Raw genomic sequence first — 72,089 nt, 5'->3', positions numbered from 1 at the left:
TTTCATCTGATAAACTGAAGAATGGAATTGCATGTTAAGTGGAAAACTGTTCAAATAGCTGTGATATAAGGAGTTCATAAGCAGCAGTATTGAGCTGATTTTAGAAGTTGAATGCTGGTTTGCCGGGTAGTTTTTCTGGAGCCTTGTGTTTAATTCTTTCTCCATTTATGTTGGTTAATGGTGTAACACAAGTATATCCTTTTTTTACTGTTGGTGCTTTCTCTAAAGGTCATTCTAAAGATAGCAGTCCATCCACAGGATGCATGGATGATAGATTATCTTTTTATCCCAACATTCATTTGCATTATATCACAATGTTAGTTGGAAACTTGGCTTAAAATAAAAAGCACTGAAAAATTTACTAAAAGTACCTTGGTCCGAGAAATAAGGTCTTGGGTATTCCTTAAGGCTCTCTTCTGCTTTTTCTCATTGCCTTGTCTTGCCTGTTAGGCAGTGTTGCTGTTGACAGAATTGTGGAAGGTAAAAGTTGATGTGTAGGTATACTGTAATGTATTCCTGCACCTGCAAATGCTTTTGAATGTTAATGAAATATGGTATAAATGAGCGCTGTTTGTCATTACAGGTGAAATAATAGGATGACAGGGAAATCTCTGAAAAGATCTTTCTCTAGTTGCAGGAAAACAGACCAGATGTGATGTACTCTTCTTGTGTTCAGTGCTGTTATCATTGGCTGGAGTTGATGCTGGTGGTTAACAGCTCTCTACTGCATATTTTAGCTTTTTAAATATATTGAAAGCTATCAAAGGTACTTAATTTATATTAATGACTGAAATGATTTAGATTGGTAGGCATTTCAGGAGATACTCTAGTTCAATCCTTAGTCTAAAGCAGGGTCAGCCTAGAGCAGGCTGCCCCAATCAATGTCCACTGGGGTTTTGGATGTCTCCTGCTGTGCCCAGAGGGTCTGTGTTCTCTGTGGACATTGTTCTGCGCTTGTCAGCATTAGTAGCTGTGGGAGTAAGTTCTCATGTGTTTAAGCATATGTTGTCCTGACACTGGATACCTCTAAAAAGAGTGTCTTAACCTTCTTTACTCCCCTCCATCTGGTATTTATATTTGTCTTACCAGTAAAGATCAAGGCAAAGGTAGGCAAACTCAGCTTTTTCCATGTCTTTTGTCACCAGATTCTCTGCCCCATTCAGCAGAAGGCCCACATTTTGTGTAGTCTTTCTTCTGCCTTGCTTTTTCCAGACAGCTTTCTAAAGTTGACATGTCTCTAGCTGGTAAGTTGTATTAACTTCAGCAGTTTTAAAGTACATATTGTGTAATCAATCAGCTTGCTAGCAGTTTAAAAAAATGCACAGGATTATTTTTCATCCCTCTATATTCAGGTATAGGTGCTTAATTTTTAAGAGTTTGTGACTGGCTAGTTTTAGTTCTGCCTTTCACACTCTTAACAGAGATACAAAATAAATTCCTGCAATATACTGAAAAGTTAACATGCTTTTCATCCTATATAAGAGTAGTTAATATCCTTGTGTTTAGAGATGCAACTTGGGTATGCAAATAGGGCTACACCATAAGTATTTACTCCTTTTTATTTCTCCTGTAGGATGTCAGGCTGTAGTTGGAGACATAATGTGGTATAGAGTGCATGGTTGGATACTCTTTTTTAAATTAGTATAAAACCATTACATTTATTTGTAATTTACTTTGCATATTGTGAGTTGTGTGACAAGGATGCAATACTTACTAGTGATCTGGTTTTGAAAAAGCTTTGGATGTGCAGTACCAGCTAAATTCTTGTTTTGAGAACTTGCCTAAAAATGTATCTCGTTGGTCTACATGAAGACCTTGTTGGAAAGCAAATAACCATCAAATATGTCTGGAGTTTAATTTTGATCTCAAATCTATAGTGAAAAACGTTGCACTACCCAAACAGTTGTTTAGATAGAGGGGGAAAAAACCCCAAAACTTCTGTGGTTTGAAGGAGTAAATTGTATTGTCATGAGCAACATCTTCTACCAAAATGGTGAAGACTGGAGACAACTGATAGCTGAGTAAATTTGTACTCATCTTGTTGTCTGATATAATAGAAGCTTGTCTTAGTTTGAAAGACAGGTGTCTGCTAAAGAAGGCAGGAGCCTCCCCTGAAATGGAAAAATGTAAATCCCCTCTCTCTGAATTGTTACAAATACGAAATTAAGAGGCTCTCAGGCAAAAATATGGGAGCAGGAACAACAGTTCTTTATTAGAGGAGAAAATAAAAAGATAAAATAAACAATGCAGTAGACCAAAACAACACTGACAGAGTCAGAATATGGCCTGACACCCTGTTGGTCAGGGGGTTGGTAGCAGTCCAGTTGGAATTGTGGCTGCAGTCCTCCTGGAGTGTCAGGTGTGGTTCTGCTGGAGCAGGGATCCTGTAGAAAAGAGTGTAGTCTTCCTCTGAAGATCCAGTGGAAGAAGAGACAGCTGTTCCTCTGGGAAATCCAGTGGAGAAGCCGGATTGGTGTTTCAGAATCTCCAGATTACACCTGGCCAGCAATGCTTGGCTCCTCCCTCTGGGCAGAGCATCTCACAATGGGATGTTATAGCTCTTATCAGTCATGCAGTGACATTGAATAGCCTGTTATCAGCAGATAGCTCCCCAGAGGAAGAATTGGGTGTGGAAGAGATAGGGAAGCTGCCCACTTAACAGAAGACAGCTGCCGTACAGATGGCAAATAGAATACAATTTGCTTGGCAATCCAGGACAAAGCTATTGCTGAATCTCAGGGAGCATTTTTGCTAAGCTGTCTCCTCATCATTTTTGCAGCCTTTGACTGAAAATCTTCTAAGGGTAAGAGATCTGTCTGCATAAGCTTGTTAGAGAAGCTCATTTCCACTGTGTTCAGGCTTTATAGCTAACATAATCCTTGTAGTTTCAATCTGCATGCAAGACTGCTCGAATTGTAGTGGACCCTGAAATTATACTAGGTGGTTCTTTTTTAGAGAGATGGCTATTTCTTTTCATATGTTTGTGGTTTAGTTAAGAGCTTGATGGAAGAAATCCTGATTTTTAATATTGCTTGAAAATTTTGTCTGCATGCTGGCATTTACCTTTTCTAGTTGTGTTTGACATCAAGGATGTTATATTATGGCTTTCTGTCTGTGAACAGATGTACTGGTAAAAATTACAGATAATACTAAAGGCGCAAGTAATTTTCTTGTTACAGAAATAGCCAGGTGTCTTCCGAGCCAGTGCTCTAGTAGCACTCCTCTATTTTTGACAAACTCAAGCATTTTATCATCCTAAATTAAATGAATTCTAAATAAAGGACAAAAATACTACTGATGAGACTAGAAATAAACTTCCACAAGTCTTTGAGCTCAGAAAGAAGGTTTTGTAGTACTTGTCAAAGTCACCCCTATAAAAATCATAAAATTGTTTGAGTTGGAACATACTTTAAAGATCATGTTGATTTAAGCCCCCTGCTATTTGCAAGGACACTATACCAAGTGGGTCAGAGCTTCATCTAGCCTGGCCTTGGGTATTTCCAGGGATGAAGCATTCACAACTCTGTTGTTCCAGTGCTTCACCACCCTCACTGTAATGGTTTTCTTCCTAATATCTAATTTAAACCTACTCTTTCAGTTTGAAGCTGTTTACCCTTGTCTTACCTGCCCTTGCAAGAAGTCCCTCTCCATCTTTCTAGTAGGCTTCTAAATACCAGAAAGCTGCAGTTAGGTCATACCAAAGCCTTCTCTTCTCCAGGCTGAGCAGTCCCTGTTCTCCTAGTCTTTGTAGGAGAGGTATTCTCTCCATTCCTCTTACAAATTGTGTGGCCCTCATCTGAAGTTATTCTGACAGGTCCATGTCCTTCCTGTGCTGGGACCCCAGAGCTGGATGCAGGGTTCCAGGTGGGCTCTCACCAGAGCAGAGCAGAGGAACAGAATCCCCTCCCTCCCTGCTGCCCACGCTGCTTTGGATGCAGCCCAGGACACGTTTGGCTTTCTGGGCTGGCAGTGCTCATGGCTGCGTCATGTCCAGCCTCTCACCCACCGGCACCCCCAAATTCTTCTCACAAGGCTGTTCTTGATTTGTTCATCCCCCCAGCCTGCATTGATACATGGACTTGCTGTGATCCAGATGTAGCACCTTGTACATTTTCTGGTACCTTAGTATTGTTAAATCTCGTGAACTTCCCACTTTATGACCTTGCCCAGGTCTCTCGGGATGGCATCCCACTCTATTTTGACAAGTTTAGCCATTGAGAGGTGCGTGGAAGAAAATGGTACAGGAAACAAAAAGCATGATGATTAGAAGTATCTTTATATCTCTGGGTAGGCTTTGTCGAAAATACCATTGATTCTGTGCTATTACTGTGTGAGACTGTGCTGGTTTTGTCTGGGGTAGAGTTAATTTTCTTCACAGTGTCTAAGATGGAGCCGTACTTTTGTACCGAGTACCCTGGTACTTGCGCTGAACACAAGTATGGCCACGCTGGTGAGGAAGTTGGGGTTGCATGGGAGCTTGGGGGTGGAGATACCAGCAGGACAGTTGACCCAAAAAGACCAAAGGGGTATTCCAGACCATATGATATCCTACTTAATATATCAAGCTGTGTGAAGGGGGACATGTTTGCAGTTACAACTTTTGTCTTCCCAAGTAACCTTTACACATGATGGTGCTCTGCTCTCCTGGAGGTAACCGGCTTAGCTTTTGTGATGCAGATAGGAACTCCTCCTGTACTTTAACAGGTTTTGATTGAAATAGATTTTTTTTGAGTACAAGAAACAGCAAATGTCTGGTATCTATTTCTATAGTAGAAGTTGGTGATGAAAAGTAGAAGACGGGTTGAACCTGTATTAGGGTAGTCTTTCAGAGTAAGTCTACTAGACTTACAGCTTCAGGAAAACAGGTCCAGTGAGCACATCCAAGCTTCCCTGACTCTTTCTCTTAGGACTTAAGCTCAGAGGAGAGCTGGCCATCTGTTTTAGGTTGTTTATAACTGTCAGTGTTTAAATAACTTCATTGTGTTCCAAAATTTTGAGTCCTTGTCTACCAGTTGAGCTGAGCAGATGCAAAAAATAGAAAACAGAATCAAAAGCCACTTTGGCAATCTGTACAGAAATGAAGTGTTATGAGCTAAAGAAAAGTTACTATTTTGTGCCTTATGCCCATTAACACTTCCAGTAAGTTTGAATCATTCATTATGTGAGATTTCCTGGTTGTGAGACAGTGTTACCCCTGTGTGACAGATTGTGCCAAGGGGGAAGGTGAGTGTTTAACTCTGTGAGGCAATGGATTGAAAGAAATTCAGTATAAACACACTTGAGTGCCAGTGGACTATTTGATACATGAAACAGACTCTAAAAACTGACTTAATAAAGGGATTGGATAGGGTGGTGATTTGGAAAAAGTGAAGTTGGTGTAGCATGTTTGACATACCTGGGGTTTTTTGTTTGTTTGGTTGGTTACGTTTCTTTTCAGACACCAGGTAGTAGGTTGCATAGCAGGCTGGATATCTGTTGGGTCTGGACTTGTGGTTTTTTGTTTGTTTGTTTGTTTGTTTGTTTTTTGTTGTTGTTGTTGTTTTTTGAACTCTAGTTCTTTCTATATGAAAACAATTGCTCTTAAATTCAGATATTTTTTTTCCCCACAGACAATAAAGAGGAGCTTTTAGAAGTTTCTTATGTGACAGTTTATCTGCTTAGAATTGGATAAGATTGTTGGTACTTGTATATGAAAGATTAAAGGAAACCTACTTGAAGAAACAGCTTATCTGTTGCTGCATTTTTTCTGCCAGAGGTTTATTGGAGTGGCGTCAGGAAGCAAATGGTTTGCCATAGATTTGAGACATCAAACTGATGATGCTGGTAATTATGAGTACCTTCTGATGCCTGTAGATGGCTGCTGGTTAACTCTGTCAAATTTGAAGATTTTCATACTTGAGCAAACACAATACAGAGTTGGACTTCCGAAACTTTAGGTAGAACGAGTTGCTTTTTTGTTTTGTTTACAGTTGGAGGTGAGATGTCAGGGATTGTATGGAAAGACTAAAGAAAACTGCAACGCTGCTGGATATTTCACCTGAGAGTGCCTCATAACAATAACAGGGAGGGGTCATTATCAAGCTGTGACACTTAGCACAGTGCTCTAGGCACAATGGAGACCTTGTGTGGCAGCAGCGGAAGAAGGGCTTTTACAGCACTCAGACTGAGGAGAAATGAGATTTTTGGATGAATGTGTTGGCCAAGTCAAACATAATATCTTGAGTATCTTGGATTTTGCATTGCTAATACCTGAAATCAGACATGTCTATATTCTACCCATCTTTCAGGGAGAGGTCCCTTGCAAGTAGGTCATGGGGACTGCTGTCCAGTTATTCTGGACTTTGTTAAACCTAAAAAGTGTGTAATAGTCTAGCTGTCATAACAGTGAGGTGATTCAAATTATTTTCACCCATAATGGAAAGTTAGAAAATTACCTCTCACTTAAACCTGGCAACAGTCTCCTTGAGTTACTAGCTCTTCAAAAGTTGAACAAAATCTCTGATGGTGAAGTAGTTGGGGAGTGATAGTGGAGGGCTGAGTATGTTCATTCTTAAAATGATGTAAGTTTTAGTAAGGTGCTAAGGTAGCAGCTAATGGTATCTTACAGAATCTCAGAACAGTTAGTGTTGGAAGGACCTCTGGATATCATCCAGTCCCAACCCCTTGCCAAGGCAGGGTCACCTAGAGCAGGTAACACAGGATTGTGTCCAAGTGAGTTTGGAATGCCTTCATGTTTCCCGAGCAGCCAGTTCCTGTGCTCTGCCACCCTTAGTGTAAAGAAGCTTTTCCTCATGTTGAGGTTGAACTTCTTGTGGTTTAGTTTATGGCCATTGCTCTTCGTTCTGTCTCAGGGCACCACTGAAAAGAGTCTGGCACCACCCTCTTGGCACCTGTCTTTGAGACATTTGCATGCATTAATGAGATCCCCTCTCAGTCTTCTGTGCTCCAGACTGAACAGGCCTGGATCCTGCAGTCCCTCCTCATGAGGGAGATGTTCCCGACCCCAAGTCACCTTTGTGGCCTCTGCTGGACCCTTTCTGGTAGCTTCTTGTCTGTCTTCTACTGAGGAAACCAGAGCTCAACACAGCCCTCCACATGAAGCCCCAGCTTCAAGTAGGGCTGAACACATGGGAAGGATCACCTCTCACTTTATATAGATGGGATTTCGCATCCATTGCCATACTTCCAGATCTTCTGGCTCTTTTTCAAGCTCTTGAGGTAGATTTCTTTGCTGGCATTTTTGGAATGAAGTAAAGAGGTGGTGGAGTATCCTGTGTCAGAGATGCTCAGAAGCTCTCTGGATGTGGTCCAGGGCAGCTGGCTCTAGTTAGCCCTGTTTGGGAAGGGCAGGTGGACCCAGTGGTCTCCAGGGGTGACTTCCAACCCTAAGTGATCATTGCACGAGTCTGTGGTTTAGGTGGTCGGGTGTTCTAAGAATAGTGTATGTAATGCCTCATTGAGCTGAATGTCAGCTTTGGAAAACTTGTGGAAAACAGCACATGTAATTGCTGGAGCAGCTATGGAATTTGAAACATGGCAGGGTCTGCAAAATCTGTCTTGAAGTGAAAAGTCTCTTGTTTGTGTTTTGTGTGTACATTCTTTAATCTTCTATAATAACTCAGATTCAGCTATCAACAGCAGCAACAACCAAAAATCCAACAAGAGCCCAGCCATCCAACAAACACCCCACAAACTTGCTGAATTCCACTTTCTTGCCGGTGAATGTGATTAAAAAAAGGGTTGAGCATTAGAGTTGTTCGTTACTAGGACATTAGTAATTTTCTCATTTAGTGAAAATACAAAGTTAATAAATGAAGCTTTCAAATATGAAATGTTTGGAAGTCAAGGTTTTGTGTGGTAGAGGGCTCCCAGCAACCTTGAGCTCACCTGATGAAGCTTTTCTTGATTTCTTCCTGTTATAACTTGGGTTGTATTGATGTGCTTTAACATTTTATGTCAGTTTTTATTTTGAGATGTCTTCCTCTTCTCCTCAATGCATCCTGTAAATATTTGTAATAAAATGCTAAGTTGGTGAGGCTTCACTTCCTTTATTTTTAAGCTTTCAGGAGCACTGTGTTTTGCTAGAAAGACTTGACTCATGTTCTTTCTGGTTTGTAGACTTGTGCAGCATGAGTGTTTGGGGGACACAGCTTCATGGGGTGAAGGAGTTTGTTTCATGGAGGTGGTAATAAGAGTGTTTACCTCCCTAATGGACTCTCAAGATCCCATGGTTATGTGCTGTTCAATCATTGATTCACAAACACTTGGCTGAAAACCAGAAGGAACAAGCAGTCCCAGAAGCAGATTGCTCCCTGAGGTGAACAGAATCTGCTAGGTCAGTTTACACTGGCACAGTTTATTCTGGATCAGGTAATCCGATTGTGATAGGCCTGCAAAACAATTAATGCCACTTTTCTCCACTTGCTTTTCAAGTGCACTCCCTCTGCCCGCTGAATTACTTCTACCACTCACTGCTTTCTTAGTTCTCTGGAAAGATTCCTCTTGCTTCTTTTCTGTGCCTTGTCTTATGTTTGATTTAGCAGAAATTCACCTTAAAATTATACATCTTCTTAGTGCCTTAGAGAAGAGCCTTGCTTCTGATGTTACTCTGTATAGCTAAATCACTTACTGTAGTGGATTCTGTAGAGAAGTATAACAATCTATTTTGCATAAGTAAAATAGAATGTAACAGTCTGGTGTGACATGTGAGAGACTGCACCACTTACTGTTTTTTTTTTTTAATACTGGGAATAAGAATTGTTTTTGTGGATTTTTTTTCCTTCCTCTGCCACTTTACATTCGTTTTTGAGTTACTATTCAGAGACTCTTTCTCACTTGACGCTTTTGTTGGTTTTGGGACCCTGTGGGAGTGGTAGGGGGGAGAAATAGTTGGTACCTGTGTTGTAAATCAGCTGTGGGGAAGGACGTCACTGAGCCTTTGTGTCTTTTCTGAAATCCCTAATGAATTAAGTGGTTTTGGTAGTGTGTGAAAAAATTAAAGGGAGAGAGAAATACAAGAAAAATTCTGGGGGAAACATTCTTTCTAATTTTAATCTGTAGTGCTTGGGCATACTGAGATATTTCCAAAATATCTGTTAGTGTTTCTTCCTCTGGAAGGCTATTTAAAGGCAGTGCTACTGCTTGTTAGAACTTGTGGTTAATTTACCTCTTTTCCTTGAGGTTTACCTGCCTTCCTTCTGAAGGGTTTACTTAAGAATGTTGACTTAATTGTACATTTTCTTTGATAAATGAAGTAGAAAGCCCAACACTCTCTGTGCTGTTGCACAAACAAAACAAGAAGTCATTAACTGCCTGGAACAAAATTATTTTTCTTTCAGTCATTGTTTCTTCTGTGTGTTTGGGAATCTTTACATGTGTTCTACATACTTATGTGAAACAGGAGTGTAGCTGTTGAGTAAATTGCTGAAGTTTTTTATTTTCAGTGTAAGTGTCATTTTTCTGTTACCAGAATTGGAAGGGGGACCTTTAATCTTACTGATTTTTTTTTTTCTTAGACACTGCTTTTTGAAGCACCTGGTATGAATCTGTCTTAGTCAAAGCTGAAAACATTGAGTGGCTTTTGAGACTTCTGCACCCCATCCCTCATTCCCTCTCTCCTTTCTGACATAAGAGGAAGAATGTGAAGCAAATTAATTTTACTTAATATTTCATACTTCAGTTTACTCATTATGTGTTTTGATTTATTTATTTTGCATACTGTTCTGTTTGAGACTAGACACATGAAAAGTACACATGAAATTTTGGAGAAAGATATAGATGAAATTCCTTATGGAACTGTGGTCTTAAAATATGAGCTGAAACATGCTAGTATATCAAAGGCCTAATTCCCTTTTAGAGAAGGGAATTTTAGAGAACTAAGCTTGGGTTTAGTAATCTGTCACTGAGACTTCCTGTGCACTGTACGCATTTCCTCATTTTAAATAAAACTTTGATATAATTCTTTGTGGGAATCCCTAAATTATTTTTGTGTGAATATGTAGAAGTAATGCATGGGTCTGTTTTTAACTGCATTAAGACCTGAGATTTTTAGATCACCCATAGTCACTAGTTGTAAAGATGAGATTGAAGATTTTTCTTGCAGCTCAGGGTGTTCTCCTGTCTCCCATGTGGCAAATTGCATACTCTTATGTCAAAGTCTATGTATGAGTTACCATTACAAGAACTCTATAACTCTTATTCAGTGTTTAAAGCAGGTGAGGATCAATGAATGCAGACAGTGTCTGCTAGCAGCTGACTGTTTGAATGTATCTGGTAGCATACCCTACCTGATACCCTCTTGATAATACATCCCAGAAATTACAAAGGCATGGGAGGTGTTACTGTCTGTTGGTTTTGTATGCTTTGCTACACTACGCAGGTCATTCAGCAGCCGATGCTGAGCACAGCCAAGTGAAGGATGCTGGAAACTTGGAGGGTGTTCAGCCACTGAGCTCTGTCACTTACTGCAGTAATAAGCTTTTCTTTGTGGTTCATTAGATGCAGCTGCAGTGAATTAGAGCCAGGTTAAGTAAACTCAGCTGATCTGCTTTGAATGTTGCAGGTATTTTTGTCAAAAGTTACAGGCTTGCTTTCTTTTCAGGCCCTTACTGGAAAGAATAGGTAATTATGGAAGCTAAACAAACTCAGAAGGGGTCACAGTTTTCAATTCTGAACTAAGTTAGTTCTAAAAATTATCCCAAATTGCTTTTTCTTTATGTGAGAGATAAAAATCAGCTGAGGAACTGGTAGTTTGGAGACAACCATGTGATTTCTCTAACCTCTGATACTTAACAGTCTAAAAATAGTTGCCATATGGGATGTCTTTATTGTGAGGACAGCCTCTGCTAGTTGAGAACCTTTCTGTGTTTAAGCACTTTCTGTGCCTAAACATTTTTAGCTGTTATCTAAGTGAAGTTGTCATATGGCTTTAAATGAGAGCTGCTGTCATTGTCCAAAGATGTTGAAGAAAAGGGAATTATTTTCTCTGAATTTAATAGGGATGGTTACAGAAGTATTCTGTGTTCTTCTCTCTGTGGAGTGCATTTTAGATCTCTTTTAAACTGTATAAATAAATTGATGTTGCACTAGTGAAAAATGCAGCAAATTAAGACTAACGCTTGGCTATATTTGTTTTAAGCCTTTCTGTTACAGCTGTTTAACCTTCTAGCAACCGACTGAGATTTTGTAGGTTCATTGGAGGTTATTTGGAGACATGTGTGCCAAACCCTACTTCAGTGGTTCTTCTTTGTTCTGCAGGGAGTTTAGACATAGCTGAGACAAATAACAGAATATTTGATAATTGCTTACGTTGAGTCCATTTTTCAGTAAGCTATTGTGCACAAATAGAATAATTCTTACAGAGCAGTTGCATGTCCTTTCCAGATGTGTAGTAAAGAAAGCAAAGTCTAAACTTGTACATGATTTTTGGCAGAGGTTATAATAAGTATATGTAGTCTCTGGTATTTTTCTTCTTTGAATTTCCAGTAAGTTTGAGAGATAGTTTACCAATAGTCTATTTTTTGCAAATGGGGAAGAATTAGTATATTAAAAGCCCTTTTCATAGTCAGTCAAGTCATGCTTGATGGCAGGTCCTCAGTGTCAGAATGCTGTCCTTTTTACATGTGTGCTATCCCCGTCTTACCCTCCCTATGTCCTTGACTCTTCCAGTGATATTAGACTTTGTAACTTAAACTTTTTCAATCTTTTCATGCGCTGACTTCTAAGAAGTCTTTTCAACATCAGACTCCAGAACTTTGGTATGGTTAAATGAACTTTAGCAATCAAAAGATTAAAACCAGTGTTCTTTAAATATTTATTTTCTACAAATTCTTAGGATTGTTAAGGTTGGAAAAGACCTCCAAGGTTATTGAGTTCAGCCTTTGGCCAGACATGACCGTGTCAACTAAACTGTAGCACTGAGTGCCCTATCCAGTCATTTTTTGAGCACTTGCAGCAATTGTGAACTCCACCACCTTCCTGGGCAGCGTATTCCAATGTATAACAATCCTTTCAGTGAAGCGTTTCCTCCCGATGTCCAACCTGAACCTTCTGGCCCAATTTGAGGCCATTTTCTCTTGTCCTTTTGCTGGTTGCCTGGATTAAGAGACTGACCCCTGCCTGGCTAAAGTCACTTTACAGGTAGTTATAAAGAGTGAGCCTGCTTTTCTCCAGAATAAACCAGAACTCTACTCCTCATAAAACTTACTCTCCAGATCCTTCACCAGCTCCTTTGCCCTCTCTGGGCCAGGCTATCCGGACAGTCCTTAATCCAGTGAAGAGTGCGCCTGTTCAAGTTATGGGCTGTGGCTTCTTCAGGAGAAATTGAAATAATTTACTGCTTAGGCAGCAAGGCCTGATGATCTCTGTCTTCACAGAGTAAAAGAGCTGTAATTCAGCAGACTCTGGGCACTTGGACATCTTTTATCTGAGGAATGGTTTTGCTGAACTGACTTGCCGGTTATGTGTGACTCTGCGTTTTGTACAGTATTTATGCAGTAAGGAGAGCTTAAATTCCTTTTTTCTTTATTTATGCTTCTAGGAACTTAATTTGCTAGTATTTTACCCAAAATCAAAGCAAAGAATAAACTTTGAAGTTGAACTAAAAGTTGAACATTGACTAAAAGCTACATTTAATATAGAATAGTATAAAATGTCTGCAGAGTGAATTAAGTAGATAAAAATCGTGTTTGACTTGTTGGTTTAAAAATAGCCTAGCAATCATGTATTCTTTAATATTGTGTCTGTATGATGAAACACAATTTTGATCTTTGAGTCAAAGAAGTGTGACTTGTTAATAGCAGGGTTGCTGGACTTAGAGGTGCTGGTCTTTGTTTAGGAAGTTGGTGGAAAGTAGTTACTTGCAGTGTGTAGAAGGTAAAGTCCTGGCTTTATGGCTGTGAGACAATATAGTACTTCATATGAACTAACTCCTTTCAAATTTTGCTTATCCTGACTACAGCTTCATTTCCAGAAGTGGGTGATTCTTATGCCTATGTTTTTATATTCTTAGTGACGCTGTTCTTTTCAATACCTACACCTGAATTGTGGGCAGAAAAGCTTAAATTAGGTCTGTCCTACTGAACAGTGTGAATTAAATACTTTTCTTCCTGATATGCATTGTTTTACAGCTAGAATGTGCTGACATCCCATGGCACAGATTTCTTCAAACTCATCTGCTGCTTTTGTAATGTGAGGAATCTGTTCCAGGGTAATCCGGATGGCACTTATTTTAACAGTGGCATGTAAGGAAGTTCAACTCCTACAACCAAAACCAAACTACGTAAATAGTGTAATTTTTATCTTTTTAAATGCTTTGGACTCCTGTGTGTATTTTAATGGGTATGTATAAGGTAGCACAGTGATTCCCCATGCCTGATACCAACAAGGTTTTTAATACTGACTATAACACATTGTTTAGATTCCTCCAAAGCACTGATGCCTATTGAGTTCTTGTAAGCATGTCATCAGGGCTTACTTTTGATGTTTGGGGTTTTTTCTCTGCCGTAGTAAAACACATTCTTGATTTTCCTGTGAAATATAGATGTACGTATGTTGTAGTTTAGGTGATGCAGTGTAATTGTTGTCATTTTTTGCAAGATAAAATGCAAGGAGGGAAGATGCATACTGTTTATGAAAGTCTTCATAAACTTACTGGTTCCTGTGCACAAGACAGCCAGTTCTCTGCCCATGCGTAATGTTCAGCCCATGGATGTGAAATGTCCATGTTTTGAAAGTCAGCTTCATTATGAAACAAAGGCTAAAATGTCCAAACTTGGGTTTTTCTCTCCATATTAGAGCATATGTTGCCGTATAAAATACATCTAGTTTATTTTGAGATATTCTTCAAGACTCGAGAAGTCAGCCTTTGGGTGCCACAACAAATAATGTGATTTGACAAGTCTCTTATAAAGGATGCTAGAGATAAACTAAGACTTCACTTTCTTATCTCAAACTTGTGTTCTGGGTGAAAGCAGAAAGCCTTCTGCAGTGCCTCAGATTTAGTGCTTTTCTGTAGTAAAATGATAGTAAAAATATGCAGGTTAGCCCATATAGAAAGCAAGTATATTCTTCATCAGATGGCATCAGTGTGATAGTTCTCAGCTGTTGATGTTCTCAAAGTAATTTTTTGGTTTCCTGTTATGTATGGGTCCCTTTCCAAGGCTTCTCTTTGTACTCTGGTGTGTACTAGAGCAAGATTTTTGGGACATAGATGACTTTGTAGAACTTGATATGCACTGATAGAGGGCAGAAAATTTTAAGTTTATTCAGAGCTGTGTGCTGTTGGTCTGACTTTGTTTATGCTGTCATGCTATCTTGTAAGACTTCTTACCATCTCTTTCACAAACGATTCTTTTGACTTTCCTTTGATATTGAAACTTGAAGATGTACACAGGGGAATAAAATCAATTGTCAAAGATATGATTTCAATATTTGGGAGCTCTGTCATAGTGGCATACTTCTGTGGCTATGTTTCTCTTGCTATTGAATTAGGCATATAATTAGTTTTGTGTTGAAGGGGAGTATAACCTCAGGTTTTTGTATGCAGTGATAAATATCTAAGTGAAATCATATTTTTGAAACTAATTTGAAAGAAAATTGCCTAATCTAGATTTTGTTGTTATAAAATTTAGATATCAGTAATATGTATATATAATGTTAAGACACAGATGATAGAAACGTCAACTATATAAATATATCAAGTTGTAGTTTTAATAGGTTTGGGTTTAAGACACAGCATAGAATAATACATGAAAGAATAAAACATGAGAGTCAAAATATGTGGGTTAGCCCATGTAATGAGCAAAGGTATATTAGGGCAATTTAGTGATATATAATTTAATGGTACTTGGACTACTGGAGAAAGCTGCGAGTGGGAGACAAACTAGATATAACTAGCTATGACAAAAAGGTTAGAAGAAAGAACTAGAGCATGTGGAAGCCAAGTGGTCCCAGAAACTTCATATTTATGGACAGAATAATAGGAAAATCTGATAGCCAGTATTAATGATGATACATTAAATTATTGACAGTTTTAGCAAGAGGTTCTGATATTTTGGCTTCTCTATTCTTGAATTCATGTTTGTGGAAGAATTCCTATCCCCAGAGGTCAGAAACCTTAAGACCTGGGCAAGGTTTCTGTGGTGACTGAAAGCAAGAGCAAGAGTATTTTAAACTAGAAAATCTTTTAAATATTCATTGCTCTGCATTTTTAGTTGGATTATAGAAATAACAATTTCTGCACACAAGGCAGCATAGCATATGGGTCTGTCATGTTTTATCTGTATTGCATTATTCATTACTCCTGGTAATGAATAATGATATACTATAATGTATTTCTTAATCCTGATACACTCCTGGTATATCAGGATTAAGAAATACAAGTTCTGTTCATCTGGTATAGGAAGCCTTTGTAAGGCTTTCATGGACCTCCTCCAGTGACTACTTGTTCCAGGTGCTGCAGGATGGGACAAATCATAGCTCTAGTTAAGCTTGGTTTTGTAACTAAAAGATGTGATTATTTACTTGAGACCCCTAAGAACACTTCTTGGAGATTGAATAGTCAGTCTTTATCCATAGTAGATTTTGAGACTAAACTGGGCTTGGCCGTATGTTTTCATATTGGCCATAGTTCACTGTGGGTTGTTAAGCAGAATGGCTTGTTGATGTCTTCACTCTTGCTGATTTGGAATCTTTTTTTAAAGAAGTCATAAAATAGAAGCCTTGTAACTGTAGGTTACAAATCTCATGGATGGGGGGATCTTTCAGTAATAAATTTGCAGATGACACCAAGCTGGGAGTTTGTGTGGATCTGTTGGAAAGTAGGAGGGCTCTGCAGAGAGACGGATAGATGGGCAGAGTCTAACAAGATGAAGTTTAATAAGTCCAGTGCAGAGTCCTGCATTTTGGCCACAATAACCCCCTGCAGCACAACAGGCTGGGTACAGTGTGGCTGGAGAGTGCCCAGGCAGAAAGGGAGCTGGGAGCACTGGTCGACAGCAGCTGAACAGAAACCAGCAGTGAGCCCTGGGGGCCAAGGAGGCCAAGAGCATCCTGGGCTGTCTCAGGAACAGTGTGGCCAGCAGGAGCAGGGAGGTCATTCTCCCACTGTACTTGGCACTGGACACACCTTGAGTGCTGTGTCCAGTTCTAGACCCCTCAGTTTGGGAAGGATGTCTTGATGCTTGAGCGTGTCCAGAGAAGAGCAATGAGGCTGGTGAGGGGCTTGGAACACAAGCCCTGAGAGGAATGACTGAGGGAGATGGGGTGGTTTAGCCTGGAGAAAAGGAGACTCAGAGGTGACCTTATCACTCCCTACAACTTCTGAAAGGTGGCTGTAGTCACGTGGGGGTTGGTGTCTTCCACCAGGAAGCGACTGACAGAATAAGAGGTCACAGTCTCAAGAAGCTGTGTCAAAGGAAATGTAGGTTGGATATTAGGGAAAAGCTTTTCATGCAAAGGGTGATAAAGTACTGGAATGATCTGCCCATGGAGGTGGTGGAGTCATCATCCCTGGATGTGTTTAAACAAAGACTGGATGTGGCACTTGGTGCTGTGGTTTAGTTGAGGTGTTACGAAACAGGTTGGACTTGATGATCTTGTAGGTCTCTTCCAACCCTGTGATTCTGTGATCTCATCTTATCTTGACTGAAGAGGGCAGAGTATGCTGATTGGAAGTGTTTCCATTTGAACAGTGCTCAGGTCAAGTCACACTTGTTGCCATAAGTCCCTGTTCTTTGCCTTACATCCTACCTTGAGGCCCTTCAAAGAATGGAAGCAAGTATTTATTATTTGAATAATACTTAACCTCGAAGATGTGATCCTTGGTCATTTAAGCAATTTTGGGCATCATGTCCAAGGCTGTTCAGGTAGCTTGTTTGCTGTTATATCTTCTGGAAGGCAGATACTGGCAAATCCCAGTACATCTTACCCTGTGTTGCTAGTTGAGCTGTTGACCTTATGAACATTTCTTCTTCCCAAGAAGGTTTCCTCAATGGAAGAATTAATATTTCCTCTGCAAAAATGGCTTGATTCTATGTTTTCTTAATGGTGCATGTTTCAGTTTGGTTTGAATAACTTTTGTGTCGCACATAAGCTTTGCTTGTCATGACTTTTGGAGTCGAAAGAGGGATGCTGTGACACCTCAGTCTGTGAGGCCACTGATGATCTGGGCTTATGGAGACATCTGAGTGTGTTGGCACTGTGTTGCTGTCTAGCCTGATACCACTTTGATAGTACTTGTAAAGATGGGTATAGAGGGAGAGGCATGGCGATTACTGGTTTCTGACTTTGAGCTGCTTGCATTTTCCCCCTCTTTGTATGGTGTTGAGGATGTCATTTTTTGAGCTAACTAGCAGTATACATGAGGGTTAAGGGTTAGGAGTATTTAGTCATGCAACTTTTCTCTTGTCTAAATCTGCATTTGAGCTTAAAGTTCCCTGTGAGAGAGCAAAAACTCTCCTGAAGGGAGATCCTGCAGCTTGAAGGGTAGGGCTGTGATGGAGATAAAGGGTTCATGCCCTGTGGATCTGCTGAGGTGAACCCTCTGATGGAATGTCTGTGATAGGGGTGCATTTTGGACCTAACCATCCCTCCAGTTTACCACTGAGCTTTGAGCAAGGAGTACTGCCATGAAAAGCCAGCACAAGAGAACTGTTCCTCTAACCTTGTCACCCTTATCCTGGAAGATGAATCCTGTCATCAATCTCTGTTGGGCTCTCTGTTGTGATTAAGAAAGCTGAGTGCATGAGGGAGAAAACCATGTTGTCCTTCAGGAAGATGCACCAAGGAGTAAATGGAGTAGTGTGTGGCCCTGAAGGTGACACAGGCTTTCTTGATTAGAAGAGCATCTTTTTCTTACTTGTGTTTTTTTGATTTGTATACCTCTTCAGTCAGACTAACTTGGTTTGCTTCTTGTTCCTCTCTGTTGGTAAACATCAGCTTTTGAAATTGGCAGTGGGGAAGAAGGATGTAACTGCAGTTTGAAAGGGGGGAAAGTTTTTCATGGCCCAACGGGAATACTGAGGTAAATGCTGAAAAATTGAAGTAGGCATCCTAGCCAGTTCAAGTGGATGTTGACTTTGAAACCCTTCAACCTTTCAAGTTGCTATATTTGAAGAGTCATCAAGTTGTCTCCTTTCACCCCACTGAATCTACTGTTTTCTTGTGTTAGTAGGCTTGAGAGGACTGCAGATGTCTCAGGCTGAAGGGAAATGTCTACAATAAGATGCAGTTACCTTTTGAAGAATACATATGTGTTTTGACAGAGCCGTATTGCCTTGGAGAGCATTTAGCTAGAAGGCTTGGAGAGCTAACACAAGAGACTGGGACAGCAAATAAGAGCAAGAAACATAGTTGGCAAGATTTTGTGGCTGGTAGAGTGCAGTTGAAAAATCATTCCTGTTAAAAGTCAGTCTTATTTAAAGTATTATTTAAGTATTGGAATTGTTCACCGCTTATTTGAGATCAGAATAGCTGTTTGTGATTTTATGTTCATCTTTTGTGTTCATCATTTGTGTTCATTGTTTTGGTGAAACTCATTCTGAACATCAATATTGGCTGTGTTCAAAGAGTCCCAACTTGACATTTAGTTAAAATTTCAAATATAACCAAAGTAATAATTTTCCCTTAGCTGGCTTTGAGGTTTTTTAATATGAAAGAGGGCAATACAAGGGAAAAATATAATTTTGTGCTGAGTGTTGGGGTTTTTTCCTTGTATATGAGCTAATTAGTAATGCACGTTGATGCTGTCTTGCTCAGGTAATTAGTTATGTTGGTAGAAGTTGTTGTGTGTCTAAATTGACCTGAATAATTAGGAACATAGAAATGGTTACAGTTTATTGGGGTCTCACTTGAACTGATCCCTTAATGGAATGGAGATGCTTGTTTTCTTTACACGGTTAGAGTTTATCTTTCTAATAGGGGTTCTAGGATAACTTAAGTTACCTTGCATGTTTTCCTCCCTTTGCACCAGCTGATAGGATCATTTCAGTCAGAAGAGATTGTTTTTTTTCTGTAGATTAGTCCATTGACAAGCTATGTTCTTGCCTGTTGTAAGTGGTACATGCATTATTTTTTCAGAACCCCTTGCGTTTGTTGGCTTCATTCCTAATGCACAGTAGCTTTAGTAGGGGGTTGTTTAGAGTATCCTAATGCTCTTAAGTATTTTGCAGAAATGTTAAGAATTTCCAAAAGCATTTCTAACTGAGTGAAGATGTTTTCTTTTAATGTACATATACTTTTTTAGTGTTCCTACAAGTATTTACACTCCATAGATAATTTGCACTTTATTGCTTCTGTTCTTTTCAGTGTGGTCACCAGCACTATTAAGCTCTTTCATACCTCTACAAATAGGTGTTTCTTGTTCAACTGTGCAGTTTTTCAGTTATCTTCTCACTGCTTACCTGGAATAGGCAAGTCTGCTTCGGGTGCCTCTTCTTTACTGCTGAAAGAAGAGTTAATCTCCTGAAAGCTTCTGCAGATTAACTTCTGCAGCAGCAATCACAGGGGTGAATTGCAATCCTTTTCCTTAAAATTCATATGAATTTTTTTTTATAACCATCTTCATTTTCTTATTTCAACTCATCATGGCTTTGAGGCCAAGATGTACAAATGTTAAGTGGTTTTGCTTCTTTAGTGAGTCATTGAAGAGTCTGTGAAAAGGTTCCCCTTCTAAACTGCCGCTTTTGAGAGGCTAGAAATTGCTTTTTATTGTTGCAAAGAGCTCATGCTTTCTGGTCTTAATTGCCCGTGTTTACATTAGTAACATTTTAAGTTACTTGAAGATTTGAGACCACCTCATTATCAGAAAAATTCTAAGTTTTCTGTGAAGTTTTCTGTCTTTCATCTATTTTATCAAAGTTCTTCCATATAATTTAGCATAAATAAATAGGTGCTCTTCTGGTTTCTTCTCCTGAGCTGCATGAGTTCTCATCAAGCAGTACCCTGATCTAGTTTGTGCTGCATATTCTCCAAGAGTGTAATGGAGGGAACAGCAAATGAATGTACATGCAGGTGGGTAGTGCTGCTAATGGACAAATGGTGGCTTATTCTATTAAACAAAAAGTGAAAACAGAAACAAAGAAGAGTTGTTTAGCCTGTTTTTGCAGACTCACCAAGCACAAGATGTCCTCTTAATATGTGGATCTCAGAGCAATCATTAAGCTCTCCTTGACAGCTCTCCTTCCTATAGGGAAACTAAGAGTGAGTAGTGTTTTGTTCTGGCGGGCAAGGTTCTTAACTGAAGACATGCCTCTGGCCTTTGTGTGCGTTTACCCATAAAGGACTTTGGGATGTTCAGGCAAGCTATGTAATAGTTTTTGCATGTGCTAGATTGAACAATCTCTGTTATCTCTTATTGTACAGCTGTTTTTGAGTGTGCAGAAATTAGTAGTGTGCTTTTGTGTATGCTTCTAGGGTACTTGACCATTTGAAAAAAAGGAGTCTTTCAGATCAACACTCCAGTAAAGATAAAAATCACTAAAGAGGAAGCATGAAGAACTGCATCTATTCCAAGTATTGATAACTCTGCACTTAAAATGTGTTTTTTAACAGTCCCCACAGATAAGAAACAGTTTATCCTTGTTGAAATGTGTTAATTACCATTTTGAGTCAAAGTAGATGGAATAAGTCCTCTGGAAAGAGAACAACTTTGTTACAAGCAGAGAACAAAGTTCTGGTTTAGATCTTTCTGTCTGGAAGAGAAAAAGAACGATAAATGCAGCCAGAGATGCTTCTTGTTCTGCAGTTCGGTATTATGAAAACAAAATCTCAAGCATTTGCCTGTCCAAATGGTGATGTGTTGTATCTATTGCATGCTTCCCTTGCACTAGAAAACAGGCTGGAAGGGCAAACACAAAGTACTAAGGCGTGCTCTGAAGGTTTGAGGAGAATCTTCAGGAGCACATTTACATCTCTTAGGGCTTTACCGAGGACATTGTGTCAGCTATGACCCTTGAGGCTGGAGGCATCTCACGGTCCAGCTTGTCTCTGAACAGTGATAACATATTGAAGTAAGCAGATGTGTTTAGTATCTGCTGTCTTAAATTCAGAGTGTAATCACCTTTATGTGAAAATACTGTTTAGAAATACATAAGTAATTGTGGCAGGTATCTGTACAGTGATTTTTTTAGTGCAGTGTCTACAAATATAATTTAATTATGTTTATAAAACCTATGGGAAATGATTTCCCACCCAGCAATGACCAGGATGCAGAAGTATGAATTGAAACAGGTGGTAGAAAGACTTTAGTCGGAAGTCTGATGCACTATATGTTTCTCCCTATCATCTATATGCATGTGAGGTGGTAATAGTGGTTGGAGGCTTACCTGTTTTGCCACCTCCTTGACTCTGTCTCAGCAATGCTGGGATCCAGCCTCAGCTTGCATTTTCAGCTGAGCATGAATAGTTGAGTATATTGCACACCAAAATACCCATGTTGAAAGGAAAGTTAGTAGGCCACTGTGGCTATTGTTTAGCCAGTCTTCATCTTGCTAGCTCCACTATATTTTCTAAAGCTCTCATATAAAAATCTGCTGTTATAATTGGAACTGTTCTATGGCAACCAGAACTAATTGCATAAACCATATGGCTTTTGAACTTCTGGTGTATTTTCTCTTGAAAAACAAAAAAGCCTACTTGCTTCTTTGCTAGGCAAACCTTACTCATGACTTGTTTGAACTGCAGCTAATTAGAAACTGGCATTCAGTTAATGCCATAAACAGTGTTTAAGAGTGTTTTGGTGTAAAATCTTATCTGTGCTTCATGAGGAAAAAGTAAGTTTATAGAAAGATAGATGGCTGCCATGCACTGCATGTGAGAAAGAACAGCTCAGTTTGCTGAACAACTGTGTCTTTAGTTTTGCTTCCTTTCAGCATTATAAAGAGAGCAGATTTACTCAGTCAACTTGCCTTTATTGTTCTCCTCTTAATCTGAATGTATTTTAAGACAACTTTTCCTTAGTAGGTATAGAGCCCTGTTTCCTGGACGTAATGGTTTTATAGGTTTTGAATGCAGTAACTTCTAAGCTATTTTAATAACCTGAAGTGTAATACTGTCTCTGAGGCTAATTGTCAAAAACTGAATTAGCTTTTTTTAATGGTACTGGGGATTCTTCAGTAGTTCAGTATTTTAAAAATTTTGGGGGGGGAGGGTGGGAGAAAACTCACAGCTCAAATTCTGTGTTAATCTGCTGGTTTAGTATGGTGTTAAAACTGAAAACTCATTTCAGAAAACTTTTTTTTCTAGAATGTAGTTAGCCATATTTAATACTCTTTTTAGGTCAGATAGAAGTATAAATAAAATGCTAAGAATGCTGGTTTTCCAAACTAGATGCAAGAGAGCAGTCTGTACAGCCTTGGAATCAATAAAAATGGTAGCAAAACTGGTAGAGCAAAAAACGTTTTTGAGACATAATTTTTTTTTAGTCAGAGAACTGACTTGCACACTGATTGCAAGTACTGTATAGAATGCTTCAATGAAAATAAATGTGTTATGCAAGCTGGAAGTACTTCAAATGACAGGTGCTCTTGGCTTTTTTTTTTTTGAGAAATGCTGCAATGCTTAAGAGAACAGTGAATTCTCCACTTAGTACACTGAAGTCCTTACAATCAAGTAAGTGGTTCTCTTGAAGTTTTCTATCTACAGCCTGTGGTTCACAGGAAACAAATAATCTGTAGGGTCACACTGCTTTGCTGAGAGCCATAGAGATCCAAATATGTCATCTTGTGTGCATCGCTTTAGTCTCTGTAGGACAAGAATGTTGGAGACTGCTATTTTAAAGCAGTCGTCTTAATGAGGCTTGTCTGTTCTTAAAAGAAGTCAGTTGAGACCTCCAGATTTTATTCATGTAGTAAGCAGTTAATCAAACACATTTGTCTATGAACAGTGGGGAGCTTGCAAAGTTGTTAGTGTTAGTTTGGGTTGAGACCAAAAAGAACGGCATGCAAACTTGCACTTGATACCAAAGCCTCAGTATTTTGCATAAAAAGGTGATTGAAGGTCATAATTAACCTAAGTTAGAAATAAAGACCAGACATTAGGTCATCTAAGCATATGGATTTTGATAGCAAACTGACATGAAGAGTAACTTGCATCCTTTTAAAATGGAAAAAGTTTTGAAGTACATCTATATAAACCCTAAATGCAGCAGCCTTCTGAAACCAAAGTCTGTTTTTTGTCAAATTTAGACTTACCTCATCTGCTAACTGTGGACAGGATCTCTACTAACAGCAGTCTCAAGCTATGGCAGTGGTCAGGAGCCTTTCTTTTTGTTCCTGTTGTGGTTGTATTTCACATCTGGACTACCTGTAATCATCTGCAAATGGCCTATTAGCTTTTGTGGTATCCTCCTAGCTCTGTTCAGTGTAATTCTAACTGGATTTTCAGTGATGTTTTGGTTAAAACAAAGAATATTCTTGATTACCAAAATACTCTCATGGAAAACACTTGCATGTTTTGTTCCAGTGATTCCACTTGATAAATCCTTGACTCTACTGCCACTTGTATGTGCTGTGGTACTTTTAAACAGCTGTTGCAAGGAAGCTTAGTGAATGCCATCTGCACAAGATTTTCATTTACCTAATTTTTAAAACCTAGGATTTTAAGACTGGAATTAATTCTGACATAGTACTTTGTCATCTTTGTGTATTTTTTTTCCTGTGAGCTGGGAAAGATGTGTAAAGGGAGCTGTGGTGCATGATCGTCTTATATGCTGATGGAAAATAAACTCGATGTGTTTCCTTACTTTCCTATTCAGTCTTGAAGATTTAAAAATTTGTTTTGTGATATAGTTTCTTTTAGGCATGGTGTGGTTCTGAAGGTAGTTTCCAGGGTAGATGCAGGGGTAACTAGATTGCATTATCTTTTAAGTCTTCTTAAAAATAAGCATCTTATTTCACATAAGAAAAATAATTTTACAACTGAATTTGTTAAGATTAGATTGGAATTGCCTCAAATCCATTTAAGCCACACTGCATGGACGTGCTGGGAATATAAATGCAATTACTGTAAATTTGTACAAACTGATTTGTTGCATTATCTTGCTAATCTAACATACAGTACTTTTTGTGTCCATATTGCAGACGGCAACTCCAAACTAACATGGCAGTCAGACTGTGTGATGTGGCTTCTCTGCTTAGAAGTGGTTCGTGGGCAGCAGAGCCTTGGACTGGGGTCTGTGGGACTTTTCTTAAATTCTGTAGGCTACTTTTTTACATGTTAATAGTGCTGAGGCCATACCAAAGTCTTTTAACCTTCCATTTGGAATGCTAACTCACATATTTGTTTCATTATAGGTCGTAGGGTGTGTTCCTATTCTGTGAGAGCCTAGAGCACACTGACATAACAAGATAACTTTTTCTGTAAAACAGTGATCTCCTGTAGAAATTAGACTGCAGTGGCTTGCCTTGCTTCTGTTGTCAATTAGATTTTAGTACTAATTGAAAATACACAGTGGATAATTGAAGAGGAGTATTGTACTAAAATGGTTTTGGTATGGTCTGAATACTAATTTGCAGTAACTTTGAAAAACTGTATAGTTGTGTTTTTATGATTACTATTTAAAAATTATATTTGCCAGTCTATTCTAAGATTCTTTTAAACTGTAAATTTATCTCAAACTATTTTTCTGAGTGAAAAATATTTAGTGCTTTGTCTTTTATGAACAGTACTCTTTAGCCTATTAGTGGGGTATGCATTATTTGTAAAACATATTAGTATCACTTCATTCAGAGCAGATGGTTCTATAGCTGAGAGATGCTGTAATTTTCAGCACACACAGGCTACTGCAGCTGTTCACTTGAATGTTGGCTTAGGATCCCATACTTGCCACCTGAACGTGAAAATAAATGTGCAATTAAGAGAGAATTGTTTGTCGTCCTTGCTAAATCCTGCTAATTTTGATCAATGAACACTTCAAATTTGAGAATAAAACATAAAAGAAAAAGGGAAAAGGGAATCCTACAGAGCCTCAAAGCACAGCATTTGTGACTGCTACCTTTAACAGATGTGCTAGTGTTTTGAAAAGTAAATTATCCTGATTGGGATAACCTACTTTATCATCTTTTCAGTGGATTTTTTTCATCATTGTCAGAAGCAGGTTACCCCTTGGAGTTTGTTGCAAGGGAAGAAAATGTTGTTCTAGTTGCAGCTCTTCAGGAAAACAAGATCATGCTTTTCTAATGAGTGCTCTTAATAAATGTATCCCCTTTTTTGCGTTGTGTGGAAGTAACCTCTTGGAAAATACTTCTGCATGCAAAACACAGAACATAGAAATATGTTCCCAGGAATGTCAAAGTTGGACTTCTAGTAAGAAACTCAACCCCTCTCGTATTGTTAGGAAATTCAGTTACTCAGCAGTCCCTGAACACAGCTGGCCTCATCAGCTGTTTGGATATGCACCGATTGCCTATGGTGCTTTAAACAGGACTATTAGGACAGACCCATCAGAGGTCCTGATGCTGCTCTGTGATTTTACAAGGGCTTTTTTGCGAGAGTTCCTCTTAGCTGTTTAATTATGAGGCTAAATTTCAGTGATTGATGGATTTCTTTAGTGAACTTCTTGTGTTGAAATATGTATTACTGGAGAATTAACGTACATAATTTTCTCTTGCATGTTGTCCTAAACAGTTGGTCTCAAACAGGGTAGGCTGCCCAAATCTTTGATACTAAGATGCCATTAAAAATCCATTGTATTTACCAGCTGTTGCCATTCAGTCATTGACTGAGGGGGCAGATTGCCTTTTGTAGATGTGGCAGCTTGTGGACAAGTGCTTGTGTACAAGCAGACTCCTCCCAATTATGCCTGTTGCATCTTGCAGTCTTACAGTCAGTGACTTTGGGATGAGACACAGTAGAATCAGACTGGTTTGAGTTGAAAGTACCTTAGAGATTGCCTGTCTCTAATACAATTGCCATAAACAGGGACATCTTCCACTAGATTAGGTTGCTCTATGCTCCATCCCACCTGACCTTGGACATTTTAAGGGATGGGGTAAACACAACCTCTCTGGGCAAGTGCCTTACCACCCTCACAGTAAAGAATTTCTTCCTAATGTATGCAACCTACTCGCTTTAAATTTTAAGACATTCCCCTTCATCCTGTCACTACATGCTCTTCAAAAATGTCTCTTACCATCTTTCTTGTAAAATCCCTTCAGGTACTAAAAGGCCACAATTAGGCTACCTCAAAGTCATCTCTTTTCTAGGCTGAACAAGCCTGATTCTCCCAGCATTTTGTCAAAGGAGCTCCATCCCTCTAATCCAGGCCCTCCTTTGAACTCACTCCGACAGCTCCATGTCCTTCCTGTGCTGGGACCCCAAAGCTGGATGCAGTGTTCCAGGTGGAGCAGAATCCCCTCCCTGCCCTGCTGCCCACGCTGCTTTGGATGCAGCCCAGGACACGTTTGGCTGTCTGGGCTGGGAGTGCCCATGGCTGGGTCATGTCCATCCTCTCACCCACCAGCAGCCCTCAGTCCTGCTCACAGGGCTGCTCTCCATCCATTCATCCCCCAGCTTGTGTTGATACTGGGAGTGTCCTGACCCAGGTGCAGCACCTTGAACATGGTCTTTTTAAACCTCATGAGATTTCCATGGTCCCACTTTTCAAGCCTGTCCAGGTCCCCCTGCATGACAACCTGAACTTCAGGAGCGTCAGCAGCACCGCTTACCTTGGGGTCATCAGCAAACTTGCAGGGGGTGCTCTTGGTCCTTTTTTCTGTGTTATTAGTGAAGACATTGAATAGCACTGGTCCCAGTGTGGACCCCTGAGGGACACCACTTGTCACTGATGTCTGTCAAGACTGAGCTATTGACCACCACCTCTGGATGCAGCTGTCCAATCCCTTTCTTATCCATCTATTAATCCACCCACAGATACTCTCCATTTTAGAGGTAAAGATGTCCTGGGGATTGTGTCAAAGACTTTTCATGAGTCTAGATAGATAACATCTGTAGCCCTTCCCTTGTCCGCTGATGGGGTCACTTCATCACTGAAAGGCCACTTAGTTGTTCAGATAGGACTTGCCCTTGGTGAAGCCACGTTGGCTGTCTCAGATCACTTCCTGTTCTCCATCTGCCTTAGCACCGGTTCTAGGAGGACATCTGCCTTAGCACCGGTTCTAGGAGGATCAGTTCTGTGGTCTCCCAGGCACAGAGTAGTTCTGGAGTGGTCCAAAAGTACATAAAGATCAAGATTCAAATTTAACTGTTCTCCGAGTTCAGGCAAGGGAAGAAATAATAAGAAATTGTCAATTTCATCAAATAAAAGCATGTAGAAGCCTGATTCCAACCTGTGGTAAAAAAAGTTTGGCATGGATGTTGTCAAAGAAGAGTATATTTTCCATCCCAGCACATTCATGTATCTTCTAAATATCTCTTTAAAATACTAATCTCGATCTCTGCTATTTCTTATGAGAAGTGTTCTTTGGATACAGTTAATGCCTACGTCTTTTTGAAAAATGTTCAAATGCCACTTCATTAAAAACTGCATTTCATGTTATTTCAGTAACCAGTTGTAAGTTAACAGAAATTATTACTCTTGCAACAGGCCAGTTTTGTTTGGTAACTTCTATAATAGAAAGGTTGTGATTCCCCTATATTGGAGGAATGGCAGAGAACGGAAACGTAAGCTTTGAGTGCTGATTTCATTTAGTGAACTCGTAGAAGATACAGTTCATTTGTTACAAGGTTTTAAAGTATTGTCTTGACTAACAGTTTAATGCCCTTCTCTACTGGTGTTTGGGATTTTTCTTGCATGTAGAGGCAGTATATGGCCTTGGCAATACCATTTCTGCTTAGTGACAGGTCTTTTAGGTTCTTGTTTGGACTCTCCTACTAGATACTGAAATATGAATTTTAATGGTTCTTGTTTTCTGTCCTTTTCAGCAGGTAATTGCTGCCATGGAAACACAACTGTCTAATGGACCAACTTGTAATAACACAGCCCATGGTTCAGCCACCATAAACAATTGCTCATCACCAGTTGATTCTGGGAACACAGAAGACAGCAAGACCAATTTAATAGTCAACTACCTTCCACAAAACATGACACAAGAGGAACTGAAGAGTCTTTTTGGCAGCATTGGGGAGATAGAATCCTGCAAGCTCGTCAGGGACAAAATAACAGGTATGTTGGTTTTGAAGTTTACGGTATCTTTTCATTTTTCCAAGCAGTGAACTCTCAAATGGTATTTTGCAATTCTCTTAAGTAATGGAATAAAGGCAGAATGAACCAGTGCTGGTGAGAAGGAACTTATACTAATAATTTTTTTAATTATATACCCCAAAATTAAGCATATTTATTTGCATTTAATTTAGGTTACTTTGAGTGCTATAAATGCTAGCAGGACGTTTAAACCTGGACTTGAGTACTAGGAAAGAAGATTCACATGTGGAAAAGTAGATATTTATACAAAGTTTCCTTTAATTGTAATTCAACCTCATTGAAGTTAGACTTTAGAGCTTGTTGATGCAAAGCTGCTTCTCTTCAGGGATGCAGGTAATGAAGCTTGTACCTTGGAAAAAGGGCAGATTATCTTACTTCACAAGTTAAGCTGCTTTTCAGTTGCAGCACTTGAACAGTTCTTTAGGATGCACACTTGAATCACTTTATGCTCTTTGGCTTCCTTCTTATTGAGCAGTGTCTGGCTGACTTCTGTTGGCTGAGTGTGGTTTGTCTCCTTTGTGGCTCTGAATAACCAGCAGATCTTCCCACAGCAGATGACTTCTTTAGACGTTAGGTAGTGGGATGGGTAAATCTTTGAAGCACCTTCCTTCAGCATGGTAGTCTGGGATACTGAAATCACTGCTTTTATTTGATCTGGCCTGACCAAACCTTCAAGCAATCTTTGCTGTTCACTGTGAAGATTACTGAATGTTTTTGGGGATGCCAAAGAAACCAGATGGAGCTGATGCCACAGCTTGCTGTCTTCAGGTGAAATCTGGTTGATGGAGAAAACAAGTCTGTTTCCTTGTAGGTAGTGACTTCAAGGCTTTGAAACAAAAGGTCCATTCCCTAGGTGTTTCCTGACCTCTTGTTTTGGGAGTGGAAAGATGTAACTGGTACTTCATCAGTTGGTGGGATGGCTATTCAAAGACAGTTTGTCTTGTATATGCCACATGTTTAGCATGTTTAACCTGCTTATCAAAGTTGCTTAGGAATAACATCAAAGTCTGCTACTTCAGGCCCACAGAAATGACCCTCAAGGTCTTCATGATCAAATTGTCCACTTCCTTACCTGATGGGTCTGATGTTCTATATGCCAGAAGCACAGAGTTGCTGCTACATAGTTTCAAGAGACTTCATACCTGGGAATGGAGCTGGACTTAATTGTAGACCTCTTGTTTCAAGATGTGATGAATACAGCAAGAAGTGATGCCTGAGAAGGATCCTGAATTTAAATTGCATTCTCAGTAACAGAGAACTCCAGAGTTGAAATTATTGGTGATAGATAGATAGCTTTTCTACTTTATCAGAGAGCAGATCCTCAGCTTTGAGATACACTTCCAACTGTCAGTAAAAATGCTGCATCAGTCTTGTTCCAAAAGGTTTCAGGAGTATAAGTGAGATTGAGAAGTACGGTTTCTGACCTTGCAACTGCATTGGGAGCAATACTTCTGATTTAAGTAGCCTGAAGCAAGATAACCTTGTGTTCGTGGATGCTTACGAGAAAGCTCTCGACTTTCAGTCCTGTTCTTACTGAAATGAAAAGAAAACATTTTCAGGTTTTCTTCAGAGAGATTTGAAAAGCAAATTTTTCCTTTCCTTTTGAATTCAGAACAGGGGTTGTCACCAGGTTCCGTGAAATTCATATGGCATGAATTTCAGGTTTTTATTGATTTAATTCCTCTGTTAGAATGTAATAATTTTTTTGTCCTTCTTAAATGAATGGTCATGAGTGCTAGTTACTTGGTGTGTATCTTTAAATAAGGCAGGGTAGCATAGAGGTTGAAATACACTTCTACACTTAGGATATCACTGAGGTCTGTAATGACTTGTGTCTCCACCACTCTGTGCCTGCTAGTTTGCTGACAGAGTGGAGTTTGGTGGGAACACATGTGGGCGAATCCAGTTCTATCCTTGGCTCAGAGCGGTACCATCCTGCAAGCTCTATGTCAAAGGCTGCATTTCACTTCATGGCCACTGTCACTGGTGGGTATGACCAGGAAAAGGGAAGAAGTAACCACAGACCACTGGGACAGAGATCAACTTGTTTGCCCCAGAGGGAATCCAGTATGTGAAGTGTGATCTCTGCAGGTGTGCCCAGTTAGAAACCACAGTCCTGTCCTGAGAGTCAGTTACTCCTGCCAGGATCACTGGGTTGCCAGTGCCATGTGTTAAAGTACAGGGAGATCATGGCCAGCTACTGTCATCTTGACCCAAATACTCATTAGCATCCGGTGAACTTAAACCAAGTTACGTCCCACCCTGTTATTTAGTACTCACTCTGTGATCACATCTGCAGCGCTGAAGTGCATTTACATTATTGTAGAATAGCAGAATGGTTTCAATTGGATGGTTCCTTAATAAGCACCTCCTTCCAACCTCCCTGTAGAGGTGAAAGTGCCTCATTTCCTTGAAACTGTGTGCACACTTTAGGATTGAGAGGAGTTGAAATTGAAGGCCTTCCTTGTTTTTTTCCTTTGGAAAGCCTGTTTGAAGGGAAGGAGGCACCTTGGAGTTAATTTACTAATTTCGTGTGAGCAATTTGAAGTCCAAATCCTGATTATTTTGTTGATTTTTAGCTAGGACTTACTTGTGAATAAGGGAGAAAGCTGATGTGTGAAGGTTCGTGATGGTCATCTCCAAGCATGCACTTCATGGGCAGAACTTTCTGTTGGGGTGACATTAGTTGCTGAAGTGAAGTCTGCTTTCTGTATTGGCAGAAAACCATTTCAGGTGTTATCAGTAAGAATTAAAATGGCTGACTGCTGTTCTGTTGTTTTACTGAAGGTAAATAAATTAAATGTTGGTAGTATTGAAGATTCTAAAGGGTGCTGAACAAGAGTCTCTCTTCATGTGAGAATCCCTCTGACAACAGCATCTGATAAGTGGGTCACGAACGTCACTTTATCTTCACTTGCTAACCAGAGAATCTGTCAGGAGTGAGTCATTGTGCCTAGATATTTTAGAGTCTGTGTTAACTCTTACATACTTTTGACTAATGCAGATGTATGTCAATACAAATTGCAAAAATAGCATGTAAGTTAATTGTGCTTGTGCAATAGGTAGGAGATCCTGGTCTCAACAGAGTAACATAACTGAATTCCAATCAGCCATTTCAGAGAGCTGTGTAGTTTAGTTTAAGTGCTTCTACTTTATTTAAAGGCAGCAGAGGTAACATTTGTCATACAATGATAACCTTTTATGTAATCTAATGTTAAGCATGTATGGTTGCAAAAAAATAAGCTAAAAATATTCAAAATGTTAGGGAAGAGGATGAAATGGGATGAAAGTTAATTGCTGGAGCTGCCCCTGGTCAAGCACTTTCAAGAACCCATGCTTTCTGCTTGCACAAGATAGATGGATTTAGCAGCTTTTGAAGAAATACAAGAAACAGTAATAGCTAGCACTTAAAAAATAAGAGATTCCATAGTGTGGTAAACATTTTCTACTTTTATGAAACTTGAATATAGGTAACAAAGTGACTGTAGTCTCCTCAAAAAAAACAAAAGCAAAACTACATTATTTTAACTCCCACTGTCTTCAGTACAATTTCAATTGTATATGTGGAAGAATAATGCTTAATTTTCAAATTATGGAATAATCTCCCAGTTTTCATTGTGTTTGTGGCATTGTTAGCCAAACTGAAACTCATGAAATATAGACTCCTTAATTTCAGAAAGCAGCTAACTCAGATGTCTTAAATTTGGGAAAATATTTGTTTTCTTGGCTTCAAAGCTCCCATACTGTTCTCTTATTAAAATAATCATATGCTCATAAAATTCACAAGTTTTTTTCTTTAAAAGAGAACCTGCTCATGAATAGGGCTGGATTTCTGGTCTCTTTAACTGTGTTTGAACTACCAATAATGCTTATATATGGATTTCATTTGCAGTTTAGCAAATGCTTGTTCTGTCTAGAAAGTGAGGCAGGATGTGCTTAGAGACCTAGCCCGGGACTGTATTTTGCATTCATAGACTTGTGTATGAGCTGTGAAACTCTGGTAGTACTTCTGCCTTTAGTACAAGGAGACAGGTGCTCTGCACTTGAAGACTTCATCAATTCCTTCTGCCTTCTATCATCTCTGCTTGGAGATAAAGAGTAGGTCCACTTTAGGACGCCCTGCTGATCACTGTTACATGGCATTTTTTCCACACTTGATCCAGCTGCCACTGTGGAGCTTACATGTTGATTGAAAGTCTGATCCTCTTACATACCTTTTTCAAAAAAATCTGGGCTCCTGTTTGTCTTGTGGCTGGCAACGATCTGTCACATTGTGGTGATGTTTCTTTATGGTCAACATTATAGGCTCAGGGAGTAAAGTTCTTCAAGTCATGTCTGTGTCACCCCTGTAAAAATTTCATAGGCTAGGCTTTTGCAGTCTAGAATACAATCCAGAGTACTGTAGTCTAGTCTACAGTACTGTGATGGATGCTCATGTAGAGGAAGGATCACATTTCTGTCTCTTACACCTGTTTCCATAGGACTAAAGCTAACAGGATATCTTGCTTTATTTTGTAGATTTCATCTTGTCCTCTTGAAGATAGTAGTTTCTCAGATACTTTGAATTATTCTCTCATTCCTGTGTTGCACAAAGTGAAGACATAAAAAGCAGCACATGATTGAGATGGCTAGAAGTGTAGTTCTACAAAAACTGCTTGAAAGTTGGACACTTCTGTAAAATTGTTGAAGCAGCTGTGCCAGTATGTTTGCAATTGAAGTTTGTACAGAGAGTTTTAGTTCTCATGTGTGTTTTTTGGTCTTCATTGAAATACTATGGTAATAAATGCAAAGGATTCTGAGTTGGTCATAGAAATAAAGAAATATATAGAGCTCAACATGATGTTGTTAGACAGAGCTTGTGTTCACAGTGGTAACACTGGTCACAATTCAGTGTGGACCATGTATATGCATTTAGTCAGTGTAGTGTTGGGAAGGACCCTGCTCTGCCAGATCTTTGGTTATGGAGCACTCAGTCTTCTCTAGTGCAGGGTCAGAGGAAATGCTTGTCACAATAGTGAATTACAGTGAGCCAAAACAACCGAGGCCATGACTTGGAAAAGGATTTTTTTTTTCTGAGGGACAGGTAGCCTGTTTCAGCAGAGCATGGCTGAAACATTGATCTCTTGGAGATGGCTCTTACACTTGCTGTGACTTGTACAGCAGTCTTTTGGTAATCAAGGGAAACCTATTTGTGTCCTCAGTGGAAGCAATACAAAATGTGTTAACTGACTGGCTGCTTGAATCTAGAGCATGTGAAACTTGTTATGTGCTGTAGTGTTCAATTCTTTTATGATAACATTGTAAATGTTAGTGTCTGGCAAGGGCAGAGCTGTGGGAAACCTTATGCCTTGTCAGTGCTACTGCATATCTAAAATTCCTGACTTTGAAAGTGATCTCAGTTGAACCTGGGCTGCCAGTTTCTTTCAAGTCTTCTGTCACTGTTGCTCTGAGCAGTCTTTGCTTTCTCTCCAGCTCTAAATCTTCCACTTACCTTAATGGAAGTCTAATTTTAGGGCATCTAAACTAACCTTACTGGAAGATGGGGAAAAAAATGTGATTGTGCTTTAATCTGAGGCTCTGGATTTGAGGCTTGCTACTGCCTTGAAGATGAGGTAGGAAGCAAAGTAGGCAGGTCCTACCTACAAAGTAGGGGTTTTTATTTGTATCTCCCTGAGGAAGCAGGAGATGGTGTGGCATATCTGTGGAAGGGCTTAGTGTTCAAAGTTACTTTATTTACAGTGTAGAAAGTTTTAAGCACTCCCATGAGGGAAAAAAAAAAAGAGCCTGAGTAGCTGGAATTTCAGGTACTGCTCATATAGTACAAGTGCCTGATACAGAGATGACCACTTGAATGAACAGAGCACAATAACTTTGCCATGTTTCAAGAGAGGCTTGCTATCTTTGTTAAAACTCCTCAGCTCTTTTTCCTTGTTAGCCTTTACTCCCAATGTGTTTGTTTGCAATCCTATTTCACTCTAATGCATCAGATGTTTTTCCAGGGTTTTCTGCTCTTGGCAGGAGACTAGAGTAATTTGGCAGCTAAAGGAAGAACTAGTTGAAGCTGCCTGCTCTTTTGTGGTGTTCTGAGTCCGTGATACACACAGGTACTTGCTCGCTGCTGCTAAGTGGTGTGCTGAGATGAGGGAGTTTTTGTCAGCCTGACAATTTCTGATTATGGCAGGGTTGTGGACAAAAGGTGCCTCAAACTGTGTCTTGCCAGTAGAATGTGTTGTGCAAAACTTGACTTAAATGTGAAATTAAGAACAGAAGCCAAATGGGATTGGAGGCAAATTTCTATTTATATTAATTTATCTGTCATGACTAAGTGCTCTCTGGAGCATCTTGCTCAAGACCTTGAAGCATAGATCTTCTGGGGAAGCAGGAGGGTTGATATTAAAATTATCTTTTTAATTTTCAGGTTTGTTTTGAGCTCTGCCAATGTTAAAATGCAGTTTCTGATGTGGCCTAGGGACTTGAGTTATAGCACAAAGTTAATAAAGTGATTTTGAACTTTGTGTGCTTGTTGGAGAAAAGTGCAGCAGCAGAGTATTGCCTTACTTAGCTATCTTGGGTGCTTGAAGTACTATCCTGCAGGGATAATCCTGGAAGAGTTAAGATTCAAACAAGCCTTATGTCTAGATCCAGAGCACAGCTAACATCTTAAATCTGCTGAGGGGTTGTAACTAGATGGTCTTTAAGGTTTCTTCCAACCCAGGCAATTCTGTGATGTTTTATACTTCTGATTGCTATTTAATATTACTAAGAAGTATTTAGCTGCATGTACTGTACCTTTTCATAGTAAACAGCATAATTTACTGCACTTCATGTCTCCTGGAAATGAGTCATATAAACGGGTGAGGATGAAGGAAATTGTTTCACCTTTTGTTACTCAATATAGACTTAATGTCTTTATAATTTCATGTGGCTTTCACTGTTATGCAGGCACAATACTGTTTTGACCTTTCAGAAGTCCATAGGCTTTATTTTACAAGTAAGAGGTAGAAAAGACCTGTTTGACTAAACCCACCAGGGATTCACTTAGCGCCAACTTTGTGGAAACAAGTGGTTTTTAAAATTATTATTCATCATATATTAACCTGAATTTATGTGTTGATCTTGATATATAGCATAAGTAAGAACTTGATATTTAAAAAATTTTATTATTTTTATATGACTAAATATAATTAGGGACCTTTCTGATCCCTAAATCACTCTGCTTTTCAGCAAACATGGTTACTTTTGATGGAGATAATTGCAATATACATTATCTTGCACTTTTCAGCAAACAGATTACCATTCACTTGTCAGTGGTTGCCATAACTTACAAGAAGCCTGTGAAAGCATTGAGGTTTGCAGAGTGGCGTTGGTCCTGTAGTGATGTGGACTATCTTGTGTACTTTTAGCTAAGGCTTTTGCTTCCACACTGGGAGTCCCAGCCTGCCAGTTTGATGTATGTTACACTGTTTACTATTTCATATGTGTATGTAGGTATATGTTGGTGTTGCATCTTAGTGATCCTGGGCCAGCTGTTTGAGTAAATGTTGATTCTAGTGGAAGCTAGTGTGTGAGAGAGACCTCTCATAACCTGAAATTCTTAGAGCATAACTGCTTTTCAGGGTGACTGTGCTGTGAGATTAGAGCAGGGTATTTATAATAATGAAGGTATGTTTCAGTGATGTCTGCCTCAGTTTGGGTGTAGTGATCTAAGTGACCTGCAAACCCTGAAGCTCTTTCACTCCAAGGATGTCACCTGCGTTATAGGGACCACCTGGATATCCCTACAGAAAGCAGATAGTTCCTCTCAGCCTCCACAAGCTGAAGGGTAAGTGGTAAGACTTCAAGCTGCAGATGGTTCTGACAGGTTCATGGCTGGTCCATTATGTACTGAAGCAGCTAGTAGATTGTGTTACAGAAGCAAGACCTTTAAAATACATGCAAGAAACTTTCTAACTGCATGTGTTTGTTTTCTATAAAATATATGTATATCTGCATTTGATTTTCTTTTATCATGGTGCTTCAACTGGCAGCTCTTGCTGTGAAAATTTGCCAGACTGCCCTTGTGGTTTTCTGTGTACAACTGCAGAAGAGGGCTTATTATACTATTCTCTATGGAATTTTTCTCCCTGCAGTATGTCCAGTCAGAGTGGAAAGCTGTAGAATGCCACAGAAGAAAACTACGCAAGCCTGTGTTTTTAGTGACCTAATACTTTAATCCACAGTAAAGAAAAAATAACTGAGAGGGCTCAGATATTTTATTTCATTTTAGGATTCCTTTAATATTTTTTGTAAGTCTACTAATTCCCACAGTTATCAAGGACACAGCCAAATAATCTTCAAAATTTCTGTGCTCTTGACCAGTTGCTGCAATTACTTTTTTTTTACCTTTGCTTATTTCAGGCATTTAGCAGAATTTACTAAAACAGAAGGGGATTTGTAATGTGAATTCTTTACTGTCTTCTGAGTTTCTAGATCCGTTGTAGATGAGGTTTTTTTTTGCAGTCTTTGTGGTAGCTGTGGCTTTGTGCATATTAAACCAAAGCCCTCTTTGAAATGGACTTGAAGCCACACAATGGTTATAAAGTCTCGCACCTATAGTAAGATGCATTGATTATTTTGATTCCCCACTCTTCCCCACCACCTGCTAAACTAAAAAAGCCAGGCTTACTTATGGAAGAAATTCTCTGTATTCATGTAGGAATTAATTGCTGTGGGGATATAGTTCAGTTTCAAATAATGAAATCTTCAGATTTTCTCAGGGCATTTTTTTCCTATGTTCATTTGGCAACTGCCAAAATAAATGGCTTTTTCCAACTACTTAGTATTGCAGATTAGTAGTTGTTCTTGTTTGTTAATTACAGCTGTTAAAGCTGAAAAAAAATTTGTTCCCCTTAGTCGTAGTTTCAAGCACATATTTTTTGAGTTAAGACTTACACTAGGGAAAGAAATTGTTTTGAAGACAAATTATCATTTTTCTACACTTTTCTTTCATCAGTTAAGACTAGAAACAAAACAAAAACCAAGCATGTGATTGAAAGTAACATTGGAAGTTAACCTATGAAAAAAGTTGCCTAGAGCAGGGAAATATTTTTCAAGCTTAGGATCGTGGCACATTTTGGGATGTCTTTCAAAACTCTTGAGATTAAGTAGCAAGTAAAAATCTGGACAAAAAAAACAAACAAAACAACTGTTCCAAAGTAATATGTGTTTTTGTGAAGTTTGGGAAAAGAATTAGAGTTCAGGTATGTCCTAGTTTTGGCTGGGAGTGAGTTCCTTTATTCTCAGCAGTAGCTAGAGAGCTGTGCTTTGAAATCAGTATGAAAATAATGTTAACACACTGATGGTTTGGCTGTTGCTGAGCAGTGTTTACCCTGAATTAAGGACTGTTACACGTTTAGTGCTCTGCCAGCGAGCAGGTGTGGGAGCCTTGACATTTCAGGAGCCTGAACTGGCCAGTGATGTATTGGATTCTACTCCATAGACCTCATGCCCAAATTATGAACTGGGGGAGTTACCTGAAATATAGGGGGTGCTCATAGTTCAAGGACAGGATTCAGTATAAGCCAGTGGATGATGATGAGAAATTTTTTTGTCTATCATTTTTTTGGGGGGGGGGTTCTCTTTTATTTCCTTTTATTAGTAGTATTGCATGTTATTTTGTTTCAATTACTAAACTGGTCTTCACTGGCGAGCTTTTTTTTTTAAATTCTTCTCCCCTTTTTGGCCAGGATGTGAGCGGGAGTGGTTTTAGTTATGGCGGTGTGTTCTTAGTTGCCAGCTGGGTTTAAACCATAACAAAGTGTCATGCCATATTTTTACTTGGGTGAGCACGTTACCACAGTTTTGAAACACCCAAGAAGTAGAAAGAAGTGCTTTACATCCACTTGCTTATTTAAGGTGGCTAGGTGGATAAAATAAGACAGAATATTTAGTGCTGCTGGCTGTATTCCTGACAAGGAGTAAATTGACTGCAAAAGACAAAACTGAGATGCCTAGAACATGTTACTACTAATAGTGGCAAAAAATTAAAGGGTATAGCTAGCTTTCAGAAAAGCATTTGGTTTGGCAAATTCCGTGGTATTCTTTCACCTTGGTGTGGTAAGGATCTTCTTGTAATATGACAGGCTGCTTTGTAAGAAGGCCTGGATATCTTCAGTCTTTATTATTTTAAGTAGGTTTTGGCTGTGACTTGTTATGTTTGAACACAAGGCAGTAATGGGCGTGATTCTCAGTGTTCCTCCTCCTGCAGTGTCAGTAAGGATTTCTTTTGCCTGTGCAACAGCATGCACCTTTCCATGCAGTTCCTGCTTTCAACCACACTTTCTGATGTTGAGATTTTCTATTTGGACATGGTGGATCTCTGTTAATAGCCTTCAGCTGATCTCTCTTCTGGCTTGCTCTGAACATCTTTTATTGGGTCCATGTAATGCTTAGCATCTGTGGTACCCGCCACCATGAACTTTTTCCTTGTGCTGCAGGGAAGAACCATCACTTCTGCACCAGAGCTGCACCATCACTTTCATATCCAGCAACAACAGGCTTATGTTGATGAAGCACCAGATGATGATGTTCCACACATGTGAAGGACCATAAGCTATAATGCAGAAGGGTGCACCAAATTAATAGAGAGTTAAACTTGGCTGAGATCAGACACAATCTACTTACTGTGTCAGATACTTTGATCAGTCTTTATCCTTTTCATTCATTCTTCAACTTTCATTATTCCAGATTTAGAGCGATAGCTGAGAAATGGTTTGGGAGAAAGGCACTGAAGTATCAAATACTGAAATCTAGTAGTGATCATAGTTTACAGGTGTTTTCTTACAAGCTTCCCAGCCTCACCTGCTCAGTGATGTATGAGTTGTGTGTTCAGTAAATAGAATCCATCTGCTGGAACTATAAGCAAACTGCATTTAAATTAGGGATTGCTCAATAGCTTATGCAGGTTCCCTTGTTTTGCTAAACTGCTTTTAAAATTCAGTTCAGCCCTTAATGCAAAGTGAAATATAGTTTGAAAATTGAACAGTAACTTACATTGAGTAAATAGAAAGGTTGATGGTATCCTCTATTTATGCATTTAGCCCTTCTTTTTAGACCACGGTCATGAAGGGAGTTTCAGATACAGTGGTATGCTTAATTGAGTTGTGTCTGAGTGTGTGCTCCTAGCCTTATTCAGTGTCAAGATAATACTGCAGTAGTCTCTGTGGCATTAATCACAGATTGCAGTAGTGACTTACAAAGATGAGGCAACTTTCTTGTAAAGAGCTGGTACCAACTGAGTGATACCTTGTCTTGGCTCGCAAGTCCTCTGTGGGGGTGTCACTCTGCAGAATCCCTCTAGCACATTGTAGAGCATTCTTAAATTGCAAATCCACACAGACAAAAGGGTTGAATGCTTTGTACTCCTGTTTATCTAAAACTCTGTTAAACTTCTCATGCTTCTGAAGTTGGGCTGGAGTCTAGTATTCTCTTTTCTATGGCCACGCTGGCTTGCTTTCAGGACAACATAGACTTGCAGCTTTTAGATGGATCTTTACATAATCCTGTGGGTTTCCTGTAGTGCCACTTTTGTGTCCTGGTCATGGAACATATCTTCACTGTGAAATTTTAGGAGACTTGCAAAAATTATCTGAGTCCATGAGATGAATTCTAATGACAGCTTCATATATGGTCTTCATATGTTGTCATGGATGTTTCTTTTAACAGAAGAAAAAACGTTTTAACAACGTTCTTCCACCAGTGCGTACAACCTTCAGAGTGATGAAAGGCAGAATAAAACCTAATGCCAAGTTTCTGTGAGCTTGACTCGGTACTGATTACAAAAATATGAAGCTGGCTTTTTCTTGCACTAGTTTAGTGGGTCTTTGCCAATTAACTTCATACACTGAGACAGAAGTTTATGGCTTTAAACAACGGTGTATTTTATTGAAAACAGTGCTTGTAAAATGACCACTTACGGGCTGGAAGCAGAAGTACACTACTGTTCACTAGAAAATGGACTATACTCTTTCAGTCAAGGTCTGGATAACAGTTTTTAGAGGCGTTAAGTACTGCAAGTGGAGTATGTAGCTGAAGTTAAATTATATAAAGAAATAAGACACTCAATCTTCTGGAATTCCTATGGGTTCTGTTTCTGTAGAAATTAATTCTAGACAATGAATTTTAGTTCCTAGATTTTGTTAACCTCAGAGTTGTGTTCTTCACTGTGATATTGATGCAAATAGTATGTCCCATTTGGTTTTTTTTTAAAGACAGGTGTTTCTACCTGTGATTTCTTCTGTGGTATTGAAGTTCTTGCTGGTTATATTCCTATAACTTAGTCTTTTGCAATAAGATCTTTTTTGCAGAAGTTGAAATAGCCTGATATGACTAAAATGATGGTGTGGTGACTACTGTAGAAAAATCCAATTTTTTAAATGCCTGCTTATCAGTAATTTTTGGTTGTCCTCTGGAAATCTATGTGTTGCTTGCTATTCAGACTTCTATTTTTGCAGAGTATGATTAGTCTGTGCTTAGGTTTTATATTAGAACTTGAAACACCTTTTATACCTCATAAAGGTATAAGAGGTGTTGTGTATTAATTTTAAAATGTATTATTAATGAGGTTGTAAACATTTTGGTGTTTTTTTAGGTTTTTTTTTTTCTTTTTTTTTGTTTGTTATGCCTATTGGGATGGTCATTTATGACAGTTCTGGGTTTTCTCTTCCAAAATTTAGCATTAATAGAATTCAATTAGTGAATTCAGTTAGGGGCTGCTTTGCTTTTACCCGACAATGAGAACATATGGAGCAAGAAGAGCTCTTGTTTCTAAAATGAACCAGTACATTTCATAGAACTCATTTAGTCTTATTTGATCAGTACATTCTGAATAAGTTTTGAGAGCTTGACTGATTGTAGAATTTGTCGTGACTCTGGTTTTTGTGGAAAAAATTATTACCTGATACTGTTAATTATTTGGGGTTTTTTTTTTACCTTTAGACATTGCAGGAATGTTTAAGAATTCCAGTCAGATGCAGGATTATCTGGGTACTCTGGTAATATAGTGAAGAATTGCTTCCAAAAGTTAGCTTGCCTTTCACTAGGCATTCCATAGCTCTGATGGGAAACAGTAGCCAAGGACTCCCTCATGTGGTGGGTGTCCCAGACTTCCAGAAGAATTGTGCTGCATTGTCAAAAGGCTGTTCTGGTTCATGCGAGTAGAAAGTGTGTGTTGGAATGATGCAAGTGGTTGACTGTGGGAAGAAATGCAGCAATGGAAGCTCTTCTGGTGCTGAAATAGCCCTCCTTTCAGTTACCTGGTAATAATGCCATTGTATACTAGTGGAGCAGTGCTGTGGGAAAAAAGGTATCAGCTGCGTGCTCAGGCCAAGAAGTTCAACAGCACTGGGTCTAGATTCTGTCGGGAGAGACAAGGTCCTCAGATATGCATGCAGGAAAATTATCTTGCAGCAGCAGCTCTTTAGAGATGGAAATCATGAGAATACAGGTTTAGTACATATCTAGACAGCAGAAAACATCAGAACCAGGCTTTATATAGTCCAGAAATGTCTAGGGTCAAACCTATTGAAATGTGTGCCCAAAAAAACTTCAAAGACCTAGTAGAATACCGAGATGCTTTAATCAGTCATGAAATAAAACTACTGTATTAATCAGCTGCTGTCTAATCATGGTATTAGGCAGAAAGCAATATCCATTCTTCTCAGGAGCTATAAATGTTGCAGGACTACTGAAAAGGCAGCATTTAAGCTCACTGTGCATTTATGAGGGACTCTACCTCTTTTGAAAGGGCTTATTTAACTACTGTTAGGTTAAAAGTTGTATTCATCTACTTTGAAATCTTACTTTAATGTATATCACGTAGTTTTTGAACACTTTTCATGCAAAATTAACAGTTCAGATAACTGAACTCTTAGAAACATAAAATTGTTTTGAAAGAGAACGTGAAAGATTATCTAACAGGGATGATCTCAGACAGGGACACTTTCCCCTAGAATAAGTTATTCAAAGCCCCATCTAGGCTGTCCTTGATCTTCTCTCGGGATGGGGCATTCACAGTTTTTCTGGGCAACCTGTTCCAGTGTCTCACCATACTCAGTGTAAAGAATTTCTTTCTTACACCTGATCTAAATCTTCCCTCTTCCAGTTTAAAGCCATTCCCTCTTGTCCTATCACTACATGCCCTTGTAAAATGCCACTTTCCAGCTCTCTTTTAGGCTCCTTTTAGGCACTGGAAGGTGCTGTAAGATTTCTCCAGAGCCTTCTCTTCTCCAGGCAGAACAAATGCAGCTTTTTTAGCTTGTCCTCAGAGGAGAGGTGCTGCAGAATCCCCTCCCTGCCCTGCTGCCCACGCTGCTTTGGATGCAACTCAGGACATAGGTGGCTTTCTGGGCTGTGAGGGTGCTCATGGCTGGGTCGTGTCCATCCTCTCACCCTCCAGAGCCCCCATGTCCTCTTTGGCAGGGCTGTACTTACTCCATGTGCTTGTCCTTGGGATTGCCCCAACCCAGCTGCAGGACCTTGCACTTGACCTTGTTGAACTTCATGAGGTCGTCACATGCATGGCACGCACCTTTCAAGCTGTCCAGATCGCCCCGGATGGCATCCCTTCAGTGGCATCCTTTCCCTCAAATGTATCGATGGTGCCATGCAGCTCAGTGTTGTCAGCAAACTTGCTGAGGGTGCCCTTGATCTCATTGTGCATGTTGGTGACAGAGCCAGTCCCAATAGTGACACCATACAAACACGACTTGCTGCTTGTCCTTGGTGTCCACTTGGGCATTGAGACGTTGACTGCAACTCTTCTCAGCCACCATGGAATCCTTGTTTCTCCAACTTAGAGGTAGGAATGTTGTATGGGACAGTGTCAAATGCTTTGCCTAACTGTGGGTAGATGACATCAGTAACTCTTCCCTCATCTACCAGCACTTCAACCCTATAGAATGTCACCAAGTTTGTCTGGCACAGCTTGCCCTTAGTGAAACTGTGCTGGCTGTTGTCACCTCTCTGTTTTCCTTGTGTCTTACTGTAATTGGAGGATCTGCTTCATGATCTCATACCCGGAGATGAGACAGACGAGCCTGTAGTTCTCCTGCTGTATTTATTTCCCTTTTTGAAAATGGAGGTTATGTTTCCACTTTTCCACTTTGGGGGGACTTCATCAGATTCCACAGCTTCTCAAATGTGATGGACAGTGGTTTAGCCATTTCCTTTGGCAGTTCCCTTAGGAACCCGTGGATGTGTCTGACCAGGTCTTACCGACTTGTGCACCTTCAGGTTCCTTAGATGGTTTTGAACCTGATGCATTTGTACAATAGGTGGTTCTTCATTGTCCCAGTCCCTTCTTTGCCTTCTACAACTTGGGCAGTGGGGCTGGAGCACTTGCTGGTGAAGACTGAGGAAAGAAAAGTTGTTCAGCATCCCTCAGACTTCTCTATATCCCTGATAACCAGGTCATCTTCCTGTTCCAGAGAGGGCCCACATTTTTCCTAACCTTTTCTTTCACCAGCTTTCTATGTAGATGCTTTTCTTGTTTGCTTTGACATCCCTGGCCAGATTTAATTTTTTAGCTTTCAGAGAGGATTCTATCCTGCTTCAAGGAATGTTGCTCCTACCTTTGAAAGCAAAACATTAAAAATGAGTGTCACCTCTATCACATCTACTTTACATGACCTCTTTTCTCTCTGGATAGTGTCTACTTGTTCTGAATATTGGACAGCAGAGGATTTTCTTTGGGCTTTTGGAGCTGTGTGCATTATTTATAGTTTATAGGAAACATTTATGAAACAACTTGGGTAAGATACAACTAGTTTATTTCTGGTTCTTCTCTGATAAGTATTGTGAAATTAGCCTGTGTATTTTTGAAGCTAAAAAAAATCATCTGTCAAGGCACAATAGTGAATGCAGGAGCACTGTGACCATAGCTATGATTTCCTATTTAGTTATTTCAACTTGAAACTTTTTTGGTCTTTTAGTGATAGGTGCTTGCGAAGTCTGTCTGCTTTCCTTTCCTAAATACTGAATTAGTGGGTTCATTACTTGTTTTTAAATTGTAATAATTACTTCATTTATGCTTTTCTGGTGTACTCTTGGATGTCCAATGAGTCTTGAGCAGTCTGATTAGACTGATTAGAATTAAATTGTTTGAAATAACTTTTTGCCCTTCCCCTCTCAAAATCCATTCCATCTATTGACTATAGGGCCAACTTAAGCGGCTTGGTATTATTTAATTAATTACTGTTTAATTTGAAACATCATATATGTTGATCATATTTGTCATATTTATGAAGCTTAAAAACATGCAATAAAAATTGAATTAATAGTTTCCCCTATTAAACTGAATAGCATAGTGCTTTCTGCACTTTTTCTTGTAGGCCACAGAGATTGAACATTTGTCAATCACTAATGGATATAGTATGTCTAGGTTCAAAGAGATGCCTAACTGACAATATTTTTTTCCACTTGTGCTTGAATTTGACTTTGTTAGAAGTGTCTGTTACATAAAACATAAAATGTAAGTAATAATTGTGATATTCCAATTTGAACTTTCAAATCATAGCTTTTATTCTGTCTTCTTTGCTGTCTTACAGGCTTGTAAGATGCGCTATTTCTACTATGTGGCTTTTGGCTTTTCAGATTTTTTTTAAGAAAATTCAAGTCAGACTGCTATTCTCCATTTATTTCCTCATTCATTCCAGATACTTTAATCATTTTTACTTTTCCTAATCCAGGTGGATTTAACCAATCATTTAACTAACTGTTGGGATTTTTCTGCACCATGTTGTCTAATATTCATAGTGTCAAAAGCATAAAATCTAGTAGGAAGTTTACAGAAACATCTTTAAACAGGTTTGCAAAGTAGCCACAAGAACTATCCAGGAGATTAAGGTCAGCTCATAGTTAAATAAGAAACTCTTGACAATATTTAATAAATTTAAATTTAATAAATTTAATAAATACTTGTAAAATTTCATAATACTTGTAGATCTGAGTTATTTGTTTAAGAGCAAATGACACAGATAGTCTCTTGTCTGTTAAGGCTGAGGAGGCCTTAATTTTGAAGATCCTCAAAAAAGTAAAACTGGTTATTCAAAATACCTAAACACATAGTATCAGACAGAGCACCAAGACAGCTGACTTAGGTGTAAGAGTTTTTTCAGACAGTGTCATGAATCACAAATTGGGAACACAAAGCCAAGGCAAGAGCCTAGTGGAGCTGACCCTGTCTTAGTAGGAGACTAAACAGCTTCTTGATACACATTTAAGTCTGGGGATTGTTTAACTTGTGGATAGCTATAGATTTGCCTTCTTTGTTCTGTCACCTTTTTGCAGACTCGGACACATGATCTATTTTGAAGCGTGTTACTAGACTTAGATACAAATGTGTGTTCTGCAGGACATTGCTGTCTTGGCAAATGGAGTTTGGTGTGGAAGAAGCGCAGATGAAGAGTCCATTTCTGTCATTGTTCAGTCCAGTCTTTATCTGCAGGCAATGCAACTAGTTATTACTTTCATTAAATAATGAAGTTCCTCTTAAACATCCTAAGTGGTGGCTGATTTGGTTTAAATCCAGCCTCTCCTCATTTTATCTTGAAAGCAGATGTTTAGACATTGAGGAATGAGGAAAAACTGCACAGAAGGAGAACTGGTTTGAGTTAACCCTGGCCAGTTGCCTCTAATTTTATTGGAGTAAAATTTGTGCACGGTGGATGCGATGGTCTCTCTATCTGAAATCCACAATAAGATGAGACTTCTCTTTAGCATTTACAGACGTAGTGGTACTTGAATAAGCTTGGACTGAAGTTCGTGTCACAACTTAGAAACGCAGTACTTCCTTGTAACCTGCTCTGTATTTTCCCACCACCTGTCAAACATAGCTTGGAATGAGGTATTTGATGGGGTGTTTGGAATAGCTGCTTCCACTGCGTTTTATTAATGCTTGTCTGAATTCTCTGGAACTCAGCCATCTGTCTGTGAACAGACAAACCACTTAACAAGAGGTTAATATAAGCAGGAAGATGTAAGCGTGGTTCCTTAAACACTGATTCCAGAAATCAGGTTTGATTTACAATTATTTGCATTGCTTGTCTAAAGTCAACATTTATCTTTCTTATGGGCTCTGAAGAAGGTGGTTTTTGGTTCTCAAGTATTGCTAATGTCTAATTAAACTACTAATCTTCAGGCATAATTTTAATGTTTAATAAGTTTTGCATTTTCTTAACCTTTCTAAATAAATAAGGACTTTAAAGAATACTTTTGAATTTTAGGTGATAACTTAAGTAAAACAAAACTGAATTAAATAGAATCCCATTTAAAGATTCACTGAGGGTGAAAAGAAGAATAATTTTTTCCCATAATTTTTTGTTAGATCTGGAATAAGTGTTGTATTGGAAACAGCCTGTATGAAATAGCTTTCACTTTGAGATTTTAACATCTTTTAAGGTTGTCATTTAAAAGGGCACCTCAGGAGATTAATAACAAAATATCTGAAATCAGCATATCTGTATTAGTAGATAACACTGATATCACATAAAATGAGTGCACAAAAAGAGAGATTCCTCTTTTTTGAAGATGCTGTTGGGAAGAGTTTTTGCAGACCATGCAGACAGTGGGAGTGATGGAGGTGACAGGTATAGAAATTGCTCTACTGTAATCAAACTAATAAGTAAAAAGGCTTCTAGGATTAGAAATATAGCAATATCTAGACAGAGCTCTAAATGAGTATAGAAATGCTTTTGGGTATTTCCATGTGGTTTTTTACATAAGCATGACAAACTGCTGAGGCTAAAAGCATGAAGAGTATGGAGTCTAACCTCCTGCTCAGAGCAGGGTTCTCTAGAGCAGGTGCTCAGTCTTCTGTCTTGCTGGGGTTTGGATTCTCTATTAATGTGTGTATTAACCTGTTCATGGACCCATCTAGACAATTTATGTTTGCCTGAGGTGCTTTGAGGAGCAGATATGAGAGAATGGAAGTAGCTTTGGGGAGCGGGGTGGTGGTGTCCTCTGACCATGGTAGGCATAATAGGTGCAAAATTGTAAATGCCAGTGATGATGAGCTAGTTAGTAAACCCTCTTATGGTATTTAATTTAGTGCAAAATTTCCTGCTGGTTTTTTTGCAGTCCATACTTTTAAATGCATACTGTATAGATAGCCTACAAGAATTTGATAAAGCATGAATTCCGTTATATCTTTTTTTTTGGACAATGAATAAATATGCCATTTGTGCTTTATGTAATGTTGTTTATCCTTTTACAGTGTTGTGTAAACAAGCTAACAATTCTAACTAGCATTTTGTGAATTAGATATGTCGTATGCTTCCCTATGGCTTGTTGACAATTTTATTTTACATTGTTTTGGTGTCTTAAACCCAAAAAATCTCAAACCAACAAACAAGACTGCCTCAGAGTATGGGAGTGCTTCTGGAAAAAATTTATGCTAATAAAGGATAGTATTGTTGTTAAGTACATCTTTTCACTATGTTAAATTTTTCCACCTTTTTGCATTCTTATGTGCTAAAAGTACTTCTAAAGTAGCATGCTAGTTAGGTTAGTGTACTGTAGGTTTTGAAGTTGTCAAAAGATGCCTACTGCTAAACTCAAGTGTTTAAGTGCTTAGGCAAAATTGATGATTAGAAAGGGGCTGTGGTTTAGAGATAAAAACTAATGAAAAATGCTTTATGTCCATCTGTTATCTGAATCTCCAACACTAAAAAACCCTGAAAATAGTACTGCATCTTTGGCTGATATGTTTAGTTCTTGATCAGATACTTGTACCTGTTGTTTGAATATTGGAACAAAATGAGCCTTTAAACTCCTTATTACTGAAAGGCTCCATGTCATATATGAATAACATCTGTTAAATTTTTTGGCTTCTAATTTGGCTCAAATTAGAAGACAAAAAATTCTGACACTGAGTGACTTTCAGATGTACTTCATTTTCAAACAGTGGTCCAGACTTGCCATTATACTTCTTATGTTCAATAAAAAAGTTTAAGAGTGAGTAGTGGATTCCTGATGTCGCTTCAAACTTGATGCTTCTGCACATCCTCTAGTGTCAAACAGATTATAATACACTTCTGAACCTACTCTTAGTAGGTTCAGTAGGCATATCAGTTTTTAAGACTTGCATTAAACAGAATGTAGTAATTTCTGTGTTGCTCGCAAGAACAGAGGAAGGTACTTGAAATCTACCAATGCTAGTGGAAAAATTAGATGTTGTGATCCTTTGGAGTGGGAGCTGTTCTACAATATAAGCAATATTTGCTCAGTGTGTGTCAGTAGGTTATAAATAATTAGCTATTCATTGTGTGGCACTGCAGTACTAATAATGACTTCTGTCTTTTTAATCAGGACAGAGCTTGGGTTATGGTTTTGTGAACTACGTTGACCCCAAGGATGCTGAAAAAGCTATCAATACCCTGAATGGATTGAGACTTCAAACTAAGACTATAAAGGTATGTAGGGTTAATATAATTTAAAGAAACTGAAATGTTTTGACTTCCTGCTTTGTTTTTCAGCTAATGTCAGTAAAATATACTAGGATTTCATGTAGTAAATGGTCCTTTGTAGTGTTTAAATTTATAGTTAGATTAAGCATAGAAAGTATAGAAAATTACATTTTCTTAACCAACTTAACACTTCAGATGAACAGTTGAATTGCTTTAACTGAGGAATTGTTACATACCTTAGTTGAAGAAATGTAATATTGCATGTTGTTTGAATACTGTGTGCTTCCTCATTTTCTCAAAGATGGTATAACTTCCTTAATAATACCTCAGTTTTTATGTTGCTAGTTTTTCTTGTTCCTTTTACAAATCCTTTCAATGAAATACTGAAATAACTGTTGGTTATCTATTAATTACTCTGTTTCTAGGGCTCTGGTCTTTACATCTCGATTTTTTTGGTATTCCTTTTTCTGTTATGTTGCAACTCCTCACACACTTGTTTACTAAATTCAGTTTCTCAGATTTCTAGAAACAAATCTTGGGAGTTGCTTTTCTCATCTCCTCTTTTAATCCAATAACAGAAGACTGAGGATACTCATTTGAGCAGTTGAGCTCCAAAATTCTGAGAGAGCAGATTAAATAAAATTGTCAGGAAATGCAGACTTTTGAACATGTTTCACAGGTGTAGGTGCCTGAAGGTGGTATATGTTCACCTAGCTCATTCTTCCCTATTAAACAGCAGGGTTTGCTAGCTGATTACTTGGATAGTGGCTCCCTTCTGACTAGGAGCATGTTTGAGACATGAAACAAAGTTCCCCTCTAAAAACATTTGTGCTTAAAAAGCAGCGCAGAGCCACTAAAAGACTGCTGAAACAAAAATAAAACACCAGTAGTTTTGGCAAAAGTGTCTTACCTGTTCTCTATTCATAAGATTTAATAAAGTGGATTACACTGTTTGAAACTTAAATACTGCTTTGTAAAAAATGGTGGCTTATGGCACACAAGCACAGTGGATGAAAGACATGGACAGATGCTTATCTGCTGAAAGCTCCCTGTGTGTTTCTGGCAGATGTCTTGTCCACAGTCCTCTCTCATTTTCTACTTTAGGGGAAAATTGAGCAAATTAATTTTGTGCTCCAAGACTTTTGAAGCTGTCTTTTTTGTGGTGGTGTATTGTATTTGTATTCCAGTATTATTGTTTGGTGTGTAATCCCTTGGACTGAGCCAACATTACTTGTATGTCCAGGATGGTAAACTGGAAGCGCTGTTGACTGTGTAGGCAAAAAAAAAAGGAAGTGGTTAGAGAAGATCAAGCCAGGTCTCCCAAATCAAAACCTTCCCTTCAGGGGAGTTGTGGTAACTTACTTCATTCTGGCCATATTTGAATTTTTAATCCTCCTTCATCTTGCTAAGTGATTAATTTAATCAGTTTTCACCTTTAAAAAAAAAAAAGGGTAAAATTGAGTAGACAGATATGAGTGATGACAGTGATGCTTTTTATTTCCTGCCTTCCCAGGACTAAAAAGTGGAACTGTGGGTTAGATACCAGACAAAGACCTTCGCAGTGAGACTAAACTCATGTGTTTGTACATTAGATATCTTTAGCTAAAGCAAAGCTGAAACTCTGGAGTTGTCACAAGGCAAAATGATAGCCTCTTTGCTAAAATAAGAAAATCTGTGTTTAATTAGAGAAAAGTATCTTCAAATGCTGATTGTTAATGGTACAAGTAAATTCTGACTCTAGCTACTCCCAGTCAAGTCTGTTGAACTTCAGCAGCACCTTTCAGTGTTGGTGGGCATGACTTGAGTGCAAAAACTGCTTTACTATCTTCTCCTTTATTTACTTCTCTTCTTCTTGGACATGGAGTTTCAGACCAAGTTTTTTGTAACTGGATTTTCCAAGATCCCAGAATCATAGTATGTTAAGGGGTTGTAGTGGACCTTAAAGATCATCTAGTCCCAACCTCACTGCTTTTATCTGTGAAGCATTAGAAGTGCCCAGCCTACTGTGAGGCATTTTGTAGCTTACATGTTCCTCAGATCGGCCAGGGAGCAATGGTGAGCAAAGGTCAAGTTGATGTCTGAGGTATTTTCTGTCTCTGGAGGCAGCATCTTGGCTGGAGGAAGACTCTTACAAGGTCTCAATCCCAGGGCCTTGGCAGAGGTTACTTCCTTTTTATAGACCACAGTGTTCTATTTGTCCAGAGTTGGCAAGTCAATGACAAAACCAAAAACCAACCAAACAAAAAAAACCCTCCCCAAAAAAACCCAAACAAAATAAAACCCCAAAACAAAAACCCAGCCTGTTTGATAAACTGAGTCTTACCCATAACTTTCAGTTTCAAATAATGCATTTAACTGGGATGTTTATGTATACGTTCATATGAAAAATTATTGAATAGGAGTGCTAGTGTATATTTAAGCTTCAAAAGAAAAAAATTAGGGGTTTGTGCTCTCTGTACATTTTTGGGACTTCTACAGGAATGCTTAGTACTTTACTAGATTGATGGTTCAAGTCTGTTCCCCATTGATATATAAAACTGGAAGGAACTTTTCTGGTTCAGTCACAGTGTGGTGTATCCTCATGTTGTGACTGAACTCTGTGTAATCCGACTCAGAGGAAACTGACTGTCCTGACCTTGATGTGTGATGCTCTGGATTGGGGCTGTGACAGATACCTCTGACCACAGCTTCTATACTAGTCTGCATGTCATTGGATATATTTTTTCTCATACCTAAGGGCAGGCCACTTAGTGTTTTCTTGAAATAAAATACATTGAAAAATGTGGATTTGCAAAATGCTGGATTATGGGTTGGGTTTTTTAATATTGGTAGCAACACAAAATACAATTACCTCTTCTCCTTTTTAAAGGAAGATCCTGTGGAATGCTTTATGGAATACTTTACTGAATTTTTTGCAAAATATCTCAACCGATTTTCAGGTGTATATCTCCAAAGCAAGGATTAGCAGTCTTAGTCTTGTCTAACCTGGTGGCTGTTGTATTGCCATACGATTTAACAGAATAGTAAGGGTGGGTGTATACTCTGCTGGTGAAGCCACTTTATGTGAACCCTGTTCAGCTGGACAGTATGCATCCATTATTATATAGTGCCCTTTATTGCATAATTTATGGTTTATTTGCAATGTGTACTGCACATACCCTGTGAAGTTTGAGCTTCACTAAGTTATGCAACTGTAGTGTGGAAACAAGTTGCATCCTATAAAAGGTAAAATATTTTCTGTGGCTTCTCTTTTGGAAGGTGATGATGCTGGCAAGCTTTTTATCTCTGTTCTATTTAAAAGACAGTAAAAACATGGATTTTTGTGCCTGGAGTGGTTTTTCTTCTTACCTGCTTGCTTATCCATGACTTTTCTTTTTTCATTTAGGCTGTCCTGGGAAGATCACTTCTTCCCAAATGTGGAAAACTGAGAGAAACAAGTTATGAGAGTCACTGATTTACACATAGGGTTAAGAAAATTGAGAGCATGTTTTCTTGGCTTTTGCCTGGGAGAGGAGAAGTGCTCCATGGCTTCCCCTCCCCTTCGTTAGGGGGTTTTTATAAGAAAAGTTCTACAAAGAAAAAAGATCCAAGTAAAGTTATTGTGAGATTATCTGAACAGGAATATCTTTCAATGTGAAGTAAAAGAGTTATGCATTAACAAGAGTGTTGTAAGATTCACTGTCTAAAAAGGAGTGGGCAAACGAATGGCCTTTCTGGACGGGCTGAGAACTGGGTGGCGTGCTGAGTAGGAGACAGCTTTTTTCGTAGACAGGAAGACACAGGACAATATTTTTGACTTTTCCTTATTATATTAGGCGTCCTTAATGATGGACACAGTCTTCTGTGGATTGTAGCTGCCAAGGGGACACTGAAGAGGACAGTAATGCTGTGCTCATTCTTCCCTTTTGAGGGCTTGAAGTGGCAAAGCCCCTGCATGCAGGACCTGGCATTTCTCTTAATAGAGAATGCTGGTGAGACATGTGTAGACATGCATGCAAGTATGTGTTGGAAAGGGGGGAAAAATAGTTTGTCCAGGCTAGAGGCCTTGGAGTTGTCTTTTTCTATAAGACAGCATTTATAAGATGTATGTATTCTACTTAGCACAGTGCTGCTTAAAAGTCAAATTTAATAAGGTTTTCCTTTGCTGAAGTTCTTTGGATTATTGGGATGTTTACATGGGTAATTATTACCTGTCAGGGGAATAGAAATTTAAGGAATATTTTATCTGAAGTTAAATCTGTAGGTTTTCTTCCCAGTCTTTTATAAGTTTGCATGTAATACAAAAAAAAAAGGCTTAATATGTATCATTCTTCCAACTTCCTATTGGAATGAATTTGACAAAAAAATCAAAATTCTTTGGCTACAAACACAAGATGTCCTTTTTTGCCATTGTCACCCAGTTGACTGCTCTACTGTAGAAAGTTGTGTACTGAGAACAGCTAGTTAAGATTGCAGTAGAAGAGTGACTACTAAGCATTCAGCTTTACAAATGTTCAAAAAGGTGCTGTATATAGCAAGGGAGGACTTGAAATGAGGGCTATGCTGCAGGTTCATTAGTGTTCTTTGAGTCATTGTCATCATTGTCATTAAAACTTGGCCTGTGATTTCACTTGGTGTCTGGAACTACTACTTAGATTTACAAGAAGAGTCACTGTAAAGGAATTATCCTCTAACTTAACTGTTCAGTAGCTGCACCCTTAAGAAATTTTACCAATGATGGTACTCTTGAAAACACTTCAAACACTTAATGGAAAATAGCAAATTACTGAAGAAAAGAGAGATGCTGGTTTGATTTCTGAGTTTGGTGCAACAGATAAAAACTATTGAGATTGTTCCTCTCTTCACCACTGACACTTGTAGAGAAAAATTTTGGTAGTGTCCCCTTTTTGTAATAATTCTTTGATTAACTAATATCCTTGGGTAGCCATGAAGTACACACAAGTTGTGTAAAAAGTCTATTAAAATACCAGAGGTGAGTGAACTGTGAAGGTGAGAGAAACCCTCCTTACCTTCTTGATTTTTTTTTTTTGATTCCTACCTTCCCACCGCTTGTATTAAAGAACACTGATCTAATGTTCTAAGGATTCTAAGGAATTTTCTAAGGAGTGATCTAAGGAGCAAAAGGGAATCCTGTGTGGAAGTTTAATTTAAAGCTAGTGAGTTTTACTGATGTTTTCAGTCAGCAAAGGCTGAGAGGGGCTATGATGCCAGAACATTTAGTGGTCTTGACAGAGTAATTAAATACCTCAGGACTGTATTCTTAGGGTCAAATTGCATTGTTCTAGCAGACCTGAAATAGAGCAATTTTTCTTGGAAGAAATGTAAAGGTGGGGTTTTTCCCCTTAAATTTCTGCAGAAGTTACATAAATTATGCAATCTTTTAGCTATGTTAAAAGTTAAAGCTTTGACAGCATTTTGATTTTAATACTACACACACACACATCTTTTCACTCCTAGGTAAAATTTGTACTTTACTGAAATTCAAATCTCCTCAGACTTTGAATGTTTACTTACCCAGCTTAAGCTGGCTGCTTCTTTTTCATGCAGCTGAATAATAGTGGGAGGAGGATTCAGTTCTTAGTGCACGTTACTGTCACTTGCTGTAAACCACATTATGGGCAGGTGGTTGGTTGTCTGTGCCGGGCCATACTGTGAGATGTGCTGTCCTCATGTTTTGCAATCACAGTTTGTTTCCTGTTAGACCCCCAAGTGTCATATTGCTGCTGATTTAGAGTGTCTTGCAAGAGCCCATCCCTGTGTCTCTGGGGGAGAGAATTCTTGGACCAGTGCAGCTCACCCTAAGGCTATTGAGCAGCTCTGCAGCCAGAACAAACAAAAAAAAAATACTAGAAAACCAACAAAAAACTGCTTGTTACTACTAATATTGATGCTGCATCTTTGTGCCCTACCCTCCCCATGCTATGCAAAGTCCTCTATGAAGGTTGTGGCTTTCTGCATGGATTCAAAATGCTGTAAATGCCAGGCATGGAGATCTGTTACAGTCCGTTGTTTTGAGGGGTTTTTTCCTTTGTTTGATTGAGGTTTTTTAATTATTGTTAATTTATTTGTTTTAAATCCAGTACCTGTTTTCTTTGTAAGGTTTTTATTAATATAAAACATGGTTATGCTTACTTTTGAAATTATGGTAGTCTTGAGTTGGCTCTCTTGTCTTTCATCCATGCAGTAATAGTTTTTCCAGAAGGGCTGTAAGATAGTCCAGTGAACTGTAAGTTGCCCTGGATGTGTTTTGTGTGTTTCTAGATGTGTCTGTGGAATAGTGCAAGAGATGCCCAAGTGTTGTGTTTGCCAGAGTCTCTTGTCAGTATTAGAAGCTTCTTAGGTGTAGCCTGAGGTTTACTCATTTCCTTCAGGAGAATAATTGAGGTCTTGTGTTTAAGACTCTATTCCTGTTTATATTATTCATGTGGAGGGCTTAATATTATACTCTATACTCCTGTCCTCCTTGAAAGGTAAGTGCTTTTTTTATTCCTAGTGCATCTGAAATTCCTGTGCTCTCATTGTTTGGGCACGAATGGGGATCAGAATCATGAATGTGAAGTACGAGGAAAGGTCCTTTGAGACTCTTAAGAATGTGAAAAGTAGGAAACAGAAAATGTTTGCAGACTTGATCTTCTTTCATATCATATATTCTATTCGTACATGAATTCTAAGTTGAGTATTTCTTACTTTTAGCAAGATAGTGATAGTTGCAGACTGCAAGTTTTAAAGTGCTCTTCTGTACTAGTCCTTCTAAGGGCAAAACAGAATTGCTATTCTGTGATTGTAGTGCATAATTCCCATACCATGTTTTATTCCAGTGAAGTTGATAATTGTTTTATTTTAATCAGACATTTGTGACCCTGATTTAAAACTGTTACAGTATCTTGAGACTTCTGGGAAAACCTCTGCTTCTTTCCATCAGGGGCAAGATTTGCAGCTGGTTTCTGTTCTTAACACATACGTTTGCTTTGGTTCACCAAGTGGATTTTTGGGTGTCAGTGCTTTAGACCAAGTCTCCTGAAAGCCCATTTCTGGTCTTCCTCTATGCTACATACAGCAGCATTTTATGAGGTCTTCCTCTCTGAGCAGTGTCCTGCCCTTAATTGGTTATATCCTGATGAAGACTTCTGGTCCTTGTTCCCTCAGATATATAAAGACTGGTCTTAAGTCTAAATTTGTCAGGTTTGTCCATTCATGCACTCAGCTGAATGGCAACAGGTGTGGATCCTATAGCCCACCTCAGGCCTGTGACTCTGATGTGGGTTGTAGCTGTCAGAGCTGGAACACTTAGAGGGGTGAACTAAAACTGAAACTCTTCTGATCATAAATGCTGAAAGGCTGTTGCTTCAGTGTCTGTTTTTTCAATGCATTCCCCATTGTACAACAGACTGTGAAATCAGGACCTTTATGGGATATGGTTGTGTTTATCAGCTTCAGCTAAACTTGTAAGTGAGCTGTGTTGAGGTTTTTTAGTTCCACAGAGCTGGATCTAAGTTGCCTTTACAAAGGGAAGTCTGGATTTCCAGTTTGCTCTGTCCACAGAAGTGTGCTACTGCAGGCTTCCACCATGAACTCAGCACAGCATGTATATGTTCAGTAAGGTAGTCTTGTGTAAAAAGTGGCCTTGAAGCTTTGGAGTGGAACAATCCTTATTTGAGGGGAGACAGGAAGTGAGCTTGATGAATATACAGCAGTGTACTCTCCTGTTCTGGGCAACAACCTGTTGCTGGCTAGTGACAGCTGAGACCCCATCTCTGTGGTGTGCTGCAGCGTCTTACTAGAAATCAAATGAAGAAGAGTTCTTGAATCATGGTATCTCATACAAATTTAAGTGCAAGTTGAGAACACTTGCCTGGCACAATGGCCTGGCAACATTGCTGTAAGAAAAAGCAGTATGTCCTTGTTTTTACTATCCTTGCTGAGGAAGCATACTTGTTCCTGATGTATTCCTTTTCTCAGTATAAATCTGTCTGCTTTGGATGTAGGTTTAAGCCATTTTCATGGGGACGTACTGAATAGCAGTTTTTTGTTGGAGTTTTTTTCCCCCACAGAGAAACATGTATATTAAAAGAACTGGATACTACTCTTAAGGGCAAGTTGTGTTTTAAGCAGAAAGATTGCACTTGAGCTAGTGAATGTGAATATTTACTGAAATACTGATTTTAGCGTTTAAAGATTTCAGATTTAAAGACTTAGAAGACTATGTTAAGTAGAGGTGTTTAGGAGGAAATTATATTAAATTCTCGAGTTTTTTGAGAGAATACAAATAGTTTGTATTTGTACTAATAATACTGCTACTCTACTGATAATAAGATAAAAGAGCTTGAAGCATGGTACTGAGGTGTCTATTGGTAGTAGCAGATAATAAGAAACTGAAGCATTCACTTGCAGGGACTATGCCTCTATAATCTTTGGTATCTTCTTTGTTTAACCTGCTTTCACCGTTTTCACTTGAAAATCGTGAATCAGTCCATCCTAATGTTAGGAAATTAAGTATTAAAGCAGTGAAAATACTCAGATTTAGTGGTGTAATGTTTGCACTTCTAGAAGCAAGCGTTTTTCCTACTAGCTGCCATGGAAAATTTCAGTAAAACTGTTTTAAAATTGGTATCTCCAGAGTAGTGCTGTTCAGTGTTGTACAGTGTGTCATTCAGTATTTCAGCTTTCAGCCTTGTTCTTGACTTGCCTTGAGTTCAGTGGTTTTGATATCACATAACTGAAATGTTCACCTGTTGAATTAGATGTGGAATGAAAATATAAAAGTTGTTTAAAGAGACTAAATATAGAACTATCAGCAAGTAAATACTGAATGAGCAAACTGACAGGATATAGGTAGGGAGATTAGTCTGGAGAGTCTCTGCTTTAAGCATATATCACAAGTGAAATGACTGGACTTTGACATCAGAAATGAAGAGGGATATGTATATCATATACTCTAGGCAAGGTTCCTTTAATAGGAATTTTATACCAGTAATATTTTGAGGTGTCCTTGTTTTTCACTAGTGGTGCTGACTTAAATTACGTCATATTTCTGAAGTTACGTGTTTCTCTCAGATTTTTTGCCTGACTGGTAGTTCTGGTGCTTAGCAAGATGGTTAAGTATATTGTACAGATACTGGTGATGAACCACTGGTTTTGGTTTAATATGTGTTATTACTGTGATTAATGTGCCAAAATTCGTTGTGTTGGAGTAGTCACTTGAAGGTAATAACAGTGAAACTGGATATGTAAGAGTAGGGTATGTTGGTATTGCTTCCATTTACCTGCACTCTTGAAATTATCTTAAGTGTAGGCCTTGACTTTGAATTTGAACTCTTTTTAACCAGAGAGGGCATGGGCAATAGTGGACCAGCTATCATAATGCAAGAACTCATACTCACCAGAGCAAAATGAGAGAGTTTTGCAAAAGCTGCTTTGTATCTTGACAGGTACCAGTTCTGTAGCATAAGGTAAACTTGCAGTAAATTAGCAAATATTTTGTGCTGGTAGAATCTTTGTTAATTTATATTTTTATGTGTGGCAGCATGTGTCCAGCAGTGTGAATTCCCCCTTGCAAGACAGTGTCTGCATGGGTTTGGTAATTCATGATTTTACTAGGACTAGTCCTGTTCCCCAGGCAGTCTGTCTCCATTCCTTGGCCTTGGGTCTCCTTAAAATCCTGCCAAGTGAGGCATGGAAGTTTATTTCTTAGAGAAGCTCAGGGCTAAATGGGCATGTAGAACAAGTTTATTCATTCCAAAAGGGTAGCTGTCACTGTCTTTGTTGCTTCTTTGGCTGAATGCAGGCACACTTTACTTTGTTTTCCTGTAACTTTGATCGTAGGGCTTTAGCTTCTATGTGGCTCATATGTGGAAAGGACAAGGCAGTGTGACTTAGAAGGTTCTGTGCTGAATAGCAACAAGTTCTCGAGGTCAGTCCTCCTCAGCCAGCACAAAGGTACCTTGCACAAAGCCTCTGGGCAGAACTTGATCACAGGTGTGATCAGGGCAGTGTTCAGGGTACTGCTTGTTTCTTCTCCAGCATGCTGTCTTCTGTTCTGCTTCCATAGCAGTCTTAAGAGTCTGCTGGTCTGCCCAGAAATGAGACAGAAAGGATTTGAAAATAAGGCAAAAAGACAGAATGACAGAATCAAGTTCCAGTTGCCCAGTATTGGCTAACAGTACATGAAGGGGGAGGGAAGGAAAGGAGGTAAATATGACTACTTCTTGAGGATCCTTTTTTACTTTTATGTTTTACATAGGTGAAAAGCCTAAATAAAGTATTTTGTCCTCTTGGAGAGGTGCAGGTGTTCTGTCCTAATCATTTTCGTAGTAACACCACTTGTACAAACTTCAGTAGGAAGTAGTGAACGTGCTGTTTTGTAGTATGTGTCTAAAGGTCAAAGAATCTGCTTAATCACCTTAAAATATTTTGACTGACACGTCAAGGCAGCAGGTAAAAAACTTCCAAAAGGATACAAGAATTTCACTGATAAATGGCGTTTGTTTTTAAGGCCTCTGTTGCAGAAATTGACAAGCTGCTGAACAGGCAAAATATAGGTTGGAGTCCTACTTCTGCCATTCATTCTTAGGCCTGTGAAAGTGATTTAGCAGAGTTTTATCTTGATCTCATGAAGGATTGTGATTATGAGTCATTTGGTAGCAAGCTCGACATGTACAAAACACACAGCACTTGAAAAACACTTGCAAACCTTTAAGTGCTTCAGACTGTCTTTCTGTGCCTTTGGCCTACATATCACACTGAAATCTTAATTCCTGGTATGTTTTAGTGCTTTTTAATAAGAATTCATGGAACATGGGACATTCATGGAACTTGTTAAATTTGTTGCTTTAATCATACACTTTCTCCACCAAGGCTTGCTGGAATATGTACCTAGCTTTTTCTCATTTATTTGGAAGTACTTTTTATATATGAATTCATGTAGTCAGCTGCACCTGTGTAGTCTAAGTTGCATTCCTTCCATGTGTTGAAAGCTAGTCCCCCCCCCCCCCCAAAAAAAAAAAAAACCAAAACAAACAAACAAAAAAAAAAAAAAACCAAACAAAAAACCCCACTGAACTGGCTTTGCAGAGTAACTGTTCTGTCTGGTGTTGGAGATGTTTTTATGTCTCAGAACAGATAACACTGTCCTATTTCAGCTGGTTTTAAAGTGTTTGTTTTCTAGGATTTTTTATGGTTTTTTCCCTAAGGTTTCTTATGCACGACCAAGTTCAGCTTCTATCAGAGATGCAAATTTGTATGTTAGTGGACTTCCAAAAACAATGACCCAGAAAGAACTGGAACAGCTCTTTTCCCAATATGGACGTATTATTACTTCTCGTATTCTGGTTGATCAAGTCACTGGTAAGTAGGCAGTTTTGCATGGCCTTTCATGGACTCAGTTTGAGATATTTCGCCTTTCAATACAATTGTCTTGTCTCTATAATGTATAAAAGGTGTACGTAGGCCAGAAAATGCTTTTGTCTCCTGGAGTTGTTCATAAACATGCATGGACAAAAATAGACTGTGTAGTGACTGAGCCAGCTTGAGTCATTTCCACCCGGAAGGTGCAGGTCTGAAGCTTGTTTGATGACTTGTAATAAATTTACAGCTGCCATAATCTTTCTTTCCAAGCTGCTGTATGAAAATAGTTTTCCAGTGCCTTACAAAATGCTATTAAACTTTTTTTCCTTAAAAAGAAAATTTTATGCAGAAATGCACAGCTGGTTCTCTGAGGCTAGGATTACAGAAGCCCCAGACTGGCAGTTGCTATTAAGACTGTTTTCAAGGCTAATTCATTAAATTTGGGCACACACATGAACTTTGAGTTCCTCAGGAGCAGGTAAGTTCTGTGATTACCCATGCTGTTATTTGCATTATTACAGTATGTGTGTCAGTCAGGTAATGGTTGTTAGTGGCACTTTGTGGTTACTCTTCAGACTCGGGACAATAATGTGTGTGGTTTTTTGCTGTCTCACATGGCTGATCTTGAGGATCTTTGTAGTTTTCTGAATCACCTGCTGTGAGGTTTCTGCCAGAAATAAGCAATTGAATGAAAAGCCAAGTACATGACAGGAGCATTGAGTGTACAAAGCAACATACAAAGAAGCAGCTTTGGAAAACTCTTCAAGTTCTCCCCCTTCCAGAGCACTAAGGGTTGGGACAGATAAAGTCATTTACTCACATAATTGTTCCCTGAATAAGCTGCATTTGATTGTTTTATTTTTTTTTAATAGTTGTACTTTTTCAAAGCTGCATATCCTCTTGGGTGGCAAACAGCTTTCAGCTGTAGAAGGTCATAAGGTTTTTTAATTGTCTTACTTTGAAAAGTTGGCACATGCCAGCACTTGAGTCTCGGCTGACCTTTAGAGGAACTTGTGTGTACTCCTTTGACTTCCACTAAGTTAAAAGAAATCTCAGTGTTGACACATAATACTTAGAGAGTGTTTTAATAGGCTGAGTTGTTGAGAGTGTAGAGAGGCCTGGAAAAGAAAGCTAAAGGCCAGATACTGACTTGTAGATTTAGCAGATTTGCAGGACAGATTCCTAGTCTTTGTGCAATAAATAGCTATTCACAGTAGGTTCCTGTATATTCATGCATAGAAATAGATGACATTTAACAAATGGACCAGTAAGTAAATATAATTTAACTTCTAATATGTGTTATAATTCTTTTCATATTCATAAATCCTGCTATTTGCAGCGTACTTTCTGGCATATAGATTGTTGTTAAGGCTTAAGCTTTCTTGCCTCCTTTTAATAATTTGGAAGAGGTAGGCTCAGAATAGTATGAATAATAAGGTTATGACACAAACTGACAGATAAAAAATGCAAAGTTGAAGCTGTGACATTTGCCTCTTTCAAGTTTTCTTATGCCTATTCACTGTCACTTTTGATGGCTTAAATCATTGTTTATGAACAGAATACATTTCTTGTCATTAATGTCTTTCTCAGTTGAGGACAAGTGTCTAACTCATCTGGTTATTCATGAACCAAAATGTAAAGGGGCTCTAAATGGCACTTGAAATATTACAACAAAACATTGGTCTAATTAATGTTGGCTGTTAGTAGCTTTAATGTTAATTGGTTCAAGTATCCAATGTAGCTCAATGTGTTTATGTCTAAGACACTTGCAATTTTTGAAGCGTGATGTTCATAAGACCTTCCATAAACACTTTAGGATTCCTTTGCGTGTTGCCTTTGACTTTTCTATATCAAGAAAAGTTTCCTTCTAAAGTAATGCCTAGTGATGTATGGTGATTCACCGAAACCAAGTCTTTTACTCAGAGGTAACCACTGACTGTAAAAACCTGGCCATAATTCCCACTATTGCAATATAGTTTGTGCACATCATCATCCTCTGAGCATATTTGCTCCAAAGAGAGCTTCGGGGGATACTGCAGGAGAGAAAAAGCCATTTTTTTGCTGCTAGAGAGCAGAGAACTAAGCTATATGCAGAATTTTTGTCACTTTAGGTACTGCAGAGTAGCATGAGCTGACCAGAGTTAAGAGTGCAGCTGGTTTGGGTTCATCTCCATCCAACAAAATTGCTTTGTTTCTGAATTCTGCTTTGGCTCACTACATTTTTTTCCACTGTTTTCCCTCAGACTCACAAGCTCTTTACACAAATGTGTCTTACATCAGTTAAATGAAAAATTAAAATCAAAATTACAGTAGAAAATTCTTACTTCAAGCTAGAGATCAGTTCTGTTAAGCTCAAAGTTACCATGTGTTCACAGCATTCAACCATCAACCTAGCACTTGGCCACACGAATAAAAGTTACTATCCAATATTCTGGAGTCTGTGAATTCATTACTGTGTGCTTTTTTCACCTTGTGCAGGGGTGTCACGGGGCGTGGGGTTTATCCGGTTTGACAAGCGAATTGAAGCAGAAGAAGCTATCAAGGGCTTGAATGGCCAGAAACCTCCAAGTGCCACAGAGCCCATCACTGTAAAGTTTGCTAACAATCCAAGCCAAAAAACCAATCAGGCCATTCTTTCCCAGCTGTACCATTCTCCAAACAGAAGGTATCCTGCCCCTCTAGCTCAGCAGGCGCAACGTTTTAGGTAAGTCAAATAATGTGCACAGGTGTGCTGAAACTTGCATGCTCCCACAGGCCTGTTTGATTGCCTCCACTCTTGTGCATTCCTGGTTGTCTGACTTCTGTGTGGGAAGGAAACACGTGAATGTTGAACTTCAGCTGTGCTACCGCAGTACAGCTAAAGCCAAAATGCATGCCATCCTGTTGATAGCGTTTCAGTGTCTAATAAGCATCTTATACCAAGGTGGCATCTCTCGTGTACTCAGTCACTTAAATTCTTTTTTTCAAAGATTACTTTTCATTTCCGAAGTTATTCTTGATTTATTTGCAAGTTGATTCAGTTAATACTGACCTAGGAGATACAGTGGTTTTTTCTTAGCCATATGGCGTGCCACAGCCGGGTTCCTCTTTATCTACCCCTTCATTTTTCCTCTGCATTCTGGCTTTCAGTTTTTTTTCCTGTTTAGTTGTCCATGTTCTTCATGCCATACTTAAGTCTTTTCTTGTTAAAACCTTTCATAATGAAGATTGCTTGCATATTTTTTGCATGTGATTTTGGGAACTTACGTTCTCATCGTGTTGAAACTATTCCTATATAGTTCCTTGTGCTCTTTAGTGTATTGAAAAGAACAGATGGTGAGAACAGAGTGAAGCAAACACTGTACAATCTATGTCCATGAGTACCTTGGAGTTTTTCGGTGATCTTGATTATTTCTTCCCTCCCTCTGCCCCTGAACTGTGTTAATGGGCTGTGTTAAATAGTAATACACTGAAAGAGTATCTCTATTTTGTTTTTCAAGAAACAAAACCAGTTGACAGTTTGCTTCAAAGAGAATATAACAAATTTCAAATGGTCTACATTGGCTAGGCTTGCTTTTTCCAAATATTCAAGAGTTCATGGCCTGCACTTCTGTCAGAATTTTTTACTTTTCTCTTTCATTCAGCTTTTTGGCGTTACGTGCTGCATCTCACAGGTGTGAGGAGTAGGTGTTCTGCTGTAGGAGAGGGGGTAGCAAATTTTACTTTTGTGAGGCTCTTCTTACTATCTCCTAGGTAATAAAAGGGCTACCTTACAACATTGTTGTGAGTATTGCATAAAAGTAGACTTGCCATTATTCTATAGACGAAGTCTGGGTGCAGAAATTGCAGGATGGACTCAAGTGCATTGTATAAAATAACATCATGGATTTTGTCACAAGCTTATTCAACATACTCTGGCAATGACCTGATGCAGTTGCCCCATCTCTGTTAATAGTTGACAGAGGCCTGAAAACAGCTTAAACTTCAATAATAAAAGCAACAGGATCAATACAATGCTTTCTTTTTTTTCTTATTAAGTGAAAACTTGGGCTGGACTTCAAAAGCACATCTATATAATTCTTCCTCAGTTTCTATAAGATGTATAACAAAGCATCTTTAAAAATTTCCAGTGAAAGTGTCCGACAATATTTCCAGAGTATTTTCAAGTCTTCAAGGTAACTGCTAAAAAATCATACAAGTGATACCATTACTAGATTAAGTCTTCATCTGACAGCCCTTGTAACAAGTGGTGGTGTGTCTAGAATTCTTCACCTTGCTCTCCACCGCTTGTCAGTGACAGTAGACCTCAGTCATCCACAGTCTACTGATAATAGTCAAGTATTTTTTAATTTCCTTTTTCTGCTCTTTTAGGGGTTCAGTAGTTTCTTGTCAGTGTATTCTGCAAATCCAGCTCACTGCAGAATCAGTGCTCTCTGGAAAACTAAATCAAGTGTACGGTTTTTACCTAAGCTCGTATTTTATTGAGTCTTGATCTATAGTAAGACTTCTTCATGTATCTGGGATTTGTCAGAAAGAAACAAGAACTTCTACAGGGTTAACATATTTTGAAAGAATCGCTTTAAGGGACTCCAGGAATTAGAGCAACAGGAGTGATAGGCACTGCATATTTCCAGTATTGGCTGGATTATTTCAAGGGGTTTAGAGTTGTGGTGGCATTCTATAACTGGGGGAAGGTGAGGCAAGAACCATGTGGAGCAATCTTGAAAATAATATATATATATGTGTGTGTGTGTGTGTATGTGTGTATTATAGAAACACTTCATCCTGGAAAATCATAGTGTCGTAGGATACCCTGGGTTGGAAGGCACCCACAAGGATCATTGAGTCCAGCTCCTGGCCCTGCACAGGGCCAAGAGTCACACCATTGCCTGAGGGCATTGTCCAAATAATTCCTGAACTGTGGCTACTTGGTGACCTGACCACTTTCCTAGGAATCCTTTTCCAGTGTCCACAGCCACCCTCTGGGTGAAGAACCTTTTCCTAATATCCAGCCTAAACCTCCCCTGACACAACTTCAGGGCATTCCCTCAGGTCCAGTCACTGTCACTAGAGAGAAGAGATCAGTGCCTGCCCCTCCTCTTCCTCTCACAAGGAAATGTAGAGTGTGAGGAGGCCAGCCACCACTCAGGCTCCCCGGGCTGAGCAAGCCAGGTGACCTCAGCTGCTCCTTGTACAGTTTCCCTTTCAGACCCTTCACCATTTTGTTGGCCCTTCTTTGAAAGTCTAATGGCTTTATATCTTTCTTATGTTGTGGCACCCAGAACTGCCCCCAGCCCTCGAGGTGAGGCTGCCCAGTGCAGAGCAGAGCAGGACAATCCCCTCCCTTGCCCGGCTGTGATGCTGTGCCTGATGCACCCTAGGACACGGGGCCCTCCTGGCTGCCAGGGCACTGCTGGGTCAGGTTCAGCTTTCTGTTGACCTGGAGCCCCAGGTCCTTTGCCATGCTTTTATGTGTCTCACTCTCCAGTCTCTCTGTACATCATGGTTTGCCCCATCTCAGGTACACAGTCTGACACTTGGCCTTTTTAAATGTCATGTAGGTGGTGATTGCCCAACCCTCTGATTTGTCAAGGTCTCTCTGCAGAGTCCCTCTGCCTTAAGAACCTCAACAGGTCCTCCCAATTTAGTGTCATTGGCAAACTTACTTTATATACGTTCTTTAAGTCCTGCAGCCAGGTCATTTATGAAAATGCTGAAGAGCACTGAGCCTAAATTGAAGCCCTGTGGAATCCCAGTAGCGCCAGTTACCAGTCTGATGTCACCCCATTCACTGTAACCCTTTGTGCTGAGCCCTGAGCCAGTCGCTCACCCATCCCATGATACAGTTATCCAGCTGTGTGCTGCACATTTCAGCCAGAAGGATCCTGGGAGAGAAGTATCAAAAGCTTTATTGAAGTTCAAAAAGATTGCATCAGCTGACTTCCCTTGGTCAGATGAGTGGGTTATCCTGTCATAAAGGCAAATGTAAGTTCGACAAGCAGGACTTTGCCCTCTTGAGGCCGTGCTGGCTGTGATTGTGTTTTTGAATACTTCCCAGAATAATCTTCCTAATTTTACCAGGCACTGAAGGGAGACTGGTGGGCCTGTAGTGTCCAGGGTCATCCTTCTTGCCCTTATTGAAAATTGAGGTAGTGTTAGCCAGTTTCCATTCAACTCCATATTCCCAAGATCATTAAAAAAATAATTGAAAGAGACTTCACAAAGACATCAGCCAATTCTTTGTCTGTTCTTGGTTGAATCCCATCCAGCCCTATAAATTTGTAGGGACTCAGTTGGAGCAGGAAATCCCACACAAGTTCAGCGTTGTTCACTGTTCTCACAGCCCAGAAGACTGGGACCCTCTTAGCCCATCATCCATATTAAAGGCAAAGAAAGAATTAAGTTTCTCTGTCTTGTTTATGTCCCTGTTTGGGACATAATGGGGTGACCATTTTCATTCTGTAACAGGCTGATGTTATTTTTGGACTGCTCTTTGAGATTGACATATTTAAAAACTTGTTGTCCCCCACATTGTTGGCAAGCTTTGGCCATACAAATTTTCTCCCCCAGTGGCCAGCAATATCTCTGTGTTTTTCCATATCCACCTGATTTCGCCTCCATACTTATTTTTTTGCCTTAGCCGTGCTCAGCCAAACCAGCCTTCTGCCTTCCAACATTCTGGAATTGCCAGAAGGAGTAGGAACATGAAAAATCTTTTTTTGGAGTTCATGTTACAATAGTTGGCAAGTGATCCAAAATACTGCATCTGTGTTGATAGTCATGTCAGCAAACACATCAGGAGCCTTAATAAAAGTTTTCTTCTCAACCCGGTTGGTAGTGTGGAAAACTTGACTGATGTGGTCACTGACTGTAACTTTATGGTAACAGTATATGATTTAGGCTAAAGTTGTGGCTGTGGTGCACTTTATAAAATTAACTTCTTATGATTGTGGTTACTACACAGGAATTGTAGCAGTGTGGGGTTTAGATGGTGGATGCTGCCACCTATTTCCCAGTAAGCATCTCCACAAAAAATATGTTTTGTCTTCACTATCAGGTGTAATAAGGTGCTATGGGTCTTTCAGTGGTGATAACTTAACATTGCTTGAGGTTTGGTAGATGTGACAGTAATATGCTAAGTTTCCTTAATCTTAAAGGGTGGAAAAGTCTGAAGACTGAACATGTTGCTAAATGTTTTGCAGGTTGGACAATCTGCTCAACATAGCTTATGGAGTAAAGAGGTAATAAAGGATTAGTTGGTTCATAACAACCAAATTATTTTGAAGTATTTTGCAAACTCTTACTTTTCAGTAAGACTTATGTTGGATTTTTGCATGTTGAGACTTCAGCTGAGATTGTTCATTTTGATGCATTTTGCATGAAATAGACAAGCCTTTTGTAGCAGTTCCATGGAATTCCTGTTTCAAATGACTTGCTAATCCTCGCTGGTTTTATAGCATGCTTTCCTTTTGATTTTCTGTTACATCATTTCAGACATACCTAGCACTGTTCTCCCTACTTGTGTATAATTTTTTTACATAGTATTTGCGCAGTTAGGGGGCAAAAAATATTTTTTGATCTTATCTTTCTAGTCTGAGCAACATGTTCATTCTGTGAAAAGCTCTGTATCATTCTCTTCTTTTATTTTGACACTTCTTTGCTGGAGTTTTGTGTGAGCAGCTATATGATGATGCTGTTTTGCTTTCCCTCATTCTTTAGTAGGTTTCCTCCGATGACCATTGATGGAATGACCAGTTTGGCTGGAATTAATATCCCAGGACATGCAGGAACAGGGTGGTGCATTTTTGTGTACAACTTGGCCCCTGATGCTGATGAGAGTATCCTCTGGCAAATGTTTGGACCCTTCGGAGCAGTGACCAATGTGAAGGTCATCCGTGACTTTAACACCAACAAGTGCAAAGGTTTTGGATTTGTGACTATGACAAACTACGATGAGGCAGCTATGGCAATAGCCAGCCTGAACGGATACCGCCTTGGTGACAGAGTATTGCAGGTCTCCTTCAAAACAAACAAAACGCACAAAGCCTAACCAGTTATTCTCAGTGCATTAATACGTGAAAACTATACAACAAAGGCAATTTACAAGAAGCTTTATGCATTAGTAAATGCCTTTGTTGTATGCCAGTGTGGAAATGGGGATAAAATGACTACTTAGCATCCTAAGAATATGTGAGATTTTTTTATTGGTAATATTTGAATTAGAACTTCTTAACTATCTTTTGTGTTTGAGTATTGACAAGAGGTACAGGGTTTTTACCTGTCACAATGCGTATTCTATTGCCTTCTTTGAAGAAGGTGGACCTTTTAAAATGTTTCAGCTAAGGGAAGAAGTTTCTTTTTCTTTCTACATGACTGCCTTTAATCTATGAGTAAATATCGAGGCTTTGTGTAGTACTATATTTTTTTTTGTCATTTCTTGATTTGCTTTGTGTTTAATTTACATTGTAATGCATTATTGTTTTGTTGTTCAAGAGAATTATCTGAAGTTTACATTTTATTTATAAAGTTATAAGCAGTATTTATTTCATCATCTTCATTTGGGTTGGGGAGTGGGAACACATTATAAAAGCTTATTGTAAGAATACTGGAAAACTTTTCGTAAAGCAGTACCTTGCCAAAGAGATAAGAGCCTCTTTGATGTGGGTTTAAAAAAGCATCTATTTTTATAAAAAAAAATAAAAAATTTGGAGAAACTTTTTACTGGTCCTGGAACAAATATTTTGACTTGAATACTTTGAGAAATCTCTTCGTATGACACCTAGTGAGCTTTTAAAACTTACCAGGAAATTTGCAGTTGTTGGGAAAAAATTTAGAAAGATTTATGATGTAGAACTACTTTTGAGACCTTTGTATTAAGAAGTAAAGTCAATGGGATGCACTGTTGGTTTCATTTTTTGTAATCATCAGTGGAGTCATTGATCATCCTGGTTATTAAGTGATACGTGGCTCACTTTAATTTGTGATTTTGAAGCAAATGAAAATTTACAAAAAAAGAATATAAGAGCAAGCAGAAAACTTAAAACACTGAGATATGGGGGAAAAAAAAAAATCTGTTCTTCCTAAAGAATTCCCTTCAGATAGAGCTCAAGGTGTTTAGTGATGTACTTGCTATTGTTTGAAGAATTGTTTTGTCTTAAGAAAAGACATCAAGCATGATTTGTGCAGTAGCAAATCAGCCAAAGTGGCCTGAGTTGGATACATTAGGAGGTATTTTGAAAGTTATGTTCAAGGCTAACACCTGAGCTTTGTGTAATGTAAATAAGAACTTAAGTTATGAACCTTTCAGCTAATTTTGATTATAGTTTTTTTACAAGTTACATGCCAAGTGATGTTCAATTTTGAATGTTTTTGTATAAGTTTTTTCTTTGTAAATGGCATTAACATTGTTACTTGAGGTCTGCTTCTTCTTTTCTTTTCTTTTTTTTTTTCTTTTTTTTTGGTCCTGAGGACTTGAATTTACAGTGCATCAGATCTGTTGCTATTTTTGTCTGTAGATAGTCTAGCTTCAGCTGTTTATGGTGATGCAACATTTTTGTTTATAAATATGTTTGTGGTAAAAAAAAAACAAGTATAAACATATGTTTTGAGCAAATTTCCTTACATTTTTCATATGAAAACCATAAATACCTGTATGCTATTGAAGTTTAACTTTGTATGATGCTTAAATCACTATTTGGGGAAATAGAAAAAGTCTACCATGTATTGAAGAAATTTAAGGAAAACAAATACAGAATATTTTCTGATTAGCATCTAGCTTATAATTAAATTTTTAAAAAAAAGCTGAGGGTTTGATGCCTTCACCAGGATGCACTGACAACTATGTAGTTACGTCCTGCTTTTTGTATAAACTGAGATGCTCATATGCTTCCCCTTAGAAAAAGCAATGTTCTATGCATAACATAGTTGTACACTATCTTTGCAGTTGTTTTTGGTTCTTATTCTTTTAAATTGTAGTTATAAAATTTTCAGTATAGTACAGTACATATACTGTGAAGCGCGTGCTAAAGTGAATAAGCAAGTTTTCATGCTGACCCACTCAATGCTATTCAAAAATCAATTGGCTTCCTGAGTACTTCTTCATTCTTAGATGCATTTAGATTGTTAAAGCTAATCCTCTGCATTAAAAGTTGTATATAGTATAGAAATCACAAACTTTCCGATGTGGGAGAAATAGTGGCTACATGCTTCTTTCCTATACTACTGTAGCAACTAACGGCATTGATGAGAAGGCATGTAAATTGGGCTTCACTTTACAGTGTTTATCAGAGCACTTAGTAAAATATAAGGCTGGTATTTATTTGAAGTTGTATAGTATGACTTAATTCACATTTGTTGGAATAGAGAATATATTCTGTTGGGTATTTAAGAGGTTGTACATGTTTTCTTTTGTGTTTGGATTCTTTGTACTTTTTCATGTTCAGTACATCAATAAACAAAGTTGAAGGGAAAACAGTCTCATAAGCTGGTCTTTTACCATATTTTCCACTGCTTTAATGAGTAAGCAATCTCAGTGAAAGGTTTCTGCAAAGCTCTTGAGCTGCTTGTAATTTAGGTTAGGATCCTAGTTACCAACAAGAGGTAAGACAGTGAGGCTGTGTACTTTAGTTTTCACTAGTTTTCACTAGTTTCACTTTAGTTTTGCATTAACCACTTGGTACTTAGGCTGAAATAATAAATGAGTGTCATTAAATGCATTCAGTAAAAGTTAATTTGCTGTCTGTCTAGCAGCTGCTATGCAGTGTAACTAAGTGAATGTCCTAGTGTGTTTTCCAAGAGATGAGATAGAAAGATTAAGTATCAGGAACTCCAAGATGGAGATGCACCAGTTGAACTGTGCTCTGGCCTTCCTGAGACAGGAGCAGAGACCAGAAAGAAATCCATATCAAGAGCATTGTGTAACCTTCCCCCAGGCTGAAGGCAGTGGTTCAGAAGGAAGGTGTGAAAGGAGGCAAGTCCTTACTTGGCACCATAGACAAAACTTGTCCACCTCCCCCTCCCAGGTGCCTCTGTGCAGTAGGTGTGAGGCTCTGGATGTGATAGGAAAATCAGTGGATAATTAGGACAAAGGTCCTTCTCCAACAGAAAAGTCTGCCTCGCTGGGATGTGAGCTCCTGGGATGTCACCGGGAAACTTCCTAGCCTGGTTCAGCCATCAGACTCATATGACTTGTTAGTCCTCCATGTGCATGGTTACAAAGCCACAATGCACAATCCAGAAGCTGTCAAAAGAGCCTTCACCTTCAAGGTCCTGGGGTGGTTGGAGAGGTGTAATCAGGGGCCCAGGTTATTTTTTCCTCTACTTTTGTTAGGTGCAGGTAGTGACATGGAAAAAAACAGATGGACCCAGTCTTAATACCTGACTCTGGGGCTGGTGGCATACTGCCACAGTTTTGTTTTTTTTTTTTTATAATGGGTTGGCCTCCATGGTCCAGGACGTGATGAATTCAGAGGGGATTCACCTTTCTAAAAGGGGAAGGAATGCCTTTGTCAAGGACTCATGGAGCTTATTGATAGGGCATTAAACTTGATATCCCCTTGGGGGAAGAGGGGATATAATCAGATTTAATGGTGAGAAGATGTGGGGTGACATGCTCTTCCAGTCAGCAGAGGTGCCTAGTGCCTGGAGAGGGTAAGCAGGTCAGCAGGAGAGTGCTTGAATTACAGTATCAGGGAATTCCAGCCAGAAAGCTTCGTAGGGGCCCAACTCAAATGCCTCTATGCTAACACACACACAGCCGGGGAAGTAAAGAGGAGGGATTAAAAGATACGTGCAGCCCTTCAGGACTACAGTCACTGGAAATGTATGTTGACTCCTGTGACTCAAATGGAAAGGTCTGGGCTCCTTAGGAAGGTTAGGCAAGGGAGATGAGAAGGTGGTGTTGCCCCAGTGTCAATGACCAGCTGGAGATCATGGAGCCTCACCTGGGCATGGATGAGGAGCTGAATGAGAGTTAATGGGTCCAGATTAAAGGCACAAAAGGGGCAGGTGTCTTTATAGTTAGGGTCTGCTACAGATCGTCTGACCAGGAAGACCAAGCAGCTGAGGCCCTTTCCAGAAAGAAAGACAAGAGTGGCCTTGCCTTCACAAACCCTGATTCTCATGGGGAACTTCAAACACACAAGTGTCTATTGAAAGGACAATGCAGA

The 72,089-nt window shown here is 39.0% G+C and overlaps 1 protein-coding gene across 7 annotated transcripts; it reads left to right on the top strand.

The window, feature by feature from the left end:
- Positions 1-24,081: 24,081 nt before the first annotated feature.
- Positions 24,082-67,972, top strand: ELAVL2 (ELAV like RNA binding protein 2; the record flags this gene model as incomplete). 7 transcript variants are annotated; one of them, XM_084225179.1, is made up of 7 exons in its annotated part: positions 24,082-24,168; positions 27,880-28,120; positions 48,503-48,606; positions 59,790-59,943; positions 62,422-62,647; positions 67,125-67,163; positions 67,642-67,972. In XM_084225179.1, the coding sequence occupies 7 exons, from the start codon at positions 24,097-24,099 to the stop codon at positions 67,970-67,972; spliced, it is 1,167 nt and encodes a 388-aa protein (XP_084081305.1). The 7 variants fall into 7 exon arrangements, with proteins under 7 accessions (XP_084081305.1, XP_084081306.1, XP_084081302.1 ...); XM_084225180.1 differs by having other exon boundaries at positions 24,085-24,168; positions 67,645-67,972; XM_084225176.1 differs by having other exon boundaries at positions 24,097-24,168; positions 27,883-28,120; positions 67,645-67,972.
- Between the last annotated feature and the right edge of the window lie 4,117 nt (positions 67,973-72,089).

The sequence above is a fragment of the Fringilla coelebs genome (assembly GCF_963513975.1).
Source record: "Fringilla coelebs genome assembly, chromosome: Z".
Taxonomy (NCBI): domain Eukaryota; kingdom Metazoa; phylum Chordata; class Aves; order Passeriformes; family Fringillidae; genus Fringilla; species Fringilla coelebs.
Note: the sequence above shows the minus strand (reverse complement) of the source record. Positions and strands in the feature narration are given on the sequence as shown.